This window comes from Lissotriton vulgaris, chromosome 4_1, assembly GCF_964263255.1.
Source record: "Lissotriton vulgaris chromosome 4_1, aLisVul1.2, whole genome shotgun sequence".
NCBI classification, from domain to species: domain Eukaryota; kingdom Metazoa; phylum Chordata; class Amphibia; order Caudata; family Salamandridae; genus Lissotriton; species Lissotriton vulgaris.
In genome coordinates, this window is record NC_141691.1 from 1337458349 (window position 1) to 1337530437 (window position 72089).

Consider the following 72089-nt stretch of genomic DNA (forward strand, 5'->3'; position numbering starts at 1 on the left):
GGGCAGCCAACATGTAAAACTCAAAATTCGGCACCCCAAGTCGTTCCAAGGGTTCCTCTGCCTGGCTTCACCATTACATTGATAGGTTTCGATGGGACACCTTCCTTCAGCCCACTGTCACAACCACTTGCATTTCATGTTGATGAATTTTCTGCTTCATGTCCGTTTTTGCTTTCCCCTAACATGCCAGACAATATTGTGGGTCTCGATATGCTCAAGCATTTCAGGGCTACGATACGATGTTGCCCACAAGGTGTGCGTGTTACTTTGAATAACAACTATCCCTTGGTTGAAAAATCTTGATTTGTTAAAGAAGATATTACACTAGCTTCCCTTCCTAGTACTTTGTGGGCTATGTCAGACACAGATGTAGGACACATGGTTGTCCCACCAGTTCATATCCAACTGAGGGAAGGTGCTTCATTGCCTCGGTTACCTCAATACAAAATTTCTCTTGAAGGCGAGGAGCCATTAATACGAATTGTTCAGGATTGGATTGAAGTGGGGGTTGTGGAAGAGGTCCCTTACAATATTTGCAATAGCCCTTTTCTTCCTAACTTAAAGAAAAACACTGATACTAAAGTATACAGATTCATCATTGACGTGCAAGAGGTTAATAAGATCATAATGCCCCAATACCCCATAGTCTCCGACATCACAACACTCCTTACCATGGTTCCTCTGACTGCTACTACATTTTCAGTGATCGATCTGAAGAACTCTTTCAATCCCTATACATCCTGATAGTCAATATTTGTTCGGCTTCACTTTGGATAATGGATCTTTCAGATTTTGTAGAGTTCCACAGGGGTATACAGAGAGTCCTAGTATTTACAGCCAAGCTTTGAAAAGACAGCTTGATTATTTCCCTGTGTCAACAGGGGTGGCTCTCACACAATATATCGATGACATCTTGTTGGCAGCTGATACTCCAGAGCAGTGTTCAGAAGGAGCATTGTCATTGCTTTCATTTCTTACATCACACCATCACAAAGTTTCTCTGAAGAAATTGCAATATTGTAGACAAAAGGTTACCTATGTAGGTCACCTCCTGTCTAAGGAGGGACGTGCACTTACACCTGACCACAGTCAAGCTATTTTAGACACGCCTGTGCTCCGTACTCAGAAAGATGTTTGTGCATTCATTGGTCTTCCTTCTTTTCGTAGGCAATGGATTCCTAGTTTCTCGCACATTGTTAAACCTTTGTTGGCCCTCTTGACCAAAGACACTCCAATGCCTCTTCCATGGACTACTGAATGTCAGAATGCATTTCAGCAGTTGCGTCAAGCGTTATGTTCTGCACCAGTATTAGGCACTCCAGACTATACTAAGGTTTTTACACTCTATGTATATGAGAGGGATGGTTGTGCACTTTCAGTTTTAGTACAGACAGACGGTGACAAACAGCATCCTTGTGCATATTTTTCAGCTGTCTTTGATCCAGTTGCCCATGCGTTGCCTGGGTGTTTTCGCTCTGTTGCAGTGGCAGCTGTGTCCATACGTCAGAGTGAAGGGATAGTTCTCTCACATAGATTGCTTGTGCTAGTACCCCATGCAGTTCATGCCCTTTTGAACCAGTTGAAAATGCAGCATTTAACCAGTGCCTGTTTGACAGGATATGAACTGACACTTTTGGCCCCTCATATCACTCTGAAAAGATGTTCAACTTTGAATTCGGCTTCTTTGCTGCCGTATCTAGCTACCAAATCTCAGTCACATGAGTCCCATGATTGTATAGTCCTTACTGAGGAACAAACAAAGGGTCGTGTTGATATACAAGATACACCCCTGTCAGATGGAGATGGGTTGATGGGTCCTGTTCGAAGTTACCAGATAGGACGACATCAGCTGCATATGCAATCACAACACTTCAGTTGAGATAGCTCATATTCCACAGAAGTCAGCTCAGGCAGCTGCGCTAATATCCCTGATGAGAGCATGTGAACTTAGTACTGACTTGTATGTTAACATCTATATTGATAGCCGCTATGCTTTCGGAGTGGTTCACAAATTTGGTAACTCTGGAAGGAAAGAGGTTTTCTTACTTCACATGGGACACAAATAGTGCATTTAGAACTAGTGCACAATCTTCTGACTGCCTTGGCATATCCAAAGAAGATAGCGATGGTTAAATATAGTGCACACAAGAAAGTAATTGATAAAATAGGACAAGGCAATGCTTTCGCAGATCGCATAGCCAGCAAAACTGCAATGCAGCGAAGCACCACCTCCATGTACATGGTGAAGTCACAGGCTGAACGTTGGCACGATGCTAGGCAGAAAGTGCTAGATATGCAGAGATCTGCCACTACAGAAGAGCTTGAAAAATGGCTCAAGGAGGGAACATTAGATGACGAGGGCTGTTCGAGAAATAAAGATATGAAGTGGCGATTGCCCACAGCCTACTTACATTCTATGATTCATATTGCACATGGGCAGGCACATGTTGGAGCCTCCTCGATAACAAAGCTGCTTACTGAAGTTTGGGAGAATCCAGAGATTGACGGCATGGCTAAAAGATAGAGCAGTCCTGCTTGATTTGCCTTCAGCACAAACCTGGTAACGGGACACAAACTCCTGCATGAGGGTTTGCTACACCAACTGCACCTTTTGAAGTTTGCAAATGCATTACATCCAGCCTGATTGTTGTACCAATTTGAAATATGTTCTAGTAGTGGTATGTGCCTTCAGTAAGTGGATAGAGGCATACCCCTGGAAAGACAATACATGCTCTCACTACAGCAAAGGTGCGTCTCAAAAGATTCTTCTCCAGATTTCATGTTTGCAAACTTTTGTGGAGTGACAACGGACCCCATTTCATTGGGCAAGTTGTTGAGTATGTCCTGAAACGATTAGGGATTAAGCAGACGTTTCATGCTGCTTTTCACCCACAATCAGCAGGGTTAGTGGATTGGTATTTTTACCCTCAAGCTTAAGCTAGCTAAGATTCAGGCTTCCACATCCTTGAAATTGACTGACGCACTACCCTTAGCATTGTTGTCCATTAGATCCGTGCCACATTTCCGATCTGGCCTTACACCGTATGAGGTGGTATTTGGAAGGCCTATGAACAGTTGGTGGATTCTTAAACCACGCCCCATACATGATACACCCTGTGTTATGATGAGTGACTACCTATCACAGTTGACTGACAGCTTGCTTTCAATTCATCAACAGGTTTGAGTAGCTCTTCCTGATAGGTCTGAAGGTGAAGGCCACGAGCTGAGGCCCGGTGACCATGTGATGACCAACGTGTTCTAGAGGTCGAACAGCCTGGTGCCCAGGTGGTGTGGACCAGAGCAGGTTCTCCTGGCAACGAGAACTGCAGTTCGAGTGACGAACAGGAGGGACTGGATTCACTCTACACACTGCAAGCGAGTGCAGTCTGCCCTGGTGGAACCTGCTGCGCTTGTCAACCATTGTCTGCTCCTGGACATAGAGAGAGGCCAAGCTACATCACCTGAAGAACCTGAGGGTGTCTTCCCAGACCACACGATCCCTGGTTCATCCCGATACCAGCTGCGACCCCCGAGAGAAACTGCACCTCTGAAAGAGACTGGTTGAGAAACCGTCCTTGGTTTGTGATAACTGATGTGGTTTGGGGGGATACTTTTGCTTAGTGACACCCGTCTCAGCCCTCAGTGAAGAAACCAATGGCTGCCCAGTACTTTAGAACTCCAACTGCTTTGTTGTTTCAGCACCATGAGACTATGCCTGTGAAAGAGACCTCGACTGCTGCGAGAATCTGTTACAAGAAGATTATGTGCATTGTTGGGTTTACTGTCAGTGTGATCAATATGGCAGTAATTACTTGGGTTGTAGAGGAAGTGGCTCCTGCTCGAGAAATTCTGACTGCCACTATTCCAGCACCCATTGAGCATCACTACTTTTCTCTCCCATATCATGAACAGAAACATCAACAATCCTATCTGAATAATACGTTCATCCAGATGTTACACCACACACATAATGCTATGACCATTACCAACAGTTGGGTGTGTGAAATGATGCCTGCTCATCAGAAAAAGGGAGGAACACCTGTAATTCCTTTGCCATTCTCACACAATGGCTCTTGTTGGGCCTGGTTTGCACTACTTTGGGCCACCCATGTCACTAATTTCACTGATTTTGGTGTGGGAGAGCTGAGTTGTCAGCTAAATAAAGTGTGCTATCCTGATGATGAAGGAGATCCGCAGGCCAAAGGAACTGCATGGAAGATGGACTAATATCGTAAAGGAAACTCTTCCACGCGCTATGTTTTCTGAACATTCGAACTGCTAAGGGCAATGGACCATTTGTTATAGCTGTGAATAGAGCCCGTGCAGATGTGTGTAAACAGTGTTGGCAGATTTTCTGTAGGGAAAAGTGATTGTATTTTGGTTTTAAATATTACTGGAGTGAATAACAGCAGCTTCACATCGTCACATAACAACTATTTTATATGTGGGAACAAGGGGTACTATATTTTACTTGTTGGCTGGTCAGGAACATGTTATGTGTCCTTTTTATTTCCACCTGTGTTTCTGGCACCTGCATCCTATCACAGAGACTTCAAATTGTTCAATGACATTTCTAAAAATAGATTTAAGAGGACGACAACTCATGATGAGATGGATCAGACTGACACTGCACTGCAGCAATACATTGATTTCAATTTGGCGGCATTCCTCTTTGTCTGTGCTGCCTTAAACAGCATACAAATAAGGCGACTATGCGTGTTGTAGAAGCTGTGACCAACCAGACAGCTATGGCACTTGGGAACATCACTGAAGAGCTGCAAACTGCAAGAATTGTGGCCCTTCAAAATCGTATGGTCTTGAACATTGTTCTCAGTGACCGAGGTGGTGAATGCCGCATCATCGGGAGCAGTTATTGTGTACTTATCCCTGATCATGCCCCTTCAGTTTTTGATGCATTATCCAAGCTACACAAAATAGCTGCTGAGATTCACGCTGATACTGGCACATGGACTTTGGCCAGTTGGCTATGGACACTGTTTACTACCTGGGGCTGGAAATTATTGACAATATTATGTATATTCATTGCAATCCTGATGACCTGCAGTTTTTTCATACAATGTGGATCGATGCTTTGCTCCCTCTGTATCACTGCTTGTACACCTGTCAGACGTGATGTTAAACGGATGAATGCCCAGCGTAACTAGATAAAGAGATTGATGAAATGATGAGAATTGACATACATGATGTATACATAGACTCTTCTCAATTATGGATGTCTTCAGCTAATGCTAAAAGGGTCGTCTGTTGTAAATTAACCGAGATCGCTGTTAGCAGGAGCTGAAGCAATTTTGTTTTTGGCAGCCAACTTGACTGACCATGTGCTCGCTATGTGCTTCTTCCATATTTGTTGTTGATAACCCTTGTGCCTTGCTAGAGAATTGTCTATACTAAGCCCCGCTACACTGCACATGCTCAGAAGAAGTTTGTAGCTGCCTATGCACCTGCTGTAGTCTGTAAATGTCAGGCTGTTTTAACCGATGTCAGCAACTCATTGCTCCTCCCTTTTGTTGACTGTGCAATCTCTGTATGACCATCTATATATGTAACTCTTCCTATGTGCGCTTGTACCACCTCTTTTTGAGCTCCTGTGTGAGTATAAAAAGACCCACAGTTCTCCTACTCCTTGTGCTACCTCATACAATGTTGAAGGGTTGTGTATGGATGTAGTTCCACCTTATGAGGTTTAATAAACTCTTCCTTTGATATTCCAGCTTCCGTGCCAATCTCTACTTATTAGTCTGAGGACTAGTGCGCAGAAGGGCAAACCCCTAGCACTGGTAGGCGTTGCTGAGGTTTACTTTTACAAATAAAGCAAGGAGGACAGGGTGCGTGTCAGGTTCCTCCCTCCCGGACCCAACAGATGCGCAAACGTACGTGTCAATGCTTCATAATGCAGGATCTGACCCAGGGAAGCCCACTACTATCTACCATTTCCTCAAAAGAGATCAGTGCCTTATCTATGTAGGAGTCCCAAACATTGTCCAGTCCAGCCTCCGACCATCTGGCCAGCTGGCTACTTGTTATCGTAGATTGGGGGTCCCAGTGTGGCAGCTCCACCAGTGATATCAGAGGGGATTACTTTGTGGGTTGTTGCTCTTCATTGCAACATCAACTCCCCATCTGGAAGGTTGTGCGCTGCAGCAAGGAGCAACAAGGAGTGGGTGTAGCTGGTAGTAGGAGCTTTGCCGTCACCAGCCCCAGACGTTCCCTCCCCGTTCACTCCTTTCAAATACTGTGCCAACCACTGTAACTGGGCAGCCAACATGTAAAACTCAAAATTCCGCACCCCAAGTCGTCCCTCTGACATAGAATGCTGTAGAGTTTTAAAGGACACCTTCAGGCATCCGTCCCCCCAAACCAGGTCCCACAGGACTGCATGCAGAGGTCAAAACCAGCTTCTCGGCATCAAAACAGGGAGATTCACAAAAAATTACAACAGCCGGGGCAGCATAATGATTTTGGACAGTGTAATCCAGGCCATGATGGTCAGCTGTAACATGCCCCAGAACTGGACACAAGAGCGAAGAGAACTCATAGCCCTTCCTAGATTCCCATTCTTCAAATCATCTAGGTCATGAAAAATATGTATGCCCAAGTATTTAAAGATGGGCTGTGCCCAGAGAGTGTAGATCAGCAGCTCCTCGGGTCTGGTCAAAGGCCCAGCTATGAGAAACAGATAGGTCTTGGTTTTATTAACCTTCAGGCCTGAAAGAAGAGCAAGGTTGCTCGGAATTTGTAGAGCCTCAGCGGCCCCCTTGACTGCTTCCGAAAGGTAGAGCAACAAGTAATTTGCGTATAGAGAGATTTGGTCCCATCACCAACCCAAGGTTAGTCCCAGTCATCTCCCACCTAGGCAAAACTGTACTGCTAGCGGGATCCCCTGGAAATCCTATACAATCTGGATATGGTTTGGCCTGTCTTGACTCTCGCAGTGGGTGAGGCACTAAGAAGTTTTACCCACTGTACCCAATCATCCCCCAGTCCTATGCGGTGCATCACCTCAAAGAGATACTCCCAGCTCACTGTGTCGAACGCCTTCTCCAGGTTGACAGTTAAAACCGCCCCCTGCAGGAGAGTTTGTGCATCCGCATGGTAGAGTACAGAATAGAGCATGCTGAGATTATAAGAAGTACTACGAGAGGGAATAAACCCGTTTTGGTCTGGGTGGATCAGGGACTTCATGTCCGAAGTAGTCTGCCCACCAACTCCTTGCTCAAGTTCTTGAAGTCCAGGTTGAGCATGGAGAGAGGTCGCTAATCTCTCATTCCTGCGTCAGGTTGCTTGGACTTAGGAAGCGTAATCACAAGCACCGTCTGGGTGGAGTCGGGCCAATCCCACCTCCCTCTTATGCCTCCGCAAACAATGCCACAAGGTGAGGGGTCACTGTGTATCTGTGTACCGCTAATAGAACTCAGCCTGGAGGCCATCAGGCCTGTGTGGCTTACCAGGCACCAGTCCCACTATGGCAGCCTTGACTTCCTGCACAGTGATCGGGCCCCCAGATCATACTGTGCATCTTCCTCCAATGAGGAGCTAAGAAGCGTGGTATTTCCGGCAAGAGTACCGCAATCAGAGCCTCTTACAACTGCTCATAGTTCTTTAGGAAGGAGTCATTAATGGCATCTGCGTCATGCACCATAGCTCCCGAGTCCAAGCCAAGCTGCGTAACAGGCGCTCCTCCCAACTCAGGATTAATCAATTGCGCTAACAATCGACCCGCCCTCCCTTCCTCCCTTTACACTTTATCTAATTAGTCCTTATAGTTGTAGCACCTCAACCTGCCCAGTGCATCGTTATATCTTGCCTGCGCATCTTGTAGGGACCGTCGGTCAACATCATCCATGTCTTGTAAATTTTCCAGTCTACGGATGGTCTCTTCCAAGTCTAGGAGTACCTGGTTAGTCTCCCTGTGTGCCCCACATTCCTGAGCCATGCAATGTCCCCTTACAACAACTTTGAACACCTCCCACTCCACCTGGGGAGAGGAGGCAATGTTGATATTTATAGGGAAGTATGCCTCGACCAGTGCTAGCAATGAGGCCCAAAGGGGATGTCGTCAAGCAACAACAGGTTCAATTTCCATGTAGGGATCGGAGGACACGGCCCTAGTGGTTGGTATAACATGAGTAGTGGGTTACGGTTCAACAGAGTGTGTCCTTAATATTCCGAATGAGAAAAGGAACAAATAAAGGCTGGGGAACAGAGGAATGTATCAAGCCTGGAGGACTGGTGAAAAGAAAGAGTACTCCCTACCCCCAGTGTGCTGCAGTCTCCAAGTGTCTTCAAAGTCCCAGTGGGATATTCAGGTCTGGAAACCCATTGCCGTATAATATGGTTGAGTCCCTGGTAGAGGAGGGTGCAAACAGTCAATGGCAACATTCGCCACACAGTTAAAGTTGCCCCCCAAGATTAGTGAATCAGTCAAGCAATGAGCCAGGGAGGCAGAGATAGACTCCAGGAAGCCAAATTGGTCCTAGTAGGGTGTATATACATTACCTAGTGTCACCTCCCCTCTCACCAGTCATCCTGTAAGCAGAGCATATCGTCCCTCTGTGTCAAGCCAATACCAGTCAAGAGCGAAGGGAACCCCAGGCTTCATTCAGATCAAGATCCCTCAGGTGAAGGGCAAGAAGGTGGTCGCAAAAATCTGACCTCGCCACGTCTTCTTCAATCTCCTCGACTCTTCCATATTAAGATGTATCTCTTGGAGGAATGCTATGTGCACATCCCTGTGCCACAAATAGGAGTATATGTTGTGATCGTTGGCCATTGTTCCCATGCCTCGGATTTTCCATGTGAGAAACCTCACAGTGTTCGGTGTACCTGCCATTTCCACAGGAACCCTGCCTCCTATAAAAATAGAGGGGACCCCTCCCCCACCCGCTCCCTCTTGTGTGCACAACCGCCCTCCCCTGCAAACAACCAAACAGGAAATATCAACAAATGAACCCCCACGTTGCACAACTCTATGACCCCAGAGAGTGTGTGGAACATAACCCTTAGTGAGGCTCTATCCCAGTAAGGTAATCATATGGGTGGACAGAAAAAGAAGAAAAAAAATTGTTCTGATGCACAAACCATCTGGAGCATGCTGCCCCTCAAGAACAGAACAGGTCAGCTCGAGACCAGTGTCTGCTACCAAAGGTTCAGCAACACACCAGGGGTCTGGACTGCCCCGAAGGTGGCCTCAGAAGACCTCATCAGCCTTCCTTGGAGTCACCACCAGCATCTTCACATTGTCACTGTGGGAGGTGTTGGAATTTATGTCCCCAGTGTCCCTCCAAGAGTAGGCCTCCGCCTCAGGGGTGGGGTTCATGGCCCATGAGTGCCGCCACCACCTGCCTCTCCTTCTCAGTTTGCGATGAGGTCAGTTTCTTAGGGGCTCCCCTACAGGAGGGTTGTCCAGAGCGCTTCCAAGTTCAGCCGTTTTTCTCACCTCACCTCACCTTTAGGGCCAGTGTGCTTTATAAGCCTCGATCCAATCCCAGGCCTCATTTGGGCTGCCACAAAAATGAGTGGGTTCATTCTAATCTTGGCGCAGCCTTACTGTGCTTTTGCCTAAACCCTCGTTGTTTCCTTGCTACACTAGCGGGCGCTGGACCGCAAGGTTTTTCTGGTGCATAAATGCGTCTCAGTCACGATATTTGATATTGTGGTCACTATTTGTGTTCTTTTCCTCTGTCTTAGGGTTGAGTCATTTTTGGACGCTGCTTTTTCGTTCATAGTGATTATGTATGCAAGTTTGTGGAGTGTGTAAATGGTATATGTTGTATGTCCAGTCCTAAAATTTTGATCTACTTATTTAACATGTCAGAAGACCAAACATTCGCATATAGCGAAGATCACATAAAAAAACTTTTGAGCGACACTCCTTTGTTTGGCTCAGCCACCCTTAGTAGCAGTGCTCAGAGTAATAACGAATCAGACAAACTCATCCGTTTGAAGAAAAAGCAAATTCGAACTGACTTACATGGCCACTATTTACTCCAACATCTCAGGTCAGGCACTATACCATCTGAACTGACAGGAAAGAATATACCAGTAATCTTTACTGAGGATAACATCTATAAAAAAGGCTTCAGTTTCATTGAAACCAAATGTAGCCGAGACCTGATGGTCTTGACTATTGAAACTGCTCAACGTTTATTATCAAAATTACAACTAGAAGAGATTGAGTCATTGGAGGCCGAAATTAAGTCTAACCCTTTGATTTAAGATTCTAAAAATCTACTTGAAAGAGTTGAAAAGGATATACTGGAATTTAAAGACTACACTGCCCAACAAAAGGATAGTAATTTTGAAAGAGATAAACGCAACTTTACTTTTGAAAAAGCCTATCCATATCTTCAACAAGACTTTTACTCTCGACCAGAGGTGCGACGCTTTCTCCCGGATAACCAAGGCAGATTGCGGACTAAATATTTGACTTTCTCAGATACTTCATCATCAGGAGGAAGTGACTCAGATCAAGGCACTTCTCGTCCCCAATTTACACGAAGAGGCGGGTACCAAAATAACTTTCAACAACAGTATCAACAAAACTACCAACAAAGCAACCAACAACAACAACAATCTTTTTTAGCACAGGGCCAACAGAAAGCCAGAGGCAAAACGAGATTCCAACAACCTTGGGAGATGTCTACGAGGAGACAGAACTACAAAAACTAGAGAAATCTTCTATCTATAATCTCTCTAATAAACTCCTCACCCCAACGGAAATAAGTGTCTTGGAAAAAGGACTCACTTTCGTCCCGTCAAAACCAACTGACTTTGTCCGACTAAAACTCGAATTCATCGAATTTTGCAGAAAAATTAGATTGATCACTTTCTTTTCCGAAAAATAAATCCTGCAACAAACAGAAACTACAGGATTAAGAAGGAAATCCAGCTTCTGTCCACCCACACATAAAGTACCTAGGGAAGTAATTTATTATGAAAAACAGTATTATCCGCCATGGCTGCACAAGAGAAGAAGGGCAGAGGATTAGTCAAATCCAATCTGTCTAGAGCTCAAAAACAAGCGCTAGTATCCATCAAAAATGATGGAAATATCATGGTGAAACAAGCCGATAAAGGCGGTGCCATTGTCATCTGGGGCACAAATGAATATGTAGCCGAAGCCACCAGACAACTATCAGATACAGAATGCTATCGCAAAATCAATGCCGATCCAACTACTGAACTCAAAAATGAACTATCAAAAATCCTGACTAGAGGCTTGGAACAAGGGTTCCTTGGAAAAAATGAATACACCTATTTGAGTAATAAACATCCGCGAACACCGTTATTCTATGTACTCTCCAAAGTACATAAAAATGAGCAAACACCTCCAGGTAGACCCATTATTTCTGGGTGTGACTCATTATTTGAACCAGTGTCTAAATTTATCCATTTATTTCTAAAACCCTTCATAACTTGAAGTAAAACCCTTCCTCCAGGACACTACAAATTTTCTAAACAAATTACATCAATTACCATTCAATGAAGACCATGATCTCCTGGCCAGTAAGGACATTGTGTCTTTATATACTCAAATCCCTCAAGACCAAGCATTGGAAGTGTTGGAACTCTATCTGAACAAACGGACACGTCCAACCAAAATACCAACGGAATTCATCCTGGAACTAGCCAAAATGGCACTGACAAAAAACTACTTCAGATTTAAGGATGATTTCTACTTCCAAATAAAAGGAGTAGCCATGGGCTGTCCTTTTGCACCGGAACTGGCGATTTTATTCATGAGCCAATACGAGGACAGATACATCCATAATAACAACCCGTTCCATCAATGGCTCGGTGGATGGGTCAGGTTTATTGACAACGTTTTCTTCACATGGTCTGGAACTTTTGAACAGCTTTCGACATTCCATCAATGGCTCAACAACAAAATGAAAGATATTCAGTTCAGTCTTCAAACATCTAAGACTCGCCTGTCTTTTTTGGACGTTGAAGTATACTGCTCCAACGGACAGCTGGTAACAACTCTTTTTAAGAAGAAATCTGACCGAAATAAAGCATTGGATTATTCAAGTAACCACCCAAGGAGCCTGAAACAGAATCCACTGGTAGGACAGTTCCTCCGTATCCGGAGGAACTGTACCTTTAAGGATGAATACATGAACCACGCGAACGCTCTAAAAGAAAGACTACTTGAGCGAGGCTATCCGGCAAGACTACTCAAACAGGCAATCAAACAAGCGTGGTGGACCCCACGTGAGGAACTTTTGAAAAATAAAGAGAAGAAACAATTACAACGCACAGTTTGCGTTTCAACTTATTGTCCATCGTCCAATTTCTTCACAAAAAAATCATCCACCAGAATTGGCATCTATTAAAAGATCTTGATGTCCAATTTTCTCAAGTACCATTCTTCGCATTCAAAAAAGACAAAAGTTTAGCCAATCAAATTGTTAGAGCAGCTGTACCTAGAACTAAAGCTCCGACATTATGGGATTATGTCAATCTTCCCCCCATAACTGGACATCGAAAATGTGGCACATGCTTATGCTGCATATCTACCATTGAGGGCAATCTGTTTCAACATGAAGGTATATCATGGAAACACGAACAATTTACAAATTGCAAGACAAGAAACATTGTCTATGGAATACTCTGCCCATGCAATAAATTGTATATTGGGAAGACAAACCAGGAAGCCAGGCAAAGGATGTCGCAACACAAATCCCGGATAAAGAAAAATGTCCTGTCAGCTCCTCTTGTTCAACATTGGATCGACCATTCACATGTAGAAAATGACCTAAGATGGACAATTATTTCTAAGATCGAGCATGACCCGAGAGGCGGAGATGTAGAGGTCAAACTGAGACAGCGAGAAGCAATGCTTATTCTCAAATTCAATACCACCATTCGTGGTCTGAATGAGATGTCAGAATTATACAATTTATGATCATGAGTCCTATTCTCCAATTTTCAATAAGCCGATGTCCTCACATGAATTAACAGAACTGCCCTCAAAACAAATGTCAACATTTTTGTAATCTAGTATTCATTGTCCCACAGACATTTACCAATTGTACTTAAAAATCGCATTCAAGAATGCTTTTCATCCAGCACTACAATCTCCAGTGCAATTTCGCCCCCGATTCTCAATAGACCTGGTATTGAACAAAAACCTACCATCCCCATCACCATCAAGCTTCAAAATCCGGAACTAAGATTCAATTGATTGTGTCCAACTCGTAACTAGGAGCCGTTGCTCACATTTATGAAAACCACTCATGGTGGGTAATACTGTCTTCCAACTGAGGTTTAAAACCTAAGGCATGCTCTTACACTTCAGAAAAAAAAACCTTTTTGATTTATACGGCAGATCGGGTATCGACTAAAAACTACAATTCCCAAGACCACTGAGCTTTCAACCCGGAACTTAGACCCAATTTATTGTAGCTAACCCGGAGCCAATTGCTGTCGCTCACACCCACGGAAGCGACCCATGGTGGAAAATACCGATTTCTAACTGAGGTGAGAAGCTTGCGATTCTAAAATTCCTTTAAAACCCCCCTTTTTGAACCGGCATTCATGTATTCCATATTACGACATACACCGCCTTCCAAAAGACCACGAACGCTTCAGCACGTACTAAATAGCTTTCCTCACAATGATGCCCACAGCAGCTTTACTCCGATAAACGCGAACGCACAGCATTCTTAAATGTTACATCTAAATTATCGGCTCAAAGGAGACACTGCCGGCGAGTCACAACAATTTCTTCGTGCATGGTTATTTGACTTGTGCATATATACACACATACACAATCAACCGGGTAACCTTAAAAATCAATTCTTTTCCAGAAACGAAACGGGAATTTAATTTCGTAAAAAACAAGCAATGGACATGCTGTTCCTATTGACAATTGAATGCATGAGGATTCTGGTAAATTTCCGATCACCTTGATTCAACTGAGTACAACCTATAGGACACAACAACCTGACAAACATGACCACGCCTGATTTTATTTCACTACTCAGACATGACTTCTCCCTTTTTTCCAGCACTAAAAAGGAGAACAGTTCATAACAGAACACAGGTATGACCTGAGTGTGTCCTGAGTTGAATGGAAGTAGAGAGTTGTTCATTTGTTCACGACTGACAGTATGTTATTTAATTTATGTTTTGCAGATTTTTGTGTGTGGTCCTGAAGAGAATCCTTTTAACTACAAAGGGATTCGAAACGCGTCGACCCTGTTATCCCTGAGTGTATAGACTAATCGATCACTAAATTGTGATGTCAATGAAAAATTGTTCGATGGTCTAATTTCTTTGAATATTATAAAAATCTGTGTATCTTTTCATCTAGTGGATTAGGTTGTACCTGCCATCAAAAATAGAACTAGTGCAGGGCCTAAAACAAAAATTCTTTTACCCTTTAATCACTTCCTTTCCCCCTCCTTATTACCATTTGTGGGTATCTGTTGTCAATATATGTTCACCAATGTCTGTCTGAAATTTTGATTTGTCTCTTGTTCTGTTAGTCTGTATTACATACCCCCTCACGTTCTTGAAACTCCCTTGACATTTACATCCCCCCTTCAATGTCAATCACATAAGTTTAGTCCAATTTCAAAGCCAATCTATAATTCTATTTTGTATATGCTTTATCACAATCATTTTTACATGAAGTAAGAAAATATAAAATATAAAAAATAAACAGATTAGATCAAAAAAATTCTTGACTGAAAAAGTGGTTTTTGGTATTGAGTGATTCTGACCTCAATTCCTTTGCTATGTGTTAAGTTGGTTGCACAGTACTGGCATTCAGTTTGTTCATTCTAATCTTGGCGCAGCCTTACTGTGCTTTTGCCAAAACCCTCGTTGTTTCCTTACAAAAATGAGTGTTGACATCCAACAGAATCCAACAGAATCCACGATTGGGCCGGGAACATCAGGGAGTACTGGAGGCCCTCCTCCCTCAATACCTTCTTGACCTCCAGAAACGAGGCACGCGTCCACTGCACTTCCAGGGTGTGATCCGGAAAATGTGAATCTTTACTGTTGTTAACGGCGTAGGGATCCTCTGCGCACGGTTTCTGCAGGAGCACATCTCTGTCCCTAGAATGGAGCAATCGGGCCACCACTGACCTTGTAGGATGCCCCAGCGCCGGGGGCCTCGCCGGGACTCTGTGGCCTTTTCGAGGGTGTAAAATGTTGACAGGCCCTCAGGTGCCACCACGTTCCTCAGCCTCTGTTCCAGGTAGGACATCATGTCGCTGCCCTCAACTCCCTCAAGCAGGCCTAGGAAACGAACATTGTTCTGCCTTCTGCATCCTCGGCTCTCCGTTCCAACCTGCCCACCCTGTCTGTGAGGGCTCCCATCTTTTGTTCCAGGGCCTTTTGGGCGGGGGCTATCACAGTAATGCTGTACTTGGTCTCCTTCACCCTCTCGGATAACTTCTAGTGTTCTGCTTGCTGGAGGCCAAGCCCTACCACCACCGTGCTGATGACCTGATGGAGGGTAGCCTTCATGTCCGCTATCTTACCTAGCTGCTGCTGTATTGGGTCCTCCGGTATAGTCTGCGATTGCCACTGGGTACTGTCTATCCAGTCGTGCATGACTCCGGCCTGCCGGCATCAAGATTTGCCCATTGTGCCAAACAGCCCACCGGCTGTTGGACCATGCCTGGGAGGGAAGTCAACCTGACAACTGCCATTGTGATTGTGCCACACACACTTGGGTGCACGCTTGGGGAAGGCACCAACACTCCACCCGCTGCAACAGTCACTCCATAAAAGGGACCATTATCCTGTGTGCTCTGTACATACTCAGTGGCCTAGACTCTGCCCAGACCAATGCTCGCACCTATGTTCAGGCTAACCTCACACAACCTAAGGCAGAGATGTGCCCACTGCCACCAGTGTCACAGTCCAGGGTGCCTCAGCTCTCGCTAAGGAGGCCCACCACTCTCCAGGGCAATGGCCTTTTTGTGGTACAGGCTGGAGGTCCACTGAGGTCGGACTCCTCCCGCTCTCCAGGGCGCGAGAAGCTGATCTCAGCAGGCCGCGACCAAGGTCCGTCAACAAGGCACCGCAGGTTTCAGGCCCCCTTCCAAGGTGAGCCCCCAGGCTATATTCACTCACTGGAAGGCCGCTTTCACCCTCCGGTTCTCTGGCTCTTGCAGAAACCTCGGCCCCCCCTATTTATTTATTTATTTTTATTGCATTTCTTATATAGCGCCAGAATCGACCCCCGAAGGGGTATCTCCGCGCTTGCCTTGGGAACCCGTCCTGGTTTTTCCCTGTGAGATAGCCCCTACAGGGCATCCCCAAGGTGAAGGCCAGGCATCCCGCCGCGGGGGGCCGTTGTGGAGATTAAGCAAGCTTAATGCCCAGAGTTGCAGAGTGTGAACCCATGATTAGGTCAGGCACCGAAGCGAGAATTATCGAGTCCGTGGACATTTGAGCTCAACACCCTGCCGCGTCGGGAATCGAACCCTGGTCCCGGGTCTGACCTCTGCTTCAGGGTCTGCCTGCTCTAACCAGTGAGCCACACTTCTCCTACATTCGTTACATGTCTCAGCTCAGCCAGCAGGGATGACTGGTGCCCTCCGCTAAAAGGGCCGATGGCAAGGCCCACACAGCAATGCCTGAGCCCCAATGTAGGTTCCGAACACTCACCCCCATCCTCTACCTACCCTCCAGAGGTCGTGGTTCCTACCGGCTCATTTTTTTAAACGTCTCATGGCACTGCTACAGGTGTACTCCTACAATTCTTCTGTTATGTTGGCAAGTACTGACACATCCTTCTCATTATTGCAGAGAAATATTCTTTTAAACATGGATGATGCTCTGCAGCACTCCTGTGTGTCCACTTTCACTTGTAGCGTGATTTGAAATCTAAAAGCTGTTTGTCAAGTCTTATATCCAAGTTTTTGTATGCACAGGTCACATAAGAGAGATGCTGTAGGTGGCTATAAAACATGCTGGTTTGTTCTTAAAGATGAGAGATGTTATTTTCAGTTCATTATGTTACTTGTGCACTTGCATGCTCCTATGCCAAGTACTACTTAGACTAATCATCCCTAAAGCAACTGACATACATGTTCAGAAAAACATAAAGCCTGTTTCGGCTATTAAGACAGCTACGGAAACACACATAGTTTCAGTCAGTAACCAGAAACTATTAATACATGCAGCAGACTCAAAGGTAATTGCAGTCACACCTACTTAGCTCTGCATTGCCTAACACAGACTATATTTCTGCAACCACTTACATACACATTTAGATAGCCATAGAGTTATCAAAGCAGGCAGTTACATACCAGCACATTTACTTAAACATCTCATGGCACTGATAGATATGTACTCCTACACCCTTTCTGATATGTAGGCAAGTATTGACACAATCTTCTCAACCATGTAGAGAAATAGTATTTCAAAATTGGTGATGGCTACTAGTGCAGACCCTGTCTGTGCACTCTCACTGCAAGCTTCACTTGGCATGTTCTAGATGTTTCTGGAGTGTCAACTCCATCTTTTAGTACACAACACACTTTTAGGATATGCTGTATGTATGCTATAAAAAATGCTGTTTTGTACTTAAGAGATTGACAGATTTCTTTTTGAGTTGAATACTTTACTTGAGCACTTGTAGGCCTCTATGTAATGTACTACATATAGTATGCACCCCTAAAGCAACATGTAAACAAAAGCATAGACCCCTCTGTACCTAATCAGTTAGCTACAGAAGTCCATATACATTAAATCACTTACTTGAAACTACTTATGTCTGCAGCAGACTCAAAGGTAGTTGCAGTCATACGTTCATAGTTATCTTTTTACTTACATAGGATACTGAAGTATTTGCGCAGCCCCTTCCATACACATCTAGACAGCCATTGAGCTACTAAAAGAGAAAGTCACATACCAGCACATTTACTTAAACATCTTATTGTACTCATACAGATGTACTGTTACACTCAAGTATACATGTAGAAAAGTATTGATACAACCTTCTGAACCATGCAGAGAAATAGTTTGTGAATCATGGGTGATGGCTACCAGTGCAAACCCTGTCTTTGTATTCTTACTCCAAGCTTCACTTGCCAAGTAATAGATCTTTCTCAAGTATCAAACCCATGTTTTAGCGCACATAATACAATTCTAAGATATGCTGTAGGTATGCCATAAAGGATGTTGTCTTGTGCTTAAGACATGGACAAATGTCCTTTTGAGTTGATTAGTTTACTTGTATACTTGCAGGCATCTATGCCAAATACTACATAGAGTATGCCATCCCTAAATCAAATGAAATAGATGTTCACAAAAGAATTGAGCTGCTCTTTCAGTTACAGAGACAGGTACAGAAACAATTATACATTCAGTCACTCACCACACACTATTTATGCATGCAGAAGACTCAAGGGTACTTGCAGTGACACCTACATAGCTCTTCATTGCCTAACACAGGCACTGACATTTTTATGTAGCCACTTACATACACATATAGGCAGTCACTGAGGTAAAATTGTAGGTGGTTATATACCAGCACATTTATTTAAACCTCTCATTGCATTATAGAGGTATATTCCTATACTCTCCGAGATATATAGGGAAGTACTGATACAATCTTTTCAACCATGTACAAAAATAGTCCTTAAAACATTGGTGATGGCTGCTAGTGCAGACCCTGTCTGTGGTCATTCACTGCAAGCTTCGCTTATAGGTCTTTCTCAAGTGTCAAATTTACTTTAAACCTCATTCACCCGGCCACTGACCTACTCATATATTCATGCACCCTCTTAGACCACTACTCAAACAGTCAGGGACCTACTCAGACAGTGATGCACCCACTCACACAACCAGTGAGACACTAGCTGTGTTCTCATAGCTCCCACCCTTCTGCACCAGTCCAGGATTAGAATTGGTTATATCTGAATCAGTTGTGAGACCCCTCCTCCCCTCCCAGGATCTGTTGCTCTGGGCTCCTCTACGGCAATCCCCCCTCTGGGGTGGACACCCCCAATACCGGTTTCGGTTCTCTTACAATGTGAAGCAACGCCGCCCAAGCCCAGGCTCTCTCTAATGAGCTGATTCCCCGTCTGGTATTTCTAAGGAGAATGCTCCCCTCGCAGGCCACCCACCTCTCTAACTTTCTTTTTCAAGCTGAAAGTCTGGGTCACGCAGGGGATTTACATTGTTGTGTAATCTCTTTTTGCTAATATCAAGACCAGGCCTTGGAACCTGCTAGTGACCAACATCCTGGAGTTATGTGGGAAAATTCCCAAGATACAATGTGCCAGGGCACATGGGACTGGTTGCTCTATTATCTCCCCAGTGGTGTCAAAGATTACTTTCCAATAGTTCTTTACATCTAGGCATGCCCAGAGCATATGGAGGAGTTCTGCTTCCACTCCTCCACATCTCTGGTTTCTTGCATCATCTCTGCAGCAGAATTTGTTAATTCGTCCCGGTGTGAGGTCTGCCATATTCAATATGAAAAATTAATTTGCCGGAATCAAGCATTTCTGGAAGTCCTAGGGATCCCTATCAGTATATTTCCCCACGGTTTGCCTTCCAGGGGGACACTCAAATCTTCTGCCCATCTATCTCATAACCAGGGAGGCCAATGGCTCCATGGCTAGAGTAAGCAACAGTGGAGAAAGGAAGCACCCCTGCTGTGTGCTCTGCTCCACTTCTCACTGTTCCGATATGGTCCGGCCTATTCTGGTCTGTGTCACCGGGCTCGTGTAAAGCAATCTGACCCAATTAGAAAAACCCTGTCCCAGCCCCATTTTATTTAGAACTCCATAGAAAAACTCCCACTCAAGGCTGGCAAAAACCATTTCCATATCTACCACGAAAACCACCTCCTCTCCCACTATCTTGCTCCCCCCTGCCAATAGTGTTGTGAGTTGCCTTATACTGAAAGCTGTGTTGCGTCCTGAGATGAATCCCTCCTGGTCTGGTGAATGAGGTCGGTCATTAGTGGTTGGAGCCTTGTTGCAAGTATTTTGCTTAGTATTTTAAAATCTAGGTTTAACATAGAAAATTGCCTACCTGCCTCGCAATCAATGGGGGATTTACATGCTTTGAGGACAGGGACCATCAGTGCCTCCCGAGTGGAATTAGAAAGGTGACCCTCCTCAAATGCAGCCTCAAATACGTCTACTAGTCTGGGAGCCAGTTCTTTGATATAGGCAGCGTAAAGCTCTATCCAGGCCCTTAATCGCTACTCTTACCTCGTGTGTGGCTATGAGGGCCCCCAGCACATCTGCCTCCTGAATCTCTAGAGTGGGGAGTAGGATAGCGGCCGGATATTCCCTAATAATTCCTTTGTCCCGTCTCAATTGGGTGCTATATAAGTGTCCGTAGAACCACAGGAATCTCCGATTTATCTCCTCTAGTTGATATAGTATTTGTCCCTCAGAGTCTCCTACTTCGAGTATCATAGAGCCCCTCCTAGCTGGGTTAGCCAGCGAGGCAAGCAGGGATCCAGTTCTGTCCCAACTCTGTGTGTGTGTGTGTGTGTTCCATGTATTTCTTGTAGTCAAAGTTACGTAACTGTTCCGTTTGCTTGGCCACTTCCTATTTGGCATCCAGTAAGGCTTGCCCCAACTCTCAGTGCCCTGGTCTTCATACTTCTAGTGTGCATTGTGCCTGGTCTGCAGCCTCAATGTCTGTCTCGAGTGAGCGCCTCACTTCAATATAAGTCGCCAAGCACTTGCACCTGGGTACCCCTTTAAATGCATCCCACTGTGTCAGTTGAGAGCTAGTCATGTTTGCGTTATCAGCAAAGTAATTTGCAATGCACTCTCTGACTTCCTCGAGGAACACCTTGTCCTCTAATGCCTCAGTTTTGAGGCACCATGTTTGTATTAGTTAGTGAAATTGTCCCCAACACATGTGCAGGACGGCCAGATAGTGGTCTGACATTGTATACATGAAGCATTCTATGAAATGGATCCGGGTATATATGTCCGGGAGCATAGGAATGTGTAATCTAACATGAAGGTAATTTACCGGGGAGTAAAAGGATTAATCGTTGCTCCCCGGGTTCAGGTGTCTCTAGGAGTCTAGTAAGCCCCCCCTCTCTTCTGCCAATACGTGAAGGCCCTCGCTATTCTATTTGTTGGGGCATCCCTCAAGGGCGGTTAGAAGCAATTCTTAACGGGGGTCAGCTATACAGTTTAAGTCGCCCCCGATAATTACTTAGTGAGGAAGATAGGATGCCGATGTACCTGTAATCTTTGTAATGAACATCCCCTGATCCGAATTAGGGCCATATATGCTTACCATCACTATGTCCCGGCGATCTAGCTGGCCTTTTACTGCCATATAGAGGCCATCAGGGTCTATCACGTCCCAGGTACACTGAAATGCCCCCCTAGCAAAGCTGGACTATGATGTGTAGTGTAATTGACCTTGCCTTCTACGTTTGAGGGCCTCCCCCTCCTTTGCAGCCAGGTGTGTCTCCTGTAGGAGAGCTATGTGCAGTCCCAGTTTATTCAGGTAGGAGAGAATGTTATACCACTTGGACATAGTATGCCTCCCACTAATGTTCCATGATATAATACTATAAGGTTGAGGACCAGTCATTGGGGTAGGTCAAGTTTAATCTCATGGAGCTCCTCATATAAGGAAGGAGCACAGCTTAGGCTGCTGAATTTCAGTGCCTGGTCTACGAGGTCTGCAACGCCCATAAGTATGAACCTATAACAACCCAAACCCTCCTCATCCAAACATACATAAACAATGCTCAAACTTTGAGCTCATGTTGCAGAGCCTGCCTCGCTCTTCTGGATCCAACCATGTGGTCCTACCTCTCACCCATTCAATGAATAGCTCAAGTTATGGTTGGCCTCATCCCAGGTGCATCCCCCCAATCTGCCAGTCTTGGAGTTGTTCATGTGGGTCTTTAAGCCCTCTTGATACTTGCGGCTCTAGAAGAGTGTCAAATGATCACATCCCCCGTAACAACGGTGGCTGTGCCTTGGCTTGGACCCTCCATTGTGCTGGTGCTGTGTTAAGAGTCTGAATCTCGTGGATCCTCTCTCACAGGGGAAGATGCTCCACCGGAGTCAGGGGCACTCGGGGATGCCACTGCCACCATGACTTGCTATCGTTCCCATTGCTTTTTGACTCTGGAGGGAGCCACACTAGATTTGCTATGTTCTTCACGATGTTGGGTGTCCTTTTTCTTCCCTTGGTCCAGTGGGGGATGTCTGGTTACTTGCTGATCCATCCCTCCCATGCTTCCTGCGGTGAGCTAAACAATCTGGCACCCGAAGAGGTCACTACTCTTAATCTCGCCCGAAAGAGTATTGCATACTGGACTTCCATTTGACGCAGTTTCTTCTTGACCAGGAGAAACGATGAGTGCTGTAGTTGAACCTCCCTAGAAAAATCAAGAAAGAGTCTGACTTTGCTATTGTCCACAACCAGGGGGTCTTTCTGCCGGGCCTGCACGAGAATGTGATCTCTGTCCTTATAAAACAAGAGGCGAGCCACCACTGTTCACGGCGGTCCTACAGGGAGAGGAGGTTTCACAAGTACTCTATGGGCTCTTTCCAGCAGAAAATATGGAGATAAGCCTTCCGGTGCCCCTCCTCCTTGAACCATTTCTCCAAGGTCACCATGTCTCTTCCTTCAACCTTCTCTGGAAGCCCATTGAGTCACACATTGTTGCGGCTGGACCTGTTTTCAGCGCCTTTGGCCCTCATTTCAAACACCTTCACTTGTGCTTCCACTGCCCTCAGCCTGTCAGCGGTTGCGGTTAGGATAGGGTTCATGTCCACCATGTCTGTTTCTGTTGCAGTTACTAGTTCTGACAATCGGCAATGGTTTGCTTTTAAGCGACCCATTTGCTCTCTTACAGTGTCAATCTTGTGCTCAACAGCCAGCCTCGAGGCCCCTATTGCCTGCAGGATGTCTTGCAATGTTGATGCTGCTTGTGCATCATCATGCCTTGGGTTTGTGGGGTCCAGCGCTGAAGGATCCTCCGTATCTGTCGGATTTTGGACCAGGTGGTCAATATCCCTCCTTATGCTTGTCTTCTCAATCTTTCTTCTGTCGTTGCCAGGCGTTTATCCCATTGCTTCCCTCTGATTGGTCCGCCCTCATTCAACAATCCAGCAGTATCTGGAGGGGGTCCTATCCGGCTGTCAGGGGCCTTTCTCCCCGGTAGTCGCAGCTGTACCCACTCAGTCCATTGAATCCTGCCTTGTTTGCAGTTTGATCAGATTTGGGGGTGTCTGGGTGTGTCTCAACCATCAGCCCCCTCTTCCATCAAATCAAGTAGGTGCCAGTGTCCATCCACTGTGTTCTGCCTGGTAGCTGTTATTGCGTAGGCGCGCATATGATGGGCCTCAACGATTTCCAGTCTGCTCAATAGCAGTGCAGTGTCGTTAGGGCATTCACCTACCTGTTGTATGGTGACAACTGTGGTGCTCTGTCTCTACCAAGGGATCTGCCTCTCCTTCTATCTATCATTCAGGGTGTGTTCTCCGCTCCCGTCACCAGGTGTGTGGCAAAGTTAGTTAATATTGGAGAGCGTCTCTGCAGGTAGACCCCTCAAATGGTCTCCAGGCCAAGCCCCAGTCATCGATCCCGAGTTCCTCTCCGCCCCTTACTGTGCCAGTCCCTCCACCTCCAGACTGTCGGCCTCTTCAGTACTCCTCTTGCAGCGTCTGCCCCCTCTCGGCCCCATTTTCTCTCTGCTCTGCCGGGTCTATTCAGCTCCCGTTCCCGACTCTGCATGTTTCAGTGAAGATGGCTGCCATTCGGGGAGTCAACTCCTACCCTCTCGCGACTTTCCTCTCAGGATGTGGTTACCTGGACACTCAGGAGTCCAGCTGGAATTTGTTGTCTGTGTCTCACCCTCTTTCGGGGGTCCAGTTGGGGCGACTCCCCTCTGCAGTAGCGGGAAGCTCTCACTCCGTCCCCAGCGTTGGTCCAGGTTCTCCCAGGGTTCGTGGCGTCACAGAGGCCGCACTCAGGAGCTCCTCCAGACCATTAGGGACACACCCTCTTCCGGGGGTGCGGTTGGGGCGGCTCTCCTCTGTGACAGCAGGGAGCATTCTCACCATCCCGAGTCCTAGTCTGGGTCCCCCCTGGAGCTCATCACATCATGGAGGCCGCTATCTTGGATCTCAGCAGCGAAGCTCTATCAGCCGTGGTTTCCTGGATATTCAGGACATCGCGGATTTCTCCGCTCGTTCTCTTGTGGCCCTACATCACTTGGGTCCCTGGGGAGGGATTATGGGCCCTGCGGGGGTTACAGTCCACAGGATGGCATTAATAGTGGATCGGCCGGCGGGAGCCACCTGAGGAAGGCTCCTACTCCATCGGCTGCTGGCCACGCCCCCTCATGTAATTTCATAATCTTTATTTCAGCAGTTAGACACAGCCAAAAAAGCCCAGTGCAATCATATCAAAGGTCCTTGATATAGATAAAAATACAATTAATCATTAGTTAAAGAGAAATAAGTAGACAATAAAATACTCTGAATAAAAACATATGAAAAGTGCCAATAAGCAAGCTATCAGAAAGCCATTTGTTTTTTCCTACTGAGAGCATATTTTAAGAAGGAATTCATGGAACAGCAGAGGGTGTGGGAATTCAATGATTGCAGTTAAATCAAGGCGTCTGCACAGCTTCTTATACCACAGGATTTAATTAAATAATGGACTAAAAACATTTTGGGAGTAGCCCCTATAATATTTTCAAAAAAGTAAAATGGAGCAAACTCTCGGGAGAAGACTAGTCACAGGGACAAAATTAACAACTTGGTGCAATTGATTCGACCCAATGGAAAGCTTAGTTGCCACTTAACTATGCTCAGCCTAAATCTAGTTAACAGGGCTCTGTCCCATGTGGTGTCCATCCAGGATAAGTATGATTACATATGGGGAGTATATTGCAGACTAGTAGACAGAAATTTGGGCTACTTCAAGTTCCTCTCTGCGCATCTATTCCTAGTTATACATGCAATCCTGACCCAAGATAGATCAACTTTGGGGACACACACGGGGGCAACAAAATCTCAAGCCTCCCCAAATTGATAATTTCCTGTTTAACATAAGTCAGCCGTGGGTTATCTAGCCCTCTATCACAGGCAAGGCAATCAAGGATCACCTTCCTGTTTAATCCTGCATGCTGCTTTTCCCAAATGGCACTTCAGAGTTCCAAAGGGGCCAATTTAATAGAATCTTCAAGGAACCCAACACCAAGCTCTTGATGAACAATGTAAAAGGCACTTGATGGAGGAACACCCAGAAGGCGCTGCAGACCCTGTTCTGTTCGATATGGAGGACACAGATGTTGGAATAGCCCCACATGCCAGCCCCATAGGTGAGGATAGGGGGACATTTGCTCCTAAATACTTCCAAAAAGGGGGCCAAGGGCTTTTTACCGATACGCAAGGCTAAACTATACATGAAACCAGTAGCACTTAAGACCTTCGAATTGTTATATTCTATGCTAACAAGGGCCGCAGTTGCCCTTGGCATCAACAGCCACCCTCAGATAAGAAAACATCTGTGTGGAAGCAACCTGATTGCCCTGAAGATATATACTTCCTTGTTTCGTAGATTTAAGCCCGCAGGACATGGTGTATATTTTCGAATGGTGGGAGGTTAGGCACACAGACCCCATGAAACTTCTAGAAAAGGGACTCATGTGCATTCTGCCCATCATGATCATGCCATCTGCGTAAAGTAATGCAGGAGGGAGTGCCAGCGTGCTTCTTCAATGCTAAATTAACAATAACTTGACTTTTTCGTAGTTATTTTGCTGGGTTTGGTTTTTCCTGAAAATTGGAAATCATTTTGGTGCAGCATACTGTGTGGGCTTATGTTGTTCCTTTTGGCTTGATCTCTTTTTCTGTTGTTTTCTTTTCTTAGATTTTTTTCTTTGCCTTTTTGAGAGAGCATAGGTGGAGAAATATGTTGTCCTATAATGATCTCCCCAGGTGAGTGATCAGAATCTAGAAGACTGAGTGAAAGACAATTGACATTGAGACCTTGCTTGGCACAGACTTTGGACTGCTCGCACTCGGAAAATGTCACACCTTTGTCGAAAACTTCACTAGGACACCCCTCTTCAGCAACCCACTGTTTCGACTTCAGCTTGCACCACGAATGACTCTTCAACAACCACTATTTTTCCTTTAAAGTTTCTTATTCAGAGGGTGAACTTACCACCTGAGTGAACCCGGTCCATGTATTGAATCCACTCTCCATTGTAGTCAGCCTTAACTTTTGACTTTGTCAAGGTCTAGCATAAACGCATAACCAAAAGTTCACACTTTCCGCTTTTTGGAGCTATTTTTAATTCAAACAAGTTCAAAAATAATATCTTAAGTCCAAATTATTGGATATTTTGTTGTTTTGGTGTAATTAATTTTATTAACCTTTACTCTAGTTATCTAATTTGGTTTGGGATTTTTCTTGTGTTATATTTTGACTTTATTTCTGTTTGAGTACTGCATAAATACTTTACACGTCGCCTCTAAGATAAGACACTGCTTTGTGTGAAGCTATCAGAGAGATCAGCAAAGATTTCTTTAATGAATTCAGTAGCTTTCACCCCCTCACCTAATGCTCCAATTTCTTTCAATTATGATTAAAACTCAATTCAAAAGTGACAGGCTGAAGCCTTCTTCCTCACAGAAATCTCTTCTGCTAGATAATTAGATACAGTGATTTTTTAAATTGGGACTCGTCATGTTGAAAAATCAAACATATAGTGTGATGAGAACAATATTGGAAAGGCAAAAAAGTATTCAGCGTTCCTCTAGACAGTACCAATCACAAAAGTAGAAAGTAATTGAATTTGCTCGCAGTTCTGTAGTGGAAAATCTCTCACCAATAGCGTTCACTTGTGTTTAGTAATGTTATGTTGTTGCAAATCCTATATCAGTTTTTAGCATTTAATGGCTGCTGAAAAACATTGAGCAAACTTACAGGTTTTCTGAAATAGCAGATGTTAAAAATACATTTCGTGTGCAAATTGGCACTAAAACAATATGAAGTAAAACAGAATTAAACTGCTGAACAAGAAAAATATTGACCTCTCCTGAGAGACACCAAACTGAGGAACGCTTATTTTTAATTGAAACGAATAAAATACTGAAAAGTATTGTTATCGGGTGGCAGTTTTATTACAGTACAATAATCAAATGATAATCAGGTAGTCAGTAGCTCAAATTCATTAAACAAGGCATTAGTAATATAGTTTTAAATAGCATGTGACAGCACCATTATCGCAACCTCACTCACTAAGATTTCCTCTGCCTCTCCCTGCATTGGTATCATGGAGAGTCACCCTCCTCTACTTCCAATCAATCAATCAATCAATCAATCAATCAATCAATCAATCAATCAATCAATCATAACATTTGTATAGCGCACTACTCACCCGGCAGGGTCTCAAGGCGCTTGGGGGAAGGGGTCCGCTATTGCTCGAACAGCCAGGTCTTGAGCTGTCTCCTGAAGGCGAGATGGTCCTGGGTCAGCCGAAGATGGATAGGGAGGGAGTTCCAAGTCTTGGCCGCCAGGTAGGAGAAGGATCTACCACCGGCGGTGGCTCTTCGGATGCGTGGTACGGCCCCGAGGGAGAGGCTTGTGGAACGTAGCTGGCGGCTGGGCGTGTAGAAGGTCAGGCGGTCGTTGAGGTACTTGGGGCCCAGGTCGTGGAGAGACTTGTGTGCGTGGGTGAGGAGCCTGAACGTGATCCTCTTGTTGACGGGGAGCCAGTGCAGGTCCTTTTGGTGGCCGGAGATGTGGCTGCGTCGGAGGATGTCCAGGATGAGTCGGGCGGAGGCGTTCTGGATGCGTTGGAGTCTTTTCTGTAGCTTGGCTGTGGTTCCGGCGTAGAGGGTGTTTCCGTAGTCCAGTCGGCTGGTGATGAGTGCCTGGGTGACCGTCTTCCTGGTTTCGGTCGGGATCCATCGGAAGATCTTGGGGAGCATGCGTAGGGTGTTGAAGCATGACGAGGAGACGGTGTTGACTTGTCTGGTCATTGAGAGGGAGGAGTCCAGGATGAAGCCCAGGTTGCGTGCGTGGTCCGTTGGCTTGGGAGTGGCGCCAAGGGCGGGGGGGCCACCAGGAGTCATCCCAGGCGGAGGGCGATGGTCCCAGGACGAGGACTTCCGTCTTGTCTGAGTTCAGTTTTAGGCGGCTGTTCTTCATCCACTCGGCGACGTCTTTCATCCCTTCGTGTAGACTCGTTCTGGCGGTCGCGGGGTCTTTGGTGAGGGAGAGGGTCAGTTGGGTGTCGTCGGCGTAGGAGATGATGTTGAGGTTGTGCTGGCGTGCGATGGCTGCAAGAGGTCTCATGTAGACGTTGAAGAGGGTGGGGCTGAGTGATGATCCTTGCGGAACGCCGCAGATGACTTCGGTTGCCTCGGATCGAAACGGGGGGAGGCGGACTCTCTGTGTTCTTCCGGTGAGGAACGAGGTGATCCACTCTAGAGCCTTCTCTTGGATGCCGATGTTGCTGAGGCGTTGAACTAGGGTGCGGTGGCAGACAGTTTCGAATGCTGCAGAGAGGTCCAGGAGGATGAGGGCCGCTGTTTCTCCGTTGTCGAGCAGGGTTCTGATGTCGTCGGTGGCTGCGATGAGGGCGGTCTCAGTGCTGTGGTTGGCTCGGAAGCCGGACTGCGAGGGGTCGAGGGATCCGTTCGTCTCGAGGAAGGCTGCAAGCTGTCGGTTGACGGTCTTCTCGATGACTTTGGCTGGAAAAGGGATGAGCGAGATGGGTCAGAAGTTCTTGAGGCCGGTGGGGTCTGCTGTTGGTTTCTTCAATAGGGCGTTGAGCTCGGCATGCTTCCAGCTCTCCGGGAAGGTGGCGGTGTTGAAGGAGGTGTTGATGACGTCCCGGAGTCGGGGTGCGATGATGGAGTCGGCCTTGTTGAAGACGTGGTGGGGGCAGGGGTCGGTAGGAGATCCAGAGTGGATGGTGTTCATCGTGCGGGCTGTGTCTTCGGTGGTAACCGTGGTCCAGGTGCGGAGGGTGGCGGTGGGGGGCGTTGGTTCGACGGTTGGGTGCGTGGATGGTGCGCTGAAGCTGTTGTGGATGTCGGCGATCTTGCGGTGGAAGAACGAGGCGAGAGAGTCGCAGAGATCTTGTGAAGGGGTGATGTCGTTGTTGCCGGTGCTGGGGTTGGAGAACTCCTTGACGATGCTGAAGAGTTCCTTGTTGTCGTGGGCGTTGTTGTCCAGTCGTTCCTTCAGAGATTTCTTCTTGGTGGTGCGGATGAGCTGGTGGTGCTTGTGGGTGGCGTGTTTGAGGGCGGTCATGTTGTCTGTGGTCTGGTCGAGGAGCCAGGCTTTCTCGAGGGTGCTGCAGTTTTTTTTGGAGTCCTTGAGTTCGTCGGTGAACCAGGAGGCTTTCTTGCTTCTGGGTCTGCTGGGAGTAAGCATGGGCGGAAAATCCGTTCCGCTCGCGTATTTTGCAGATTTTCGGTAAATTCGCAATCCGCGAACGCTCGCGAATTTACCGAAAATCCGCAAATTCGCACGCAGCGGATTTTTTTTTCTTGGTGATACAATTTTGCGGCGTACGGTGTAAGTTCGCAATTGCGAACATGTAGGTGCGGCGGGCAGGAACAATCTCGCACTCGCGAAATTACAAAATTTGCAATTCTGCACAAGAAATCCACTAGCAAGCAGCATAGACCTTCTGAAAATGATGATTTTTATCAGAATAACTCCTCAGGTTGACATTTGCCTGCCCTTTTTTGGATTTGAGGCCTTTTGACTTTCTTTGGATCACTTTTGGATTAGAAATAAACTTTCACAAGTAAGTTTGTTGGCATTACATTTGCTGTTCTGCAGAAAAACAAATTTTGCTAAACTGAAAGCACTCAGCAGCAGGTGCAAAAGTTCAAATTCATCATTAGTAACCATTCCCTGTAGTGCTTCCTGACTGGGGCCCCTCCAGAGTTCAGTTGCTAGTTGCAACAATTGTATGACCCTGCTCTGACCCTCACAGCCGGATCATAGAATAGCTACAAGTAGGCCACAAAGGTCCTGGAAAAAAAATTGCACTGCAACAGAAAGCAAATTACAGATAAGGAAGCAGGTGCAGACTGGAATTTTAAAACAGTAGCACATTAATAAATCAACCCCAAATTAATTCATGTCAGTTGAAGCAGGGCAGGTGTGCTTGCTTTTCCCCCCCATAATCTACAGTGATGATGAACCAGAGGGTGGCATTGATGTACCAGAGGGTGGCATGGGTGAAACAGAGGCTGGCAGTGGTGAAACAGAGGGTGCTGGGAACCTGTGATGATGAATTATACGTAGAAACAACATAATCGCGACCGTTGCGAGCCGACATGTAAGTTCGCAATTGCGAACTGGTACAAAACCCTCGCGAACTGGCAGAAATCCTTGCGAACACAAAAAAAATCCGCAAATTCGCGAGAATTCGTGGATTTTGCGGATTGCGAGTTCGCAAATCCGCAAATTCGCGAAAGCCAGATTCGCAAAATTCGCCCATGCTTAGCTGGGAGGGTTCTTCAGTGGCGCGAGGTCGTCAGCGCAGGCGGTCAGCCACTTCGTGAAGTTGCGTGCTGCTTCGGTGGGGTCCGTTGTGCTGGCTGGTGAGTTCTGGCTGAGGGAGGTGGTGAGCTGCTCGGCGGTGATCTTGCTCCAGTTTCTGTGAGGAGCCTGTTGCGGGTGGTGGTGGGTCGTGGTTTTTCTGAAGCTGAAGTGGACGCAACTGTGGTCGGTCCAGTGAAGTCGGTGCAGTGGCTGAAGGTAATGTGCTTGCTGGATGAGAAGAAGGGATCAAGTGTGTGGCTGGCGTAGTGGGTAGGGGTGTTGACCAGTTGCTTGAGTCCGAGGTTGGCCAGGTTGTCCAGCAGGGCGGAGGTGTTGCGGTCCTTGTTGTTCTCCAGCTGGAAGTTGAGGTCCCCTAGGAGGATGTAGTCAGCGGAGCGGAGGGCGTGCGGGCTGATGAAGTCTGTGATGTCTTCGCTGAATTGTGTACGTGGGGTCTGTAGACGAGGGTGCCTCTTAGGGTCGTCTTTGGGTCGGTGTGTATCTGGAAGTGGAGGTGCTCGGCGGCGGCGAAGGTGTCGTTGGAGTCGGTCGTGACGCGGATGGTGTTCTTGTGTACGATGGCGATGCCTCCTCCAATCTGGTTGACGCGGTCTCCCCGGGTGATCTTGTATCCGTCTGGGATGGCGATGGCGATGCCGGGTGCAGAGGAGGCGTTCATCCAGGTTTCTGTGAGGAAGGCGACGTCAGGTGAGGTAGTGTCGAGTAGGTTCCAAAGTTCGATGGCGTGCCTGTGGATGGAGCGGGTGTTGAGCAGGATGCACTTGAGGTTGTTGGTGCTCGGCTTGGTGGCTGTGGAACAGGTTCGGATGCAGGTGAACTTGCAGGCTTGGCAGGTGAAGGGTCCGTGGGTGTGTCTCGGAGTGGCTCGGTGGCAGGCTCTTGTTCGGTCGGGTTTGAGTGCGATGAGGGTGGCGGCGTCGTAGGTCCGTCGTGCGGGCAGGCATCGTTGGGGACCAGGTGTCCTGGCGCTGGGCGCGGTCCTAGCGCGGACGGGCACAGACGGGCTTGCATTTGGCGCGCCTTCAGCGCACAATCGGCGCGCCCGCTGCGCTTCAATGCTGCGCGTGGGAGTGGGCGACATAAGTAAGGAGCCGGGAGGGCGGGTCAGCTGCGTGGCGGCGAAAGGGCGGTGGGGGGCTGGGCCGCAGGGAGGCAGCGGCGGGAAAGTAGCGGCGAGGGGCCGGCTCGGCGGTGGCTGGGTCGTTTCCAAAAGGCAGTCGGCGTCAGCAGGAGTCAACAGGAGCAGGAGGGGGCGACCAGGCCTAGGGTAGGCGTAGGAGGATATTTCATCAACTTCCGGTGAGGATAGTGCATGGTGGGCATAACTGATGAAGGTTCTTTTGCGAGGTGGCAGCAGCTGGTTATCTGTAAGTAGGATGCACAACCATGCGCTGGTAAATGTGCCAGGGCTTCCTGCAATGCCACTCTCTAGACCTGTTGAGGTATTTTCCAAGATATAAACTTGTCGGGGCTAGGATATCACACTCCATATATTTTCTAAATTCTGATATGAAATGGTTGAGGCTGGAGCAGCCCGCATGATGATGGGCAAAAGAAGCTTCATAATTCTTCAACCACGCCATATTAATCCTTGAAACTCTAGTGTCTGACTCAGCTGATCACAGCAGAGCACTTTTCAGTATCTTGTGTGACAAATGTGTCGTTTCTTCGAGACACTTTGCTTGACTAGTGTACTCATGCAGGCAGGCTCATGTAGGTAGGACATATAAGAATAAAGGTACAGCAGAGATACTCTTGACTATTGTCCATACTCAGTCAAATTGTCAGAGAGCCCTACATTTTATCCAACTTCCTCTTGAGGCCAAGCAGCATCTGCCTCACTTTGTGTATTGTTGAGGGCATTAGCTTGGTAATCTTGTGAGGGTCCTTCAGCAAAGTCCTCCTCCTGAAGCACAAGAGCTGGCAACAACATTTTTAGGTCTCAGATACAGATAGCTCTAGCTGTCCGTTGTCCAGTCTATTGTTTCCAATATACTTAGAGTGGGATTTGGGTAATACCCTTACTCACTTTTCTGCTCCAGATCCAATGGCTTTCTTTCCTATTTCCGAGTCAGATGATATTGTGATTATGAGATTCTGTCACCACACCACAGAATGAAATAGACAAGTTGGCTATATGGAATAAAGTCAAGGTTGAGCATTTGGAGATTTTCCCTAAGTATGAAACTGAATATTGTGTGGGGAAATGTTTAATAGGATGACCTCATTAAAATATTACTCCACAAGCACATTTTCAAATCTTTGTATTTGTCAGCAACCATTCATTACAAACAACAATTTATTATAAATAAGACAAACAAACTGCAACTCCTCATCCAACAAATGTAGTGAGAAAACACTACCATGCTTGACTTCATCTGCAGTCTCATCCTCATATCATATCCCTGGGGCCACCTTCAATAATAACAATTCAGATGTCTTGTTTGTCCTTTGGTCAATCATGTTCCATTCAAATCACTGTGCTCAGAATGCCAAAAACTCTTATGGCTGGTATGGGTTTTCTTCTTTTTCTATACGTTTTAATTGCTTGTTCTTGCTTCTTTACAAAACCCTATATGTCATCTGTGCCTCTAAATTTCAGTAAAAGGTACGTCAGCTGTCATATGTTTTGATTTTCTGGCTATCTGCAGTGGTTAATGGACAAACACATATAAGAAGTGCCACACCAATCACTGCTGCATCTGATTCCTGATTCACATGATCTGCCATTCTTCCTCAGCTAAGCAGAATAAGTGAAGGCCATTCCTGCTATCCTAGGGCCTTACTTATGAAGGCCTTGCGCCACCGCTGCGTGTCTTTTTCCCATTTTAAAAGTCACATAAAAGTGGCGCAAGGCCTTCATAAATAAGGCCCCCAATGTCTTGAAAGAGCCAAACCTGTGCCTCTGATGAGCAGAGCATCTCACCAACCACTGTTTCACTTGGGTCACATGACTAGCTGTCCAGCAACAGCCAGCATGTGAACAGATGATGGCACATGTATTCCGGGCCTCTTCACTTGCCCCAGGATCAGAACCTCTGGCGCTCACACCATTTAACACACAGCATAACAAGTACTCAAATGAGCACCATGCAGATCCTCTCTATATCACCATTTCAATGACTTCTGATACACACAAATTTTGCAGTCTTTTTCATCAACTATGCACATCCAACTCAACAACTTAATCAACCCCCTGCTAGCTGCATGGTATATAAAATACTCTGAAGACATATCAAACTTCATTGATGGTAAAGCTGACAATGCAAACAGGAACTCTACACATTTAACCAGTCTCATCAATATTAATCACCTGGCTATCATTATTCTTGAAAAGACCACGTTAATTCCACCTATCATGCTCACCTCGACTGCCTTGGTCACACAAGACTACAGCATCCAACACATAGATTGTCTGCAGAGGACTCATTTGTACATTGTGGCTGTCTATCTATCCATTTGGCAGCCCGTTTAATTTAACAGGCACCGTATGCACTTTAGTTTGTGCACACTGTAAACAAATCTGTTTCATGAAGTACATGTTAAAACAACATGTGCCACTGAGCAATAAATTAACGGCCTCAGTTCCCTATTGTTCTTGTTTCCCTGGGGAATGTCTGTTATTATTATTTGTACAAGGACTGTGGACTAATTACACACTGCTGAGCAATTAATTACCTCCATTTCTTCCTGGATTTGTTCCTGCTGGAGTGTCTGGTATTTTGCATACTGTTGTTTATACAACAAATGCTCACAAACTAGGGGCCTGTGATCCTGCCCCTACTTCCTGGCAGAGACTGTATTCTGATTTGCAGGTAGCTCTGTCTATGTGCATGAAGTACCACATCGAAAGTGTGGTGGCCCACTGGGCTTTATCGATCAATCTGATGCAGAAGCTGTGTCACCGACCGGCACCGGTGGTGGGTAGTAAGTCCCGCTTGTGAGAAGTTGGCCTGATATTTGATGTCCACTAATTAAAGTGGGCACCTTGCACCAGTCCAAACAACCCTTATATGGTGATTTAAGAGGTCAAAGATAACCTTAGAAAGCCATCCAAGTGGTAGCTGTGTAGAGCATGGTCGTGTATCAAGAGGGAGAGAGAGGACCAGCTAGCCAGTCCGTATCCCCGGTTTATATGAAGTTTAATCAAAAAGGGACTAGCTAAGTTTAGGAGGGGGTTAGACAAGATTAGTTTTGAAATCTAAGTGACTCAATCTTGTTTTGTCAAGGGGTTGTGGCACCTGATGGGTGTCTTTATAAAGCCCTCACCCACCAACCTAGTTGGTGGCATGCTTCATCATCGGGCCCACCCAGTGACACCTAGCGTGTCCCGGGTGTGCTACGACGCCTGATTACAGCGGAGCAGGTATGTCACTGTGTGTGCGGTGAAGGGTGAAATGATTGTGAATTAAAACGGCTTGGCGGGGGTCCCAGTACCCAAAGGGTGAAGAAACTTTAATACCTGGGCCTCCGTCAGCGGTTAAAAATCAGGCTGTGGGACGTTAGAGGCGAGTTACGACCTCCCACGTCCTTTAGTGAGTCAACATGTTTCAGCCAGTGCCTTATGAGTATGCTGGCTTTCTTCAGGATGATATATAATAGTGTGTGCAATTAAAAACTAGTGGGTGTGTGATACAGACTATGTGTCTACACGCCCTAAAGTGTATCTATGTGTGAGAGGGGGGATTCCCTTCTCAAGACCACGCTAGTTTTAGATAGTATTCTATGTGTCTACACGCCCTAAGAACCGGTTCTGCGAAGGAGGCACAACAGGTCCAAGGCAGGCTCTGGCCAGAAATCCTGACCAACCCCTTGCCACTTCAATAACCTTGAGGAGAATACTATCTAAAACTAGCGTGGTCTTGAGAAGGGAATCACCCCCTCTCACACATAGATACACTTTAGGGCGTGTAGACACATAGTCTGTATCACACACCCACTAGTTTTTAATTGCAAACACTATTTTATATCGTCCTGAAGAAAGCCAGCATACTCATAAGGCACTGGCTGAAACATGTTGACTCACTAAAGGACGTCGGAGGTCGTAACTCGCCTCTAACGTCCCACAGCCTTATTTTTAACCACTGACGGAGGCCCAGGTATTAAAGTTTCTTCACCCTTTGGGTACTGGGACCCCCGCCAAGCCGTTTTAATTCACAATCATTTCACCCTTCACCGCACACACAGTGACATACCTGCTCCGCTGTAATCAGGCGTCGTAGCACACCCGGGTCACGCTAGGTGTCACTGGGTGGGCCCGATGATGAAGCATGCCACCAACTAGGTTGGTGGGTGAGGGCTTTATAAAGACACCCATCAGGTGCCACAACCCCTTGACAAAACAAGATTGAGTCACTTAGATTTCAAAACTAATCTTGTCTAACCCCCTCCTAAACTTAGCTAGTCCCTTTTTGATTAAACTTCAGCTGTGTAGAGCAGCCTTCAGGCATAGTCTTGAAGGAATGTTATCTAGTTTTACCAGAATGCAGCCTTATGTATTGGTTAAATGAAAGGAGAACAACACAGTAGTTATAAAAATATTCATTTATTGTTATAACACACATTAAATACCTCACAGTAGCTGCTACACGAAGATAAACACAAAGCACACAATACTGTAGCACAGAAACAAACGTATGTAGCACTAATACACAGTGGGCCCCAGGGAGAGACCAAACCATATACTAAAATAGTAATATAACACCCACAGCTCGAGTCAAGACAGTGTCTAGAGGTTGTTGAATCGCTGGGACCCCAAGGAACCACCCAAGGTATGTAAGGAGGGACCCCAAGGAGGACGGAGGCAGTGTGAGAGCACAACCGCGTGCTACGTACAATTCAATGGGATAGTCACACATGTTTTGTTGCAGCCATTTTCGGGATAGCATTTTACGCTAGCATACAATGCACCTCTACCTATATATCTGGCTGCGTCAACAACAACCCATGAGAATGGTCTCCGAAGGCTGCAGAGGGGCTCTGCTCATGCAGTGGCTCCTTCTCACGTAAAACCCAGCACCCTGCCTTCAGGATTGTCAAGGCCTGCTAGAGGGGTGACTGATAGGTTTTACGTGTAGTGACCTAAAGATATAGTAAACCTATATCTAAAGTAAGTGGTGCAAACACCAGATTACACAGGCTGCAATGACAGCTCTGTGTTTCCATTTTGCATGGCCTCTCATGGGTGGCATAATATATGCTTCAGCCCATGGGAGGCCTCTAGGGTACCTATGTCCTTCCTGGGTACATGTGTAACATATACTAGGGACTGACAAGAGTACCCCAGTATCCAATCTGGAGTGTACCTAAGTACATGCATAACATTTTAAGGAGAAAGCAGATAGACTGGTGTCCTGATTAGCAGGATCCAAGTCAGACTAGTCAGAAACAGTGTAACATCAAGCGAAACATGGGGGTAAACATAAGAAGCAGATCATACTTCCCTACACTGACGCCTTCAATGAGAGCAGCCAAGACACTGTTGCCTGGAAGCTGTCAACTAGAAACCTCTCTTGGAATCCCAACCCTTCCAAGTTCTACAACCCTGAACCCTGGAACCTGAGCCAGCACTGGTACTTGATATCACAATTGTTTTTCCACAGACCTCAGGTTAGTGAACTAGCCGTCTGCCTCTTAGCTTTGATTTTCACTTTCTTCATAGGACCCCAAGTGAACTCAGATTCATTCCAATAATTCTTGTGTGATATTTTCTCAAGCGCTCACTTTTGAAAATTAGCAATGTTTCGCCCATGTCTAATTTTACCGTACTGAGAGTTGCAGGGTAAACTTGATGATGATCTCCACACGTGTGTTTAAGGATTGTGGAGGTAAGCCACAAATAATTGAAGGGGGGAGCAAGAAAAGCATGCGCTAGTTGAATTTACATCATTCATGTATGGTTGCTTAAAATGACTGTGTTCTTTTGTATGCAGATGGAATGCACCTTTCCACTAGACCTTTAAGAGTTCTGCTCTAAAGGATCGACACACACCCATCATTTAACCCAGGGGAGCTTCAGGTACCCCAGAACAACCATCCTCTCTCTCCCACTAACATTCTGCCGCCCAGGGTCACATGTTGGTGCCAATCATATCCTCTGATATCTGGGCTGTATATCAGGGGAAAGTGGTGGAATATCTTCACTTCTGCAGAAGTCTTGGGAATTCAGGTAAGTGGCCATTGCTGTAACAGAAAACCAAACCCATGAAATATTAGTCTTCCAAGTGAAGATGGAATCTGATAAACCCATTGACTCAAGATTTTTCCCAAGCATTTTCTGAAGATACCCCATCCATGGTATACATGGCTTGCTCCCGCGCCAGTCTCAAAGCAGAATTGCATAACCTATGTAAGGAGAATCAGCTCCTGAAATTGGAACTCCAAAGATATAGACCTAAGGCTAGACTCTGGGCCATGAACCCGGGAGCAATACCTCAGAGCATATCTACCATTCTGCAACATACCAGGTTCATAAATACCAGTCACATACTGCAGGGAAGTCCAAGAGATGCAGCTTCAGGAAAAACCAATGCCCCAATGAATGTGACTGTGACCACTCCTACTCTTAAACCTTTAACCCCATCCGGATTGTTTCACTGGAGACGGTCCACATTTCAAATCTTAATGAATCAATATCAACTGCAGTTCCTTTGTAGACCTGCTGCATTTCCAGATCACATTTTCAAAGTGGTATTCATTATCTCGTATTAAGTGGGAAGTACATTATGGGGAGATTTACTAAGATTTCACACCGTGTTGTGATGCAAATCGGTGCACAATCTTTTTTTCCGATTTACTTTCCAGGCCTAAATTTGTTTAGCGCTGGAAATAACGTGAAAGTAATACAAAGCAGCACTATGCGCTGCCTTGCATTACTGAGTGCCAAGGGGGTATACCATGGGTGGAGCATGGACATTCCCACACAACCACCCAAGGTTCCTGATGCTAACCCCAATTTACTAAATAAAGCAGACTGGGTTTAGCATCAGAAAACTACACCCTTTTAAAGCAGGTGCAAGGAAGGAGAAATACATTTTCATTTCTCCTTTCTTTCCAACTTTGTACATGTGCTGCACTGTACACCACACATTGTGCAATAGCCCATCTGCCAAGCTTGTCTGCCAGACACTGTCCCATACATTGAACATTTGGTTTAGCTAAAATTGCACCACCACAGATCATTGAAGACTGATGAGAGGCCACCACAAGCGAAAACCCAAGTGTGTCTAAAATTAGCTGTTGACTCCACTGTAAATGCGTCTCTTGGAGACCAACCAAATCTGGCTGAATAATTTGCAGTTCGGCCGCTACCCTATTCCTTTTGTTCCAATTATTAAGGCCAGAGACATTTAAGGAACAAATCTTTATCCCTTTAGATGCCATGGTGGCAGCCAAAAAAACTTCTAGTAAGTACCATAAAAAACATAGTGGCATACAGACGTTCCCTTGTGACCGTAACAATACATTGTTTTTTATTCTTTCTATTAGTTACTGTAGATTTTTTAGGCCTTTCACCCCACCAAAGTTACCCACCCCCTCCACGGGAATACAACCCTAGATTCTGTAAACAAGATAGAAGGGATTAAAAAAGACAGTAAAATAATAGTCTAAAAAAGATCAGTAACAGCATTATACTTTCAGTATATTAGAGGACAGCATCCCTAAATAGAGTTAAAAAAACTCCTTAACAGGCCCTTCACTGGTGAAAAAGTGAGTATGCTAATGAGAAATCACTTTTAGCTTTGCCGGATTCAATAAATATGCTTAAGCCCCTTAGCCTGGAATTGTGTAATCAACTCCCGCAATTGCCATCGGAGCTCTACTGTAAATCCTCAAAAATCCGGCCATACAAAAAACTCAAAATCTTCCCCTGCTCTTTTTTTGTCAGGTCGTGCTAAGTGAAACACCTCCTCTTGTGCCAAAAAACTATTAAATGAAAATAAGAAAGCTCTAGGTTTATCGTTAGCCTGGACAGCATGGGGGGAATATTAAAAGGAAACCTGTGGGCACGTTCAATCTCTCTGTTTCAATCCCACTTAGTCAACTCAGGGAATGCCTTTTTGAACAGTTCTACTATAAATCGGCGCAGGTCCTGCCCTTCCTTCCCCCATGGGATCTGAAGCACTCTCAAATTATTCCTGCATGCCCGATTTTCTTTATCCGCCATCTTCCATTGAGTATCATCCCTATTCGATTGAATAGAGGAAGTCACAGTTTTGTGTTGAGCCAGTTCGTCCTCTAGGTTAGAGATTCGCGATTCTGCCGGGTGCAGAGGAGGCTTTCATCCAGGTTTCTGTGAGGAAGGCGACGTCAGGTGAGGTAGTGTCGAGTAGGTTCCAAAGTTCGATGGCGTGCCTGTGGATGGAGCGGGTGTTGAGCAGGATGCACTTGAGGTTGTTGGTGCTCGGCTTGGTGGCTGTGGTACAGGTTCGGATGCAGGTGAACTTGCAGGCTTGGCAGGTGAAGGGTCCGTGGGTGTGTCTCGGAGTGGCTCGGTGGCAGGCTCTTGTTCGGTCGGGTTTGAGTGCGATGAGGGTGGCGGCGTCATAGGTCCGTCGTGCGGGCAGGCATCGTTGGGGACCAGGTGTCCTGGCGCTGGGCGCGGTCCAAGCGCGGACGGGCGCAGACGGGCTTGCATTTGGCGCGCCTTCGGCGCACAATCGGCGCGCCCGCTGCGCTTCAATGCTGCGCGTGGGAGTGGGCGACATAAGTAAGGAGCCGGGAGGGCGGGTCAGCTGCGTGGCGGCGAAAGGGCGGTGGGGGGCTGGGCCGCAGGGAGGCAGCGGCGGGAAAGTAGCGGCGAGGGGCCGGCTCGGCGGTGGCTGGGTCGCTTCCAAAAGGCAGTCGGCGTCAGCAGGAGTCAACGGGAGCAGGAGGGGGCGACCAGGCCTAGGGTAGGCGTAGGAGGATATTTCATCGACTCCCGGTGAGGATAGTGCATGGTGGGCATAACTGATGAAGGTTCTTTTGCGAGGTGGCAGCAGCTGGTTATCTGTAAGTAGGATGCACAACCATGCGCTGGTAAATGTGCCAGGGCTTCCTGCAATGCCACTCTCTAGACCTGTTGAGGTATTTTCCAAGATATAAACTTGTCGGGGCTAGGATATCACACTCCATATATTTTCTAAATTCTGATATGAGATGGTTGAGGCTGGAGCAGCCCGCATGATGATGGGCAAAAGAAGCTTCATAATTCTTCAACCACGCCATATTAATCCTTGAAACTCTAGTGTCTGACTCAGCTGATCACAGCAGAGCACTTTTCAGTATCTTGTGTGACAAATGTGTCGTTTCTTCGAGACACTTTGCTTGACTAGTGTACTCATGCAGGCAGGCTCATGTAGGTAGGACACATAAGAATAAAGGTACAGCAGAGATACTCTTGACTATTGTCCATACTCAGTCAAATTGTCAGAGAGCCCTACATTTTATCCAACTTCCTCTTGAGGCCAAGCAGCATCTGCCTCACTTTGTGTATTGTTGAGGGCATTAGCTTGGTAATCTTGTGAGGGTCCTTCAGCAAAGTCCTCCTCCTGAAGCACAAGAGCTGGCAACAACATTTTTAGGTCTCAGATACAGATAGCTCTAGCTGTCCGTTGTCCAGTCTATTGTTTCAAATATACTTAGAGTGGGATTTGGGTAATACCCTTACTCACTTTTCTGCTCCAGATCCAATGGCTTTCTTTCCTATTTCCGAGTCAGATGATATTGTGATTATGAGATTCTGTCACCACACCACAGAATGAAATAGACAAGTTGGCTATATGGAATAAAGTCAAGGTTGAGCATTTGGAGATTTTCCCTAAGTATGAAACTGAATATTGTGTGGGGAAATGTTTAATAGGATGACCTCATTAAAATATTACTCCACAAGCACATTTTCAAATCTTTGTATTTGTCAGCAACCATTCATTACAAACAACAATTTATTATAAATAAGACAAACAAACTGCACCTCCTCATCCAACAAATGTAGTGAGAAAACACTACCATGCTTGACTTCATCTGCAGTCTCATCCTCATATCATATCCCTGGGGCCACCTTCAATAATAACAATTCAGATGTCTTGTTTGTCCTTTGGTCAATCATGTTCCATTCAAATCACTGTGCTCAGAATGCCAAAAACTCTTATGGCTGGTATGGGTTTTCTTCTTTTTCTATACGTTTTAATTGCTTGTTCTTGCTTCTTTACAAAACCCTATATGTCATCTGTGCCTCTAAATTTCAGTAAAAGGTACGTCAGCTGTCATATGTTTTGATTTTCTGGCTATCTGCAGTGGTTAATGGACAAACACATATAAGAAGTGCCACACCAATCACTGCTGCATCTGATTCCTGATTCACATGATCTGCCATTCTTCCTCAGCTAAGCAGAATAAGTGAAGGCCATTCCTGCTATCCTAGGGCCTTATTTATGAAGGCCTTGCGCCACCGGTGCGTGTCTTTTTCCCATTTTAAAAGTCACGTAAAAGTGGCGCAAGGCCTTCATAAATAAGGCCCCCAATGTCTTGAAAGAGCCAAACCTGTGCCTCTGATGAGCAGAGCATCTCACCAACCACTGTTTCACTTGGGTCACATGACTAGCTGTCCAGCAACAGCCAGCATGTGAACAGATGATGGCACATGTATTCCGGGCCTCTTCACTTGCCCCAGGATCAGAACCTCTGGCGCTCACACCATTTAACACACAGCATAACAAGTACTCAAATGAGCACCATGCAGATCCTCTCTATATCACCATTTCAATGACTTCTGATACACACAAATTTTGCAGTCTTTTTCATCAACTATGCACATCCAACTCAACAACTTATTCAACCCCCTGCTAGCTGCATGGTATATAAAATACTCTGAAGACATATCAAACTTCATTGATGGTAAAGCTGACAATGCAAACAGGAACTCTACACATTTAACCAGTCTCATCAATATTAATCACCTGGCTATCATTATTCTTGAAAAGATCACGTTAATTCCACCTATCATGCTCACCTCGACTGCCTTGGTCACACAAGACTACAGCATCCAACACATAGATTGTCTGCAGAGGACTCATTTGTACATTGTGGCTGTCTATCTATCCATTTGGCAGCCCGTTTAATTTAACAGGCACCGTATGCACTTTAGTTTGTGCACACTGTAAACAAATCTGTTTCATGAAGTACATGTTAAAACAACATGTGCCACTGAGCAATAAATTAACGGCCTCAGTTCCCTATTGTTCTTGTTTCCCTGGGGAATGTCTGTTATTATTATTTGTACAAGGACTGTGGACTAATTACACACTGCTGAGCAATTAATTACCTCCATTTCTTCCTGGATTTTTTCCTGCTGGAGTGTCTGGTATTTTGCATACTGTTGTTTATACAACAAATGCTCACCAACTAGGGGCCTGTGATCCTGCCCCTACTTCCTGGCAGAGACTGTATTCTGATTTGCAGGTAGCTCTGTCTATGTGCATGAAGTACCACATCGAAAGTGTGGTGGCCCACTGGGCTTTATCGATCAATCTGATGCAGAAGCTGTGTCACCGACCGGCACCGGTGGTGGGTAGTAAGTCCCGCTTGTGAGAAGTTGGCCTGATATTTGATGTCCACTAATTAAAGTGGGCACCTTGCACCAGTCCAAACAACCCTTATATGGTGATTTAAGAGGTCAAAGATAACCTTAGAAAGCCATCCAAGTGGTAGCTGTGTAGAGCATGGTCGTGTATCAAGAGGGAGAGAGAGGACCAGCTAGCCAGTCCGTATCCCCGGTTTATATGAAGTTTAATCAAAAAGGGACTAGCTAAGTTTAGGAGGGGGTTAGACAAGATTAGTTTTGAAATCTAAGTGACTCAATCTTGTTTTGTCAAGGGGTTGTGGCACCTGATGGGTGTCTTTATAAAGCCCTCACCCACCAACCTAGTTGGTGGCATGCTTCATCATCGGGCCCACCCAGTGACACCTAGCGTGTCCCGGGTGTGCTACGACGCCTGATTACAGCGGAGCAGGTATGTCACTGTGTGTGCGGTGAAGGGTGAAATGATTGTGAATTAAAACGGCCTTCAATGAGAGCAGCCAAGACACTGTTGCCTGGAAGCTGTCAACTAGAAACCTCTCTTGGAATCCCAACCCTTCCAAGTTCTACAACCCTGAACCCTGGAACCTGAGCCAGCACTGGTACTTGATATCACAATTGTTTTTCCACAGACCTCAGGTTAGTGAACTAGCCGTCTGCCTCTTAGCTTTGATTTTCACTTTCTTCAAAGGACCCCAAGTGAACTCAGATTCATTCCAATAATTCTTGTGTGATATTTTCTCAAGCGCTCACTTTTGAAAAAAAAAGTTTCGCCCATGTCTAATTTTACCGTACTGAGAGTTGCAGGGTAAACTTGATGATGATCTCCACACGTGTGTTTAAGGATTGTGGAGGTAAGCCACAAATAATTGAATTATTCCTGCATGCCCGATTTTCTTTATCCGCCATCTTCCATTGAGTATCATCCCTATTCGATTGAATAGAGGAAGTCACAGTTTTGTGTTGAGCCAGTTCGTCCTCTAGGTTAGAGATTCGCGATTCTGCCTCATAAAATCTTGAAATGAAATCCGCATGAGATTTAGTCATTTGTCTAACTGGGTTTTGCAATTTCCGACAAAGGTTTTGAACTCTGTGGCTCTCTTTCCGTGTTTCCGCTCAATGAGACATGATCGATTGGTATATTAATGAGAGAGAGATATCTTCTCCGGCATTTTGTATATGATCAGCCAATTGCGGTGCCTTTACCATATCCCCTTTGCTAACATTCAGTTCTAACTTTTTCAATACGGTATGGGGGCTACCTTCTGTGAGGTCCCCTGACTCTTCCAGAAACAAGCTGCTATGGTCACTACCATCAGCAACACTCATCTGTACAGCATACTGTAGTGCCAAGTCCTCACAGGATGATGTAGATTGATGTGACAAAGAATAAAAATCCACCGACCCTGCATCAGGTACCTGTATTTGGTCCTCACCTTGTGCATTTGTTAGCAAATTAGGCTGTTGACTGCCCCCTACCGCCCCAGAGTCTTTACTTCAATGGTTTTCCATATCTCCGCTATAGTCCTCTAAAGTAATGGAATTAATTGGCGGCTGTCCCACTAAGATGCTTGGCTGAGGGTCCATAATACGATTTTCCCCAGTTTCTGTATTGGGAGTTACATACCGATTCACCACATTCACCGCGCTTCCCTCCTTCGGCAGCACCGCAGTATTCATGTCTGCCGGGTCAGACCCCCCTTCCATAACAAGGACGGGCTGTTTCCCCTTTCGCTTGTCCTTAGCAGCTGAGTAAATTGCTGGAATAATTTTGTATCCATTGTGCCTCCCTTGGCCTTCGCAGCAGCGGCTTCAATTATAACAGTTTCGGCCGACTTATTAGAATCAGCCAAAGTACCCTCTCTCACCTCCGCTCCCGCCGCAGCGGCATTGTCCGTATTTTCATTGTCCTGGCCGTGGGGTCTCCCTTGCGTTCCTTTCAGGGGCATTTCCAACAGTATTCCTCCTTCCCGCTCACCAAACGGCACCACAAACAACTTCCAGGTGCTCCGCAAACTACCTGACGGAAACGCCCACAGGCTGCGTCGGGACCGGGTCAGCTCCACCACTAGTCTGGGCAAAATCTCCAGCATCTCTTTTCAGCAGCCACACACCCCATAGTCAAACTGGAGCTCAATGAGTAGCACAAAGAGGTAGGTTCAAGAACAATTACAAAGATCCCGGGTCTCTAATGTAAATAAAAGTAACATCGCCATTGCCAACACCATATCACTTCTCCCTTCCAAATCAGCTCCGCGAGGTCAGGCAGGAGTGGTCAGCCTACAAGTCCGCTGCTGCGGACGCCATCTTGCCCCTAGCGGTCTATTGCATTATCAAAGCAAACACAAGGAGATTATGGATGGATTGCTGAAACTTTTCAAACACCCACCCCTAGTCACAGTTCTGGGTTGAATTCATCAACATTCTTTAGCTCACTTTGCCACCCCATTTCAGACACAGCTATATGCACATCAGGCTTGACCCTGTGCCTCATGGGAACAGTCCAACCCGTAATGCTATGCCATGTCTTCCCTGGACCAGAAACAAGCATCCTGGGACTGGTTTTGGGCTAACAGCCCTCTTCAGCCAGGCAAGCTAGAATCCAGTGCCAAAGTGAGCAAGGGACCCACTTCTGGACATACCCTGCCAACTTAGAGCGAACAAAGCAAACACAAGATGATGGACGGAGTTCTGAAACTTTTCAAACACTCAACCCAGTCACAGATATGCGTTAAATCCATCATCATTCTTTAGCTCACTTTGCCACCCAAGTTCAGACACATTTATGTGCAAATCAGTCTTTACCCTGTGCCTCATGGGAACAGTCCAGCCCAAAATGCCAAGTCATGTATTCCCTGGGCCAGAAACAAGCATCATGGGACCTCTGGAGGAAGATCTAGCCATGCCTGAAATCTTAAATAAAGAAAGAAAAAGAGGAGGAGATCTGTTATTCTTGGAATGTTTCTGTTAATTCCCATCCCAGTCTATTTTGTTATCGAACCTATACCAATTAAACAATCATCTTTGCTAAACCATATAAGCCTCCTCACCTTTACCTCTGGCCCAGTCTCCTAAAATTACCACTGTCTCAAAGTAGGTGCGTGAGTCTTTGATTTGGTTTGTACATGGGTGCGTCACTCTCCAAGAGAGTCTATAAGTGGGTTTAAGAGTACCCGAATGGGTATGTGAGTGGGTGCATGAGTATCTCAGTGGGTATGTGACTTGGTGTATAAATGTGTGAGTGGGTATTTAAATGGCTGTATAATTGTGTTATTGAGTTTGAGTGTGAGTGTGCACATTAGTCTGTGACAGTGAACGGCGAGTGTGCATAAATATGTATTTTTCTTATATTTTCACCAATATCACTGTGTTGCCATGAAATTCAGGCGCTACCCACACAGTCATTTATTCTTTCAGGCACTACTCATGCAGTGATCCTTTCACTCAGGCACTATGCATGCACTCATCCATGCACTCATCCAATTACCCTGGCTATTCATGAAATCACCCATTCACTAAGATACACTAATGCAATTAACTAGGCAGTACCCATACATACATCCAATCACTCAGGCACTACACTTGCACTCATCTATTCACTAAGGCACTACCCTTGCACTTATCTATTCACTCAGGCACTATCCATGCACTGTGCAACCACCCAGATGCTATTCATGTACTCATCTAATCACCTAGGCACTCCCTTTACACTCATGCAATCACCCTTGCACTACTTGTGCACTCATGCAGTCACCCAGGCAATATATATGCATTTATCTATTCACTCAGGCACTATCCTTGCACTCATGTATTCAGTACACATGCACTCATAAAATCACCCAGTCACTACCCATGCACTTATCCAATCGATCAGGCACAGTCCATGCACTCAACCAATCACCCAGGCACTACCCTTGCACTCAAGCATTTACCCAGGCACTACCTTGCACTCATCCAAGCATTCAGGCATTACCCTTCCACTCATCCATTCGCTCAGGCACTATGCATGTGCTCATTCATTCACTCAGGCACTACCCATGCTCTCATACAATGACCCAGGCACTACTCATAGACCCAACGTGATCCCTATGCACTACCCATGCACTCATTATGTCAATCAGACACTACTCTTACACTCATCTAGTCACCCAGGCAGTACTCATACACTCATCCAATCACTCCAGACCTACCCATACACTCATTCAATCGGGCAGGCTACTCCATTCACTCAGGTACTATGCATGTGCTCATTCATTCACTCAGGCACTCATCCAGTCACCCATGTGCACTCATACAATCAACCAGGCACTACCCATGCAATCCAGTCATCCAAACAGTACTCATGCACTAATCAATCCATTCAGGCACTATCCATGTATGTGTCCTTTTACTCGGGCACTACCCATGCAGTCGAGTTGCTGGCCGCATCCCCCCCTCCAAAAGGTATTTAAATCGCCTCCCAGCACAAGCGCGCTGATTACCATTTAGGCTCACCTCTGAGGCGGAAGCCGGAGGCTAGTAATTTTAAAGTGTGCATTCATATTTACTTTGCGCCATATCTTTGTACTTTTTCTTTACCTTTTACTCGAGCAGCCTTATCCCTGCCACAGCGCAGAAGACTACGTGCTGACGCTGGGGAGAGAGTGCATACAGCTGCCATACTGGGTGGGGGAAAGGGTGGCGGTCGAGTTGCTGGCCGCATCCCACCCTTCTCCACACTGGATAAAAGGAAGATGTCATCTCGCCCGCGCAGCGGGCGGGCGCAGCGGGTGCGCCTGCGGCGCGCCAAAGGCAAGCCCGTCTGCGCCTGTCCGCGCCAAGACCGGGCCGAGGGCCACGACCCCTGGTTCAGAAGGGATAGCCGAGCGTATACTCTACTCTGGTGATGATCTTTTAAATCCTAGGCCGGTCCCATGTAACATCTGCCCTCGATATAACCCTGAGCATATTTCTCATACAGTAATCACCGCCTGCCCCAGTTGTACCTCTCCTCTACCATTTATCACCAGAAAAGCTCGTACCAAACGAGGCTCTAATAACAAAACGAGAAATATTATCATTGCACTCATTAATGCCAGATCTCTGGGAAAGCATAGACAGGAAATTCACGATTTGATTATAGACAACAATATAGATACGCTATTCATTACTGAAACATGGATGGATGCCGAATCAGACCCAGACCTGGTAGTTGCTACGCCACAGGAATACATAACACATCGACATGATAGACAGGGAAAGAAAGGAGGAGGATTAGCGATCATCACGCGAACCGGCTTCTCAGTCAGAACATTTCCGATTCTATCCAAATGCTGTGAAGCATTTTAATTTGCTATTAAGATGACGCCCTCATACAGTCTTAAGGGAGTACTTATGTACAGACCGCCGGGCCCCTGTTCTGCTTTCTTGGCCAATCTTAACTCGCTAATCGAAGGCCTGGTGACCGAGGACTCTTTTATTGTGCTGGGAGACCTGAATTTTCACTTAGAGAAGCAGGAGGATGCTGACTCCCAAGCACTAAAAGGAGACCTGGAGAGCTTGGGGTTGGTTCAACTCGTTAATGCCCCAACTCACGAGGCTGGCCACACGTTGGACTGCATTTTTTCCAATATACCTGGCATCACCGTCCAGAATATCCTACCCCTAACATTGTCCGATCACTTTGCCATTCTTTGCGCCCTTCCTATTATTGATACTCCCCCTATAAAACAGGCCCATTTAACTCAGGAGCCGTTTAGAGTATGGAAAGATATAGACAATTCAGCCGTGGCCGAGCTGCTGACTCAGTCCCGCCCCACTATATCCTTGGAACCCAACCTAGCCGCAAAACAATTTACCGACTGGATAGGGAATGCAATACATTTACTAGTTCCTTTTAAGACCATATCCAGAAATAGAAAGACACCATCCTCCCCATGGTTCACAGAAGAACTCAGGAAACTAAAACAAGAATGTCGAAGGCATGAAAGATACTGGCGAAGGTCTTACGATCAAATCAGTAAATTACGCTATAAAGAGACACAGCTTATCTATAAAAAACTGATTATGGAAACTAAGAAAAAGTTTTTTGAGGATCAAATTGACTCTTCTAAAAACTCCAGCAAACAGCTATTTGAAGTAGTGAAGCAACTAGCTGGGAAGCTGACAGATACAGCCCCCGCTCCATCGCAGGCCCTTTGTGATTCCCTGGCCAACTTATTTTTCACCAAAGGTAATGACATTTATTCTGAGTTTTCAACTAAAGACATACCTGCTCCTCCAGCTACTCAAATCAACCTCCCCACCTGTTCATTAGCTCAATTTGTAGGATTAGAGGAAGAACAAATCAGGGACATCATGGTGTCTATAAAGACAGGTTCTGCTCTAGACCCATGCCCTCCTAAAGTATACTTACCGGTAATCGACTCTATCAGTACAACTATCAAACTAGTCTGCAATGTGATCCTCAGGTCTGGGATATACCCGAACATGCTAAAGAATACCCTTCTAAAACCGCTCCTTAAAAAAACATCTCTAGATAAGGAGTTGCTGAAAAATTATAGACCTATCGCCAGTCTCCCATTTCTTGCCAAAGTGCTTGAAAGGGTAATGAATACTCAGCTGGCTGATTATCTCGAACAAAATAAGTTGCTGGATGATACGCAGTTCGGGTTTCAAAAGCTCCATGGCACTGAGACGGCTCTCATCAAAGCCACAGACAATATCAGAACTATCAGAGATCAGGGAGGGGCAGCTGTCCTTATAATGCTGGACTTATCGGCGGCCTTCGACACGGTCAGTCATTCCATCCTGATTGACCGTGTCGGAAATCTCGGCATCCGTTCCAGAGCTAGAGAACTGCTAACCTTGTTTCTTTCCAGCAGAACTCAAGCAGTTACGCTGGGACCTTTTAAATCTCCGGAGCTTGCCTTACCATGCGGAGTTCCCCAGGGCTCATCGCTAAGTTCAACACTGTTTAATATCTATGTGTTGGACTTGGCGAGAGTGATCAAAACCTTCCATATGAGACTTACCTCCTATGCTGATGATACCCAGCTGGTGCTCGCTATCAATAATGACGGGGAACAGGTAGCGGCACTGTTTCAAGAAGGTATGTTGGCTATTAAAGACTGGCTGCAGGCCAACTGCTTAAGGTTGAACTCCGAGAAAACGGAAGTAGTTATTTTTGGTAAGATCACACCACAATGGTCTCCTGTGTGGTGGCCTCCGTCCTTAGGAGCTCTACCTACTCCAGCAGTTAAGGTCAGAAACTTGGGTATAGTTTTTGATTAGAAACTCAATTTTGAAGCACACGCCAACCAGACAGTGGCAAAAGCCCATCATAAACTCAGACTCATAAGGAAAATCATCCCATTTCTCTCTGACAGCGCGGGAAAAACAGTGGTGAACACACTCGTGCTCTCCTCTCTGGACTACTGCAATGGCTTATTTGCCAATGCACAATCCCAGATAATCTCCAAATTGCAAATGATTCAAAATGCGGCAGCTAGATTACTTTCCAGGACCCCAAAATTCAAATCAGTCAGTCACATAATTAAGAGCTATCTTTGGCTAACAATTAAAAACGTATTAAATTCAAATCACTTTGTTTAACTTTCAAAGCTACTCATAACCAAGGCCCAAGGTTTCTGCAAGAGCAGCTTTCTATCTACTGCCCGTCAAGACATTGAGATCGATGCAGCTGCATCAATTAGCAGTACCTCGCACCAGAACGGTTACCTGGGGAGACAGGCGTTTTACAGTGTCTGCAGCCAGACTCTGGAATTCGCTCCCACTGACAATACGCTCGGCTAAATCTCTTCTCCAGTTTAGGAAACTGGTGAAGACATGGTTGTTTAGCCAGTAGTGACCCCTTACGCCTAATGCGGCTACCACTCAGAGACCCTTTGCTGTAATCTTAGCACCAAGACGCCCACGGGCAAACGTATGCGCTCTACAAATCGTAAAAATAAATAAATAAATAAATAAAATGCAATAAACAAGACACTATTCATGTACTCATCCATTCAATGACGTGCTACCTATGCACTCATTCGATCACCTAGGTGCTATTCTTGCATACTTTCAGTTACCCAGGCAATACTCATACACTCATCCATTCACTCAGGCACTACCCATGCAGTCATGCAATCAAACAGGTACTACCCATGCACTCATCCAATCACTCAGGCACTGCCCTCACACTCATCCGTTTACTCAGGCACTACCCATGCACTCACCCATTCACTGGGGCACTATCCAAGCATTTCTCTATTCACCCAGGCACTACCCATGCACATTTACAACCACCCAAGTACGACCCTTGAACTCATTCATTCACTCAGGCAGCACACATTTGCTCATCCATTCTCTCAAGCACTACCCATGCACTCATCCAATGACCTAGGACCTACCCATGCATTCATTCACCCAAGCATTAACTATGCACATATCCAATCACCCATGCACTACCTTTGCACTCATTCATTCACCCAGCCGCTAACCATGCACTAATCCAATTACCCAGGCACTATCGATGCACTCCCCCAATCAGCCATGCACTATCCATGCACTAATCCAATTACCCAAGCAGTACCCATACACTTGTCCATTCACTCAGGCACTACCCATGCAGTCATACAATCATTGAGTTGCTACTTATGTACTAATTCAATCAACCAGGTGCTATTCTTGCATTCCTCCACTCACCTAGCAGGCAATCCTTGTGCATTCATCCAATTAATCAGGCACTACCCATCATTTCATACAATCCCCCAGACACTCTTCATGCACTCAGCCAATCACCCAGGCACTACCTGTGCTCCCATCCATTCACTCAGGCACTACCCATGCAATCAACCAATTATGCAGGTACCCTTGCAGTCATCTATTTACCCAGGCACTACCCTTACACTCATCAATTCGATGAGGCACTACCTATGTACCCATCCAATCACCGAGGCACTACTCTTTCCTTCATCCAGTCACCCAGGCTCTACCATGCCCTCCTACAATCAACCAGGCGGTACCCTGCACTAATCCAGTCACCTAAGCAGTACCATGTGCTCACCCATTCACTTTAGCACTATCTATGCACTCACCCAATCACGTAGGCGCTATCACTCACACAATCAACCAAGCTCTACCCATGCACTAATCCAATCACCCAAGCAGTTACCATGCACTCATCCATTTACTCAGACACTACCCATGCAGTCATGCTATCAACCAAGGAGTACCCACGCACTCATCCAATCACCTCGGCACTACTGATGCACTCATCCAATCCCCAGGCAGCACCCATACACTCATCCAAACACCAAGGCACTATCCATGTACTCACCCAATCAACCAGGCACTATCCATGCACTCATCTATTTACCAATGCACTTCATCATTGACCCAGGCACTACCCTTGCACTCATCATTTAACTCAGGAACTATCCATGCATTCATCCATTCACCCAGGCACTATCCATTGTAGAGTAGTTCCTATTTTCCCTATAGGCCCTGCGCATTGGAATAACATAAACAGCAGTGTAGACGTAGGACTGAGGTCATCTAGGTCTCTACTGACTATGTTAGACTTAATTTAGGTTTGCGCCAGCTAGCTCAGAGGTCACTGGAAACTTTCTTGACTGAATAGGAAGGGATCAGCTTCCCTGGCTCAGACAAGAAGGGATTCAGCTTCCGACAACCATATAACATGACAACTTTGCTCCCTCGGAATAAGAGTAAATCTCTAGAGTCGCGTGAAAACAATAGACAGTTATTTCACTCAGTCACTTATGCATTCTTAGTTTCACCAGAGTGCAGAGAATGGAGAGACGGGCGTTTTCAATAAAATATATTATTTAAGGAGCAGTCTTCCTTCTCATGCAAGAGAAATGAATTGCCACAATTGCAATACGTAATGTAAAGTAAAGTACGTACAGTAAAAGGAGTATTATAAAATAATACTGTAAAAGCATTGATATGGTTTCTTAACCATAAGACACTTTAAAATGGATAAAATATATATACATATATACATTGGCTAATGTGCTCAACTGGTGATACGCCTACCCCGGTGTACCTAACCTAAGCCTAATACGTGGGAAGGAGTAAGTAAGTAGCAGTTTAAGTTAAGTAGGTTTTTGCCAAGAATCTGACTCAAGAATTCTCTCTAAGGGTTTAGTGAGCACTGTACCTTGGGAATAGAATGTAGGAGGTCTGGTATCTCTCTCTCAGGACTCGATATTCCAGTCACCCACAAGGGTAGGCTGGAAACGCCGGAGCTAGATTTTCTCGGCAGGAGAAAAGACAGCGTCTTTCTCAGCGCGTCAAAGAGGAGGGGCAGCGTCTGTGGGCTTCTCGCATCTGCTGGGCTCTCTGCAAGTAGATAGCTGCTCTGCTCCAAAATCACCACCGTGTGTTTGCTTAAGGCAACTTTGGTATATTTATACCTGAAAGGTGCCGAGTTTGACGTAAGGTTTGGACATAAGACGTCAATAAAGATGTCACTAAGAACTGGCCGTTCTTACAGTGCTCGCAGGAGTTCTATTACAAATCAAAACAAAGCACATGGGGATTTCCCAGGTTGCTGGAGGTTTGGTGTGTTGAAAGAACTCGTTGTGCTTTCTAGGAATCTAAGGAAGTAGCTTTTGCCGTGCCTTGGACTGCAAATGCGATTTACTGAAATATGGCTCTGATTCTTATGTCATTATATGGATATTATTGATTATAGCCGTGTAAGGGCATAAAATGGTAATATTGATTCTGGTTCCTAGATAAAAACACAATACCCACTCCACGATCTAATGTCCATCAATTACTAAAAACTAAGCAATAAAGGTGCATGTGTATTCCAACCCACCCCAAAATACATTTTGCATTTGAAATGGTATACGGTAAATACACGGAAATGAGTATTTGTACTGTACGTTTTTCAAGCAGTGTCATCATTCAGTTAAAATGCATATATGTATCAGCTGAACGAATTGTGAAAATAACACATGAAATGGCTCTTAATACAGAAAAGAAGGGCGAGACCATTCCATCACATATAAATACAGTTGTTGTAAATGTGCTAGAGGCTGAGGTAAAATATTGTCTCTAGAGTTCCTAAAAATAGAAGCTCTGTTCTTTAAGAATAGTTCTACTTTAAGCAGAGTATATGTTCCAGAAAAAAGGTAAATATTTTGGAAGTTGGAAAAAATAATTTCGCTTTCAGGGGAGAAAATAGTTCCAAATGTTTTCAGTAGCTTTTGTTTATCAAAGCTGAAGGCCGAATTTCAGAGTTCAGGGGAACGCTGTGTGCTCGTTGCTTAAAAAGTTATTCTTTTTGTTCAGGGGAGAACATCATTTCAGACAGACTCGCAAAAAATTGGTCTACATATTCAGGTGAGAGTTCGACCAAGTTTGATAATGCCGCAATAGCGCAGTTTTCTGCATGGTTGCTATCATCGATGTTAGGTTCAGCAATGCTCACAGAAGGCTGTACCTGGGTGATGTTGCTCTCATCTCGTACTCCACAACCACCTAATCATAGAGGTGAAGTTTCAAGGAATGCCGTCATTAGGATTGGTAACCGGTGGGGACAACACGATGCATGAGCCGTTACAGGCCTTAGCAAAGTATCGACATCCATTGGTACTGCTGATTGTAGTGTAAGACAGGTGTTCAACACGCATTCTTCTCTGCATAGCATACATCGAAGCACAGGTAAGATGGAGTTCTGCCATATAGGTCTGAATGAAAGAAACCAGGTCATATTCAGATCTCTTAGCTGGGCTAATCCAAGGACTTTAGTTATTCAGTCCCGATAGCGTATAGCTAGGATTGTTTCTTCCATTGTTGCTGGAGTCTTGTCTGCTTTTTGGCTTGCCATATCGGAGCAGAAGGACCAAAAATAAGATTTCTGCTACGAGTCCCAAAAGTAGTGGTAGGCCGCCAAAGACCGACTGGACAAAATTGGGAAAAATGCCCAGGACTGCTTCGAAGGGTGTTAACAGTCCCGAAACAATTGTCTTAAATACATGTGCGATGCCACTGGCATCCAACATATTTAGGATATGGCTTAGCATTTCTACGAAATGCACGGGGCAATTAGTTGATAAAAGTGTATGTATCTCTGCTGTTGTCCTTGCAACTTGAAGATCATACATTTCTTTTGATGACGTTAGAGGCACAGTTGTCTGAAAAAGAACAGACTTCATTCTGCTTAAAGTATCAATTCGTATAGAAGAGATATTCACGGAAGGCCAAATCGTCGCCTCTGTATCAGGAGGGCCGTTTGGATACAATACTTGCATACAGCAAGTGACCATGGAACTAACGCTTACAAGATATGCTTTCCCTGGCACCATGCCACAACAGCTGTGGTCCGTTATTAGAACGTAACTCCCGTTAGAAAGTTGCCTAAAGAATGGCTCTATCTGTGTTGCAGGTGTGCCGTGCTGGTGGCATGAAAGGTTATTTGAAGTTCCCTCACAGGCCCCATGTAAATTAATTCCCTGGCACAAAAGTATACCGCTTAGTGATTGTTTACAATTATTACCACTAATAAATACATTTTTGTTATTGTCACTATAACATGTGTGTGTATAAGGTAATTTCCATGACGACTTAATGTACCCTTTACCCAACCTTTCATACTGGCCTGCTGGTATATACTCTTGGCATTTTTTAAATTGGAAAGTTGTTATCGGAATTGTGATTATTCCGTGTATTATCCATTTAATGACCGGTCTTTCTGACATTGTCAATGGTAATCTCTCGAGTTTTTCAATGCTCAGAATCGTATAGTCTGCTCCCTTTTGTGCCAAACTGATTTGTTTATCAGTAAGGTTAAAGATAGAAAACAATGACGTTGTGTTGATTAAACGCCAAAGCACATAGCCTGAACGCAGGTTTTGCAACGTCCAGCCTAGTTGTACAATAGAACGTAATTGGGACTGACCATGTTGTAGCATTAGCAAGTCCTGATCTATTATATCGATAGCAGATGATACAATACTGTCCAGTGAATATATTCTGGAGGACAGAGTCATTAACCCATTGTCCACAACAGAAAGTGATTTTTCCAAATTAATACGATCAATTTCTCGTATTTTCTCTGCTGTTTCAATTTGAGTCACTTTGCAAGCCTCGTTGTACGCAGCGTATATACTGGCCGCTATGAAACGTTTTTGACGCTGTTTGCGTGGTCCCATTATGAAATCTCGCAAGTCAGCACCGTCTTTAAGTAAAGTCAAGTGTTGCTTAATTTCTGCCAGTGTGGATGTCTGTAGCCATTCGAGGCATAGTTTCCCTACACTGTATGTTGTTACTATCCCTGGATGTTGTCTCTGGGAGTATCTAGGGTCTGGTCTGGTCATTTTTAACCCCTGTATTTTGTTCAGGAATCTGTCTTGACATTTATTTGTGTCTGTTGGCCAGATTAACCACTTTTCCCAATCAGGATGTGTTCTGTTTTGAAGTGAAATTTGGGATATGTATATCTCAATATCTGTGGTTGTATTATCAGGTATTGGTTTTGGAATAGACGGTTTGTTTAAGTCTTTAATCTTGGCTAGGCCAAGACAGGTAGTCTGTTGAATGGTATCATTCAAGAACATTATTTGTTCTGGGATCATGCAGGCTCGAAATAATGCTTCTAATCCTTGGACCTGCCATTCTTTTGTACCACAGATGGTTTTTGTTTCAATGTTCTTTTTCCAGAAATCAAAACCAAATGTAATCATTTTTTCATAAAATATTTTCCGAATAAATTAGTTTAGTATTTGTCAGCATGGTTTTTGTCCCTGTTTTATCTAACAGTTTGTAATAAAATGTTTCTGCCTCACTTGTGTTAAACCCTGAGAAGTATGGGAATTTCTTATAAAATGTTTTTGAACTGCTTTTAGGCGGAGTTGCACAATGTTCCCATTGATTATATTTAAAAACATTTCTAGGTTGAGCAGATTTATGCAAATAGTGGTGTGCATAGTGGTTATAGCAATACATCTGTTCATAGTTCGATGAACCCTGTAAATAATCATGTTCTGTAAATTTTGCTGACATTACTAAATCTGACATCATATTATTTATGCTTTCAAAGTCCCAATCATCAGAGAATGTACTTGGTTTTACAAAGTCACTTAATGAAACCTTAAATTGATGTGGATATTTCAAGAGTTCGACCGGGCCATAGATTTCGTAATCCGTTTTGTCCCAAACTACCCCGCCGGGTATTGGAATGGCTGTCACATTCACTGATGATAGTTCTCTTTTCTCGATGTGAGGTGACTTGTGTGGTTTTAGGACCAAGTTGATGTTCTGACTTGCTGTGTCCATTGTACTGTATTTTCCCTCAATGAATTTTCCCAAACAAAGTACCCTGATGAGCCAAAGCAGGAGGAAAAGTACACCTAACACAATCCACAATTCAATCCATGGAGAAATCAGATAGGTTTCTTTGAGTTGATGAAATAGTTCTGTTGCTTTGTCTTTAAAAGTTTTTGTTGCTGGCATTTCTTCTGGTTCGCTTGGATCTACAGAAAAGTTATCGAAATTGATGAAGTAGCCAGATGCAGTTCTGTCAATTGTTGGAATTGTTTTTTCAATTTTTTTTTCATCAGCACATTCTGACGCTACATTGTTGTAGACTGGTGTTTCTTGACAAACTGTTTCAATTTGGGTCTCAAGAGGCACAAGTTCCATGGCATTGTTGCATATTCCTTTTTTATTCACTGCAGGTTTATCAAATGTGATTAGTCTCTCAGTTTGAACCTCTTGGATTGTAGCAAATTTTGGTATTCTGCTATTTCTTGGGAGACCACTGGGCCTACTACTTATTATTGGCCACATGATTGTGGTTTTACCAGGTCGATGGATACAACTCGGTTCTCCTTTTTACCAGCAAGGGGCGGTAGTACAACTGATCTTGTTCCGTTGACAGCTAAGACAGGTACTGCTTTTCTGTAAGAATGCCCAAATTCCTTCTTCACCGCTATCTTCTCTCTGACCAGATCCCCAATCTTTGGAATCCAGACAGGTCTTGCTGGGACAGGGGTGTATCTTCAGTGGTTGTTGGCTGTAGTTTTAACTTTACGTTGCTCAGGGCTTTTCTTGTTTCATTTAAGTCCTGTAAAACAGCCAAACGATCTTTGATGTCAAAGCATTTTTTCTTATCTTCCACCACTGAAGTCTGACTATCTAAATCCTGAATACACATTCTAGTTCCGAACAATAGTTTGTACGGGCTGAAACCTTTTAGAGAATTTCTTGGCAGATTGTTAAGACTATGTTGGACACTTATTAAATGCTGGACCCACCCATCACCCGAACCTAATACTTTTGCGGTTATAGATTGCTTTATGTCTCGGTTTTTTCTTTCCACAATCCCATTTCCCTCAGGATGGAAGGGACAAGAGTACCGCAACTCAATGCCCATGCTGGTCATGGCCTCCTTATAAGCTCGAGAGCTAAAAGCAGGACCCTGATCAGAATGTAGCATGCCAATTGCGTATGTGCCAATAAAGACTCGCAAATCTTTTATAACAGTTCTGGCGTCAGCCGAACGCTGGGGCCACATCCAAATGAATCTCGTGCAGGAATCCACTGCGACCATGATATATTTATAGTTACCATCCCTCTGTAAGGGACCACAGTGGTCCAGATAAACACATGCTAATGGTTTATCTGAGATTAGAAGGGGTGTCTGCGCAGGTCGTTTCACTGTTGATACTTTCATTCTTTGGCATATTTCACATTCTAGAACATATTTCTTAGTTTCTATTCTCATGCGCGGCCACCAATATCTCTGTTTTAATAATGAACCCCAGCATGTGCAGAAGCGAGCCCTTCGTGTGCCGCTGTAATTAGTCCTAACCTGTGTTCCATGTTTGGAATTGCCCTATCCCCACTCCAGGGATTCGAGCAAATGGAACATTATTTGCATCAGTTATGTATGAGTACTTTACTGGAAAGCCTTTCGGAGTGTTTTTCTGTCATCTTTTACTGACGCACTGACAGCTTGTAGTATGTCGCTGTCTATTTTTGTTTTTGACCGGGTGATAGCAGCTACGGAAGCCGTTTGCACAGCTGCCTTCGCGGCTTCATCAGCCAATGAATTACCCCGCAACGTGAACGCCATCACGTTGATGACTCAGTGTATGTATCACGTGAGTCTTCTGTAGTTCTTTTTGTAAAATAACTACTTGTTCCCAAAGCATTTTATGCTTGATTGTGCCACCTTTTGCATCTTTGAACCCGTTTTCAACCAATCCAATCCAATCCAAAAATTCTTTATTTCGGCCATTTAAGCCATAAAAAATACATATAAAAACATACATTAAAAAAACTACATATTATATTAAAACATTATATTAAAATATACTTTGAAATAAAAAAAAAAAAAAATAAGGATCAATTCCCTAGTAGTGATCAAAAGATACATTGGCAGAACAAATATATGGAAGGTCTGTCTTTAGGTAGTCAGGCATTTAATAGTTTTCTCCTAATGTGCCACATGGCCATTAAAAATTTAGCAACTGCAAAACTATATGAGGGGAAGTATTTGTTTTCAATATTCTGTGTGAAATCACAAAGCTCCTTGCGCCCAAGTTCCTACATAAAGGCACTAGCCAGTGTTTCCTTGGTCTATTGTAGGCTGGGCAAAAGAACAAGACATGAATTTCCTCCTCATCATAGTTGCTACAGCCTGGGCATTTTTTATCACCCCCCTTCGCCCATTTACATGTAAAGGATTTGATGGGCAATGTACCGAACCTCCATTGGATGAATAGTTTTCTTGCCAATATCGGGAAAATAATATCCATAAAACTTTCAAAGTGGTAAGAATTCTTGGAGTCCAGAAAACGTTCAGTTAGAATCCCATTGTGGGGTGCAAGCACAAGGGAAGCAAGACTTCTCTCCTTATGAATCTCCACAAGTTTTTTCCGGGAAAGTTTTTGGCAGCCTATCTCAGGGGCCTCCCAAAGCTCATGGAGAGTCAGCCGGTACAGTTCTTTCTTTACAAAAGCCAACCACGGAATTCTGTCATGTTGATTCAGGTTCATTACGTGGAAAAGATCTTGCTTGTAATGCGCAAGCTCAGTGGTGGTCCAGAGCCTGTGCCAGAATCTTAGTGGCTTTGATTCCAGATCCTCACCTATGGGGGATAGACCCACATCCAATCTTAAGGGAAGCAAGGGCGTGCCACGGGGGAGGGCAAGGAGGCGTCTCAAAAAGTTGTTCTCTATACTGGCCAGCGCCATCCCTGCTTTGTGCCCCCATAGCTCACTGCCATATGATGCAGCCGCTTTAGCTTGTGTTTTATACATTTCAACTGCCGGGGCAATGGGTTTAAAGGTGGAAGTATTCGTAACTTTCAAAATTGCCCCAGACAGTTGAGACAGCTTTATCCGAGATCTTGCTATTTGTGGTTCCCAAGATAGATTCTCATGCAGGGTTACCCCCAAATACTGGAATGTTTTTACCCTCTCCAGCCTTACTGTGCTCAGTGAAGGATTTGATCTTGTCTTAGGTGGGGGGTTGAGTATCATGAATTTGGTCTTCCCTGTATTGATGTCTAGACCATATTGTCTACAGAAAAGATCAAATCCATCCAAAATCCGTTGTATCCCCATCGGGGATTTGGAAAGCAGGAGGGTGTCGTCAGCAAACATGATGGCCGGCACCCTCCTGCCCGCCAAAACTGGAACATTGCCAAGATGGGATATCACATTATGAACATAAAGGCAAAACAGGATTGGCGCCAAGACACAACCCTGCCTTACCCCCCTAAGGACTGGGAACCTTTTTGACAATGTTCCGTTCCTCCCACACCTGACCTGAGCAAAATTACCCTCGTGGAGCCGGATTATGGCACATAAAAGGTGTGTGGGGACCCCCATCTCTTTTAAAACCTCACAAAGTTTCTTTCGGGGGACCAGGTCGAATGCTGACCTCAGGTCCACGAACACCATATACAGCCTCCCCCCCTCGATCCTCACAGTTTTCCAATAGAGGAGTACGAGGCGGAAGATCTGATCCATGGTGGACGTGTTTTTCCTGAAGCCAGCCTGGAGTGGGCTTAAAATTTCACTGTCCTCCATCCAGTCCAAAAAATGGTCCAGTAAAAGGCGGGAAAAGAGTTTTTGGGGCACATCTATAAGGCTGATTGGCCTGTAGTTGGCTGGGAGAAGAGGACAGCCCTTCTTGAAGATGGGTACTATCTCCGCCCCCAGCCAAGTACGGGGGATCTCCATGCCTCCTGCAATAGAATTAAAAAGAATGAGAAGGTACGGGGCCCAATCTCAGGATGGAACCTAAAGAGGTCGCCAGGCAATCTGTCGAGTCCCGGTGCTTTACCCATCGCCAGTCTCTCTATTACATTGACCACCTCCTCTTCAACCCAATTCCGCAAGTATTCATTATAAGACTGATCGCAGTAATATGAATCACACACTATAAGTGTGGGGAATTCGCGATCGGTATTTTCAAGCACCATCTTAAATGCTAATAGGTCAGCTCGCTGAGCTGTACAATCTCCTAGAGATTGCGTTTTAGTGACCAGTGGTCCAAATTTTCCTTCATGCCAACGACCTTTAACAATCGCGCACGCAGCACTGTAAGCTTGTTTACCCCCAACTGCGGGTTGTGCTGATCCGTCTGTATATATTATACATCCGTAGTGTTCTAGAGGCAGGATTTTGGTTGGCAGAGGACATTCATATTCATATTGCAGAAATTCTTGTGTTTTTAGATTAGGATCAAATTCATATACTACATCTGTTGCAGCAAGAGAATTAACCCATTGGATCCATCTCGGATGTAGAGCTTTAGCATTTGGAATGCTTGCTTTTGTTACCGCTTCTAGCGCTGGTATTGGTGTAACGATTGTTATTCGTTTACCTTGTGCAAGTGCCCTTTCTTTTGCTACAGCAGTCTGAACCGCAGTTAGAATTTTTTCAGTTGAACTGAACTTTATTTCAGCTTTTGTGTACAAGTGTGATTTGTATGCTATTGGTACAGTTTCTCCCTCATTAGAGGTCAGGTATGTGAATCCGCATCTTCCTGGGATGACTCGGATTACAAGGTTGCGTGTATTGTCACGTGTTTCTAATTTTGTTTTACTTAACATGTCTGTTTGCAGTGATCTCAAAATTTCTGTGTGTTTCAAAAACAGGACCGTTAGATGGGCAATTCGTGACTTTTTAAAGTTGAATTTGTAACCCTCTGCTGCGAACCCAAGTATTATGGTGTTCACTCTTTTCAAGTGAGTATCCAAGCCGTCGTCTGTGAGATAGATGTCATCGACATAAGATAATGCCTCATCATCATACATTTGTAGTAACTCTGTTACTCTGGCTGAGAATAATCCTGGGCTATTCTTGAATCCCTGTGGGAGTCTACAGAAATTTTTCTGTGACCCCATTATTGAGAAAGCGGTTAAATACCTGCTTTCCGGTGCGATATTCTGACAAAAGAATCCATTAGAGATGTCTAATGTTGTTTTGTACTTTTTGCGAATGATGTTATTCATTAGTGCTGCAATATGTGAGTTTTGTACTGCAAATGTCTTGCAACATGAGTTAAGGTGTCTGTAGTCCAAGACTAGACAATATGAATTGTCTGGTTTGAAGACAGGAAACAAAGGATTGTTCATTTGAGAGGTGCATGTTTCATTCAACCCTTGGTATTCTAGTTGATCTAACATCTCCCTGACCTGTTTTTTAGCTTCTTGCTTAATTGGGTACTGTCTTTGTGCAGTAGGTTGACATTTTAACTGGATTTTATGAGGAGGAGAGTCCTCATCCCATCCTACATGATTCTTATATAATGCAGGTGCTTGAGCTACTGCCCACTTTCTAGCATATATATATTTTGGGAATATGATTTGAGAAGGCAGGAATAATAATTTCTTCGCCATGAGGGCACTCCCTGACAAACTCTGGTGGCCAGTCTTTTTCAGCTAATAGGATGTCATAGCCTTTTGAGAGCTTATCCCAAAACAGACCCCTTACTTTCCTAGTCTTATCTCCCTCTATACGCTGTGTTATCTCGTATATTTTATGAGGTTCGCTAACTCTGTTATCTGCAGTTTCCACTTGAATGTATTCATTCATGTCCACTGTCTCCAGAAGATTCATCAGGATCTTGCGAGCTATGGTGATTTCTGCTGCGTTGTCTAGCATCGTCTGTGCCCACTCTCCGTTTTTCAGCTGTGTCCTCAGTATTCTCGGCATGTTCGATTACATTTATACTGGCTACCTTCTTTCTTGGAAATTGTAATTTTTTACTTTGAGCAGGTTCCTTGTCTTTGGACTTGGCGTGCTCTTCCCTGTGTTCTGACCGTCCTCTTCTTACCGATTTCTGCGAAAAAGATCGAGAGGGACGTGTATCAATATCTTGATATCTATCAAGCTTTTTCATATTATCCCTATTTCTAAGGTTGTATCTTTTTTCAGAGGGCTCCCTTTGGGGAGACTTGTGTTCTCGATTCGGAGTCCTTTCCCTCCGCCGAGGGGACCTTCCTCTGGACTGGAATCTTTTTTCTTTGGGAGTGGATTGTTTATTTCCATCCCAGCTCTTTTTTGGAGTGTTTAGATTATTTTTAAAAATATCATTTCAGGATTTTCAAGTAGTTGGGGTTTTACCGGTTTCCCACCCAAACTATCTCTACCTAATTCTTCATAGGATTTTTCTATGATTCTGGCAAGTTCAATTGGTTGGTCTGCTATATCTGTTTCTTTCAATTTTTGGCGGATCGCCACAGATGCTGCTTCACCTTTTATGTTGGCTAATAATATAGCCGAGACCTGCCTGAAGTCTTTCAGTAATTTCATACCAAGAGTTAAAGCAGGTTCTGGACCGTATTCATTCTGAATTTGTCTTAGCACATCTGGTATCACTGCCAGAGACGGAACACCATGTGTTTTTGTGTAAATGAAAGCAAAGACTGTGTCCCAAGTGTCACAGTCCTCCACATGTGGTGCGACCCCCATTGGAAGGCAGATAGTCAGAATTCTATGTTTCTCACTAGGGGTAGTATTTGGGAATACTGCCTCTATTTGAGTTATCTTTTGTGCTAGCCAGAATGGAATTTGTTCCCGTTTTGCGGGTGTTTGACCAAGACATGATTGTATGTTCTGTGGTGTAATTTTATTTGTGTTCCCCTGATGAGGGGTCAGCTGTGGAATGTTAATAGCTGGTTGGACTGTTGCAGTCCGCATTACATATTGGACTAACTGTCTATGTATTTTAATTAGTACTTTTAGCTGGGCTAAAAGTTCCCGGTCTGACATTTCTTCAATGTCTGGATGTTGTGTGTGTAGCTGGCTAGAACCGGCCACGTTGCTCCTGGTCTTCCTAGTGGACCGAGCCTGGTGATGTGATTATTATGTTTTGAGGCGCCATTAAACCAGAGCAGGTGCTCGTGGAAAGGAGTGTATTTCTCCAGAGGTTCCTCTATTTTGTAATAGTGGAAGTTGTGTGTTACAGCGTTTGCTGCTGGAAAGTGTATCCATGAATAGAATACCTCTGTCTGCCGATATTCGTGTGCCTCTATCACAAAAATGACTGTACCACCTCGTGATGTCAGTCCGTTTTCTATAAGTTTTATAGTTATAGCTCTTCTTGTGTTGACCGGGATATCTATAGCATCCGGGTCATTTTGTTGGAGAGTTGTGTCATTCAACAACGGACGAGACGCTGTAGCATCTCTTTCTTTGTCTCCGTCTGGCATTTTACTGTCAGAAAAGTTTTTTTGTTACAGATCAAGTTTCAAGGAGACAAAAGATTAGGTGCACAATATTTTTGGAACACTGTATCCTTCAACGTTGACTAAACCAAAACTCTACATAGGAATCTCTTCCTACTAAGTTCCGGCGGATTTTAACCTCTCACCCACTCCAGACGTCTATTGTAGTATTTACGGGAAAAAGGGTCTGCGTGAAAAAGCACGACTGAGTTACTCTAACGTCTTGAGTTAGTTTTATCGCCTTACCAAATGTTGGGCGCCATATAGTGTAGTTCCTAATTTCCCTATAGGCTCTGCGCATTGGAATAACATAAACAGCAGTGTAGACTTAGGACTGAGGTCATCTAGGTCTCTACTGACTATGTTAGACTTAATTTAGGTTTGCGCCAGCTAGCTCAGAGGTCACTGGAAACTTTCTTGACTGAATAGGAAGGGATCAGCTTCCCTGGCTCAGACAAGAAGGGATTCAGCTTCCGACAACCATATAACATGCCAACTTTGCTCCCTCGTCATGAGAGTAAATCTCTAGAGTCGTGTGACAACAATAGACAGTTATTTCACTCAGTCACTTATGCATTCTTGGTTTCACCAGAGTGCAGAGAAGGGAGAGACGGGCATTTTCAATAAAAGATATTTTATTGAGCAGTCTTCCTTCTCATGCAAGAGAAATGAATTGCCACAGTTGCAATACTTATTGTAAAGTAAAGTACGTACAGTAAAAGGAGTATTATGAAATAATACTGTAAAAGCATTGATATGGTTTCTTAGCCATAAGACACTTTAAAATGGATAAAATATATATACATATATACATTGGCTAACGTGCTCAACTGGTGCTTCTAAGATACGCCTACCCCGGTGTACCTGACCTAAGCCTAATACATGGGAAGGAGTAAGTAAGTAGCAGTTTAAGTTAAGTAGGTTTTTGCCAAGAATCTGACTCAAGAATTCTCTCTAAGGGTTTAGTCAGCACTGTACCTTGGGAATAGAATGTAGGAGGTCTGGTATCTCTCTCTCAGGACTCGATATTCCAGTCACCCGCAAGGGTAGGCTGGAAACGCCGGAGCTGGATTTTCTCGGCAGGAGAAAAGACAGCGTCTTCCTCAGCGTCTGTGGGCTTCTCGCATCTGCAAGGCTCTCTGCAAGTAGATAGCTGCTCTGCTCCAAAATCACCACCGTGTGTTTGCTTAAGGAAACGTTGGTATATTTATACCTGAAAGGTGCCGAGTTTGACGTAAGGTTTGGACATAAGACCTCGATAAAGATGTCACTAAGAACTGGGCGTTCTTACAGTGCACGCAGGAGTTCTATTACAAATCAAAACAAAGCACATGGGGATTTCCCAGGTTGCTGGAGGTTTGGTGTGTTGAAAGAACTCGTTGTGCTTTCTAGGAATCTAAGGATGTAGCTTTTGCTGTGCCTCGGACTGCAAATGCGATTTACTGAAATATGGATCTGATTCTTATGCCATTATATGGATATTATTGATTATAGTCGTGTAAGGGCATGGTAATATTGATTCTGGTTCCGAGATAAAAACACAATACCATGCACACATACAATCACCCAGGTACTATCCTTGCACTCATCCATTCACTCAGGAACTACGCATGTGCTCATGCATTCACTCAGGCACTACCCATGCACTCATCCAATGACCCAGTAGTACCTATGCACTCATCCATTCACTCATGCACTACCCTTGCACTCATCCATTCACTCAGGCACTACCCATGCACACATCTAATCACCCAGGCACTAACTTTGCACTCATCCATACACTATTCATTCTTTCATCCATTCACTCAGTTAGTACTCAAGCAGTGACCCATTCACTCAGGCACTGCCCATACACTCATCTATTTACTCAGACACTATCCATGCACTCATACCAGTATCCATGTACCACTCTTACATTTTCATTTATTCTTCAAATAATACACCACACATCCGGTCATTCACTATTGCAAACATTATACATATACTCACACACACATTCATTAATTCAATTTCTTTTAAATAACAAAAAATTCTGGGGGGTTTTGGAGAGGTTTTTCTTGTGATTTTTCAACCTATTGTTTTCCATTTAAAAGCAATAATGAACTGCAACTGTTGGTTGAAAAACGTGAAGAAGCTCTCAAAAACATGAGCATACTGCATAAGGCAAAATCAACCTTTGTGAGTCTTGCAACTGTTGCAGAAAGTTGTGATGCTCTGCTCGCCATCCGGCTGCATTCAGGTATGATGTTTTGAGAATTCGAGAAGCACGGTATGAGATACTGTTAGGGGCACATTGTTTCAATTGCACTTTCTGAAACCTACAACATTTATATTGAATATCTATCAATTATTGATTGTGTCGTTATGAGATAAAATAAAATGTATGTATGTATAAATATCTAAAAAGCAAAACCCAAAAAAAGACAAAATAAAATAAAATAAAATAATGTCTTTGTAATAATTACAAGTCTTGGTTTCTGTCTATAGCATCCTCCTTTATGTAAATGTTTTTGGATAAATCCTTGTGACAAAAGCAATATAGGTCTCATTAGAGGTACTCCTTATGCCGAATTCGAGAAGCACTCCTTGTCCAGGTGTTGATGCACTTGCTAAAGTTGTAGATCAGTTGTTGTGGAAAGTTTTCAGATGGTAGAGCATTGAAGAGGGATTTGATTTGTACTTCTCAACAATTTCTTCTTGCAAATGTTGGCCTCAGTTTTGGATTCTCCAAAAGGAATTGTGAAGAACTCCCATGCAATGTTGTTTTTTTCTGTGGAGGCCCCTCATATTTAGCATCTTCAGAAGGCAGTTCCTGGACTTCCTGGTTTTCCTGTGGTTGCTGTTGTTGTTGTTCTGTTGTTTGAATTGCCATTTCTATAATAAAGTGGTTAGAATTTTAGCAGAATATTCCAGACACCTTCTTTCACTGAAGTGCTCTCAGAGAATGTACCAGAAAGGTGTATGGGTATGTTCTTCCCTATGTTGTAGCTACAATGTGTATCATCCAATCATATTTCTTTGTTTACTGGTCACACAATCTTCACAATGATTGGCGTCACAGTGACGGCCTGAAATTTAACAGAATAATATTTTTTTAAAATAAGTAGTGAAACATAAATGTTATTGAACTGATATTAAACCCCAAATGAGCATCATACAATATAATATGTATTATTTTGTGTTATACACTTTACCAAAAACATGTGTCCATCATGGTTACCGATGTCATCTTGCCTTCCGGCATCGCTGTGATCACACAAAACACCAAATAAAAGGCTTTTAAAAGAGTATATCAGTAAACAATTTGTGTCAAATATTAATTAAAATGTGTCTAAGTATGTGTCCCCAGGTTTTGAAAACATACGTGCAATTTGCCACTACTGACGACAACGCACTCGCTATAGTCACTGCAAATATATAAAACATCACAATGAAGATGTTTTTTCACAAAACCATCATACAAACTCAAATGGCATTTAAAAATCCTTCGAAATTCAGTGAAAAAACAAAGGTTACAAGGGTGTTATAGTTAGGAAACAGAATTAAAAAAAACCTTTGAAATTCACTGAAAAAAAACAAAGGTTACAGAGATGTTATAATTAGGCTAAGATTTCAGTCATATAAAAGCAGAGTAATTAAGTTATTATAGTTAGCTGAGCAAATTATAACTTGCGTTCCCAAAATGCACTGCTAATGATTTCACATATCACTTCACTCATGACATGGTTAGTAACATCACTGCTGACATCACTGAAGACATCATTCACATACTCTCTGACCCACCCACTCAAACCCATATAACCTTTCATTAACCCACTCCAATTTCCACACAACCATTGGCAATACCATTGACACACTCTGATTCATAGGTCTATACACACATCAACTCAGTCACCCATACAGCCACTCATACACCAACTCGCTCACTAATAAAGCCACTGATATACCCACTCGTACACCCATATAGCCACTCAAATACAGTCTGTTAGTCATAGAGCTATTCAACCACCTACTCACTCACATAGAGAGTCTTTCACACAGCCATTTAATCACCTTTACAGTTATGCATACTCACTTACTTATTCATGAAGATACTAACACATACTCACTTACCTATACAGGTAATGACCCAAGCAAACACTTACCCATACAGCCACTATCACAATCCCTCCCTCATACATACCGTTATTCATATACTCCAACACTCAGCTATACTGCCTTTCACATATGCAATTTTCCATAGACCACTGACATATCCATTTAGCCATTCATCCACTCATGTACCTATTCACACACCCATGCAGCCAATTAAACATCAACTTACAGACTGATACAGACATTCAGATAACATAGTCACTTACCCATACATTCACTGAGACACCAAATCACTCACTTAGACAGTCAGTCATACACCCACTGAATCATCCATACATGCACTCATACATCCACTAATTTATCAATACACCTTGGTATATATGTTTAACGATCATATAAACATTTTAAACACTCACATTTATTTGATGATGTAATCAGTAATGTCATTTGTGATAAAATATGTGAGGTCATAAGCAGTACATTGTGGGGTGTGAATCATAGTTAGCTCAGCTAACTAAAACTGCTGAGTGAAACTTGAGCCTAACTAATACGTCTCTTTAACCTTTGTTTTATTCAGTGAATCTCTAAGGGTTTTTTAATTATATTTCCTAACAATAAAGTCCCTGTAAACTTTTTTTCTCAGTGAATACATATGTATATATACCAAATCAAATATATATATATATTCACTGAAAAAACCATAGGTTTCACACCAGTTATAGTTAGCTGTAAATTTTACTGACATAAAACCATTGAAATTCCCACGTTATAGTTAGTTGGACTCACTATAACTTGCGCGCCTGCAATGCACTGCTGATGACGTCACATATTATATCACTCATTACATGGTCAGTGACATCACTCATGACATCACTGATGACACCATCCAGTGAATGTGTGTCTTTCTGAAAAATAAATATGTTTTATATATGTATTTGTAAAGGTCGATGGAAGAATAAATGGTTAAATAAGTGTGTAAATGGATGTTTTTAAAAAAAAATGATTGGTTAACTGCCTTATTAAGTGTATATACTGTTTAATTTGTATATAGCCCCCCTCATCTTTGCTCGTCAACAGATGGAGGTCTCCGTATACAATTATGCGGATGACCTCCAGCTCATTTTTTCTCTGTCTCACTCCCCTGACTCCAAATCCAAATTCCAATCCACCATGCTTTTCATCCGGGACTGGATGAATCACAACCACCTGAAACTAAATCCAGATAAGACAGAGCTTGTTCTGACAGGTGGTTGCTCCAGTCCCTGGTCCCCCCTCTTCTGGCCCTCCTCACTTGGTCCTCCCCCACCCCCTACCTCCTCCGTCAAAACCCTGGGCATAAAAATCAATGATCAACTCACTATGCACTCCCAGGTGAGCTCGGTGGTTTCCTCCTCTTTTCTATCCCTCCGCACTATCCGTAAAGTCTCCCGCTTCTTCTCCTTCACAGCCCTGAAACTTATTGTACTGGCCATGGTCATCTCCCGCTTGGATTATGCCAACGCTCTTTACCATGGCATGCCAGCCTATAGCGTACGTCGTCTCCAGCTGGTCCAAAACCAAGCGGCCCGCTTGGTATACAACCTGACGAAATCCCATCACGCCACTCCCGTTTTGAAATCCCTGCACTGGCTCCCTGTGCGCGAACGCTCCCTTTTTAAGGTGGGCTGTCTCGCCTTTCAGGCCGAGCTAGGCAGGTCCCCTGCTTTTATTTCCTCGGAGATCATACCTTATGTCCCCCCCAGGGAACTTCGCTCCTCTTCTCACCACCTACTCACAGTTCCTCGCTTCCGTCGTAAGAAATGGGGAGGGTCTAAATTCTCCACCCTCGCCCCTGTGTTCTGGAACTCCCTTCCGATGCAACTCAGAACTTCCAATCAATACCAGCCCTTTCGAAAGGCCTTAAAAACCTTTCTTTTTTCCAAAGCATTCCCCTCATAAATTCTCCTCATTTTCTCTCCCCGCTCCATGACCTCAGAGACTCTGCCTACTGTAGCGCCATGAAACCTTTGGGTGTACGTGCGCTGTATAAATATTTTAAAATTCAAATATTAGTGAATACATATATTAGCAAGTAACTTTTAAATATTGAAATATATGTATCAGAGTTTCACTTTGTGTATAAGTGGCTGCATGGGTTGGTGACTGACTCACTGTTTGTATGTGTTTTGAAGACAGCATATGTGCAGGGCTGTATGGGTGGATGAGTGTGTATATGTGTGTGTTAGTGAGTGAATGACTGTCTCACTATTGTCTTTATTAATAACGACATATGTTTTAATCTAGTATATGTGAGTATTGATGTATATAAGTGAGTATATGTGAGAGTGAGAGATTGTAAGAGTTCCTGTTTAAATAAGTATGTGTTTCTATAAGTGATTAAGTATGTGTAAGTTTCCTTAGAAGTAAAGTGGTAGTGTGTGTATAGTTGTATATGCAAATAAATGGATGTTCAATAGTTTGTTTGCATGTGTGAGTATGTGTGTGAGTAACTTTTGGATGACTGTCGGTGTGTAACAGGATGTATAGGTGTATCACTACATATGATGAGTGAGTCTATGTATGAGTGACTATATAGAACTGTTGGTGAATGAATGGATGTGTATATAGATGGTGGAATTACTAAATTGGTTGTTCTAACTGGTATGGGTATCTCCATTTTTTTGAAAATGTTAGTTTCTTTTTTTGAATATGTGTGTCAAGGGTTACATTACACTGAAAGGAGGTCTGTCACTCTGTCACAAGGATGGTGTCATCAGTGATGTCATGAGTGATGTCACTGACCATGTCATGAGTGATGTAATATGTGACGTCATCAGCAGTGCATTGCAGGCGCGCAAGTTATAGTGAGTCCAACTAACTATAACGTGGGAATTTCGATGGTTTTATGTCAGTAAAATTTCCAGCTAACTATAACTGATGTGAAACCTATGGTTTTTTTAGTGAATTTAATAGGTTTTTTAAATGCTAATTCCTAACTATAACTGGTGTGAAACCTATGGTTTTTTCAGTGAATTATATATATATATATATATATATATATATAGAATACCAATGCCCTGCGCATTTGAAAGGCACACTGACAACGCCCTGCATTCCAGCTTTCTCACGCAGCCTGTACTTAACTTTGCTTTTGATTTCCCTCTGTGCCGACGCGTTTCAAGGCCAGATGGCCCCCTCTTAATG